Source organism: Coregonus lavaretus (genome assembly GCF_964263955.1).
Source record: "Coregonus lavaretus genome assembly, chromosome: 1".
NCBI lineage: Eukaryota > Metazoa > Chordata > Actinopteri > Salmoniformes > Salmonidae > Coregonus > Coregonus lavaretus.
In genome coordinates this window covers 30,957,741-31,029,829 of record NC_139988.1, presented here as the reverse complement: position 1 = coordinate 31,029,829, position 72,089 = coordinate 30,957,741, and the positions used below count along the sequence as shown (strand labels likewise).

At 44.6% G+C, this 72,089-nt stretch overlaps 3 protein-coding genes across 3 annotated transcripts in view; 1 reads left to right on the top strand and 2 right to left on the bottom strand.

Moving 5' to 3' along the window:
* The window catches only part of LOC311136814 (solute carrier family 22 member 7-like), a gene marked incomplete at both ends in the record, with an annotated part of 17,740 nt that extends 9,036 nt beyond the window's left edge, over positions 1 to 8,704 (bottom strand). The window contains 2 exons of the mRNA XM_084171100.1: positions 7,913 to 8,016; positions 8,327 to 8,704. Of these exons, the coding sequence (XP_084027226.1) occupies positions 7,913 to 8,016; positions 8,327 to 8,704 (482 nt within the window). The remainder of the gene's footprint in view (positions 1 to 7,912; positions 8,017 to 8,326) is intronic.
* A 6,470-nt stretch (positions 8,705 to 15,174) lies between these two features.
* Positions 15,175 to 28,185, bottom strand: LOC311136837 (solute carrier family 22 member 7-like; the record flags this gene model as incomplete). The annotated part of the gene is made up of 10 exons (XM_084171126.1): positions 15,175 to 15,725; positions 16,624 to 16,830; positions 17,161 to 17,269; positions 17,523 to 17,737; positions 18,503 to 18,612; positions 18,906 to 19,029; positions 19,320 to 19,488; positions 20,099 to 20,253; positions 27,612 to 27,715; positions 27,808 to 28,185. The coding sequence occupies 10 exons, from the start codon at positions 28,183 to 28,185 to the stop codon at positions 15,641 to 15,643; spliced, it is 1,656 nt and encodes a 551-aa protein (XP_084027252.1). The 3' UTR covers positions 15,175 to 15,640.
* Positions 28,186 to 61,769: 33,584 nt separating this feature from the next.
* On the top strand, positions 61,770 to 71,569 carry LOC311130223 (non-selective voltage-gated ion channel VDAC2). The gene is made up of 9 exons (XM_084162920.1): positions 61,770 to 61,886; positions 63,718 to 63,789; positions 64,202 to 64,251; positions 65,099 to 65,251; positions 65,474 to 65,526; positions 67,241 to 67,468; positions 68,269 to 68,419; positions 68,747 to 68,804; positions 71,255 to 71,569. Exons 2-9 carry the CDS (start codon positions 63,723 to 63,725, stop codon positions 71,344 to 71,346), a joined length of 852 nt encoding a protein of 283 aa, XP_084019046.1. The 5' UTR covers positions 61,770 to 61,886; positions 63,718 to 63,722; the 3' UTR covers positions 71,347 to 71,569.
* The last annotated feature ends 520 nt before the right edge of the window (positions 71,570 to 72,089 follow it).

Genomic DNA, 72,089 nt, shown 5'->3' with positions numbered 1-72,089 from the left:
ATTCCGTCTCTCACAGTTGAAGTGTACCTATGATAAAAAATTACAGACCTCTACATGCTTTGTAAGTAGGAAAACCTGCAAAATCGGCAGTGTATCAAATACTTGTTCTCCCCACTGTATATATCTATATATTTTTTATATTTTTTATTTTAAATTATTTAATTATTATTATTATTATTATTATTATTATTATTATTATTTTTTTTATTATTATTTTTTTTTGGGGGGGTAGAAGGATTACTTTATCCTATCCCAGGTATTCCTTAAAGAGGTGGGGTTTCAAGTGTCTCCGGAAGGTGGTGAGTGACTCCGCTGTCCTGGCATCGTGAGGGAGCTTGTTCCACCATTGGGGTGCCAGAGCAGCGAACAGTTTTGACTGGGCTGAGTGGGAACTGTGCTTCCGCAGAGGTAGGGGGGCCAGGCGGCCAGAGGTGGATGAACGCAATGCCCTCGTTTGGGTGTAGGGACTGATCAGAGCCTGAAGGTACGGAGGTGCCGTTCCCCTCACAGCTCCGTAGGCAAACACCATGGCCTTGTAGCAGATGCAAGCTTCAACTGGAAGCCAGTGGAATGTGCGGAGGAGCGGGGTGACGTGAGATAACTTGGGAAGGTTGAACACCAGACGGGCTGCGGCATTCTGGATGAGTTGTAGGGGATTAATGGCACAGGCAGGGAGCCCAGCCAACAGCGAGTTGCAGTAATCCAGATGGGAGATGACATGTGCCTGGATTAGGACCTGTGCCGCTTCTTGCATTCCAGGTGAAGCTGGTTGAGAGAATGCCAAGAGTGTGCAAAGCTGTCGTCAAGGCAAAGGTGGCTATTTGAAGAATCTCAAATATAAATATATTTTGATTTGTTTAACACTTTTTTGATTACTACATGATTCCATGTGTTATTTCATAGTTTTGATGTCTTCACTATTATTCTACAATGTAGAAAATAGTAAAAATAAAGAAAAACCCTTGAATGAGTAGGTGTTCTAAAACTTTTGACCTGTAGTGTATGTATGTGTGTTACTGCTAGATGCTACTGAATGTAAATGGAATATATGAAAATGGAAATGTAATATATTAATGTATTTGGATGTAGGCATAGAGTAATGGGTCTCTCTGTTTCTCTCATTGTTGTGTTAGAACCAAAAAAGGACCTACTATTGTCCTTATTTTAAATTTGTGTAGTTCAGTCCTTGAGCTGTTCCTGTCTATTGATGTTCTGTATTATGTCATGTTTTATGTTTTGTGTGGACCCCAGGAAGAGTAGCTGCTGGTTCAGCAATAGCTAATTGGGACATAGCCAAGGGAAGATGTTTGCAGGTGGGGGTGCTGCGAATTCTAAAACAATATTTATCCTTGCGCTGCAGATGGCTGTATTGGTCCGCTAATACAGAAGTAGTAAATGCCCAATGCACTACTTTTGTGAGAAAAAAAAAGCTTCCCGAGCTGCAGAGGGCTACATCGGTCCGCTAATACAGGAAAGGCCGGCCCGCTCATTAGGCAGCATTAAGCGGCAGCCTATGGCGGCAGATTGAAGAGGGCGGCATTTTCTGAGCTAAACTGACCAAGACACACCTCCAACAACACATAAAACCTCACATAATTCTTCCCAAAAACAATGACAATTTCTCTCAACCAGTGGCATATGGGCTTTTTAGGTGAGCGCTGATGCTGCCCTGTAATAAGCAGTGCCCGCTTTGTCAAAGGCAGGGGCGCAAAGTATTTCGCTTGTCCATTCCCAGCGCGCCTCTCCTGGGTGCTGTTGGAGAGATGCATCGATGCCACGCTCCACAAACGTTCCGTCAAAAAAGTATCTAACATAAATTATGTAGCAGATATAGTATATGGTAGAAAGAGTATGTAGCCTTTTCTGTAGCCTTCAGGCTAGAGAAAACTGTGACACTCTGGCTCCAGGACTTTTGTATTTGAGCCAGGGTGTATTGTGTTTTGTTGGGTTTTGGGTGATTTTCTATGGTTGCATTTCTGTCACGTTTATTTCTAGGTTTGGTCATTGACTCCCAATCGGAGGTAACGAGTGTCAGCTGTCGGCTCGTTATCTCTGATTGGGAGCCATATTTATACTGTGTGTTTTCTCTTGGGTGTTGTGGGTTTTTGTTCCAGGTTCAGTATTTTGTCACTGTTGGACTTCACTTTCGTCTTTTGTTTTGTATTGACGTGCTTGTCTAATTAAAGTCATCATGTTCACTCGCAACGCTGCGCCTTGGTCTCCTGTTTTAGACGATCGTGACAGAAAAACCCACCATAAAAGGACCAAGCAGCGTGTCAAGCGGCAACAGGATTTATGGACGCCTATCAAGGATTCATGGACTTGGGAGGAGATTCTGGATGGAAAGGGTCCTTGGGCACAACCGGGAGAATATCGCCGCCCTCGTGAAGAGCTGGAGGCAGCTAAAGCCGAGAGGAGGTGGTATGAGGAGGCAGCACGGAGTCGAGGCTGGAAGCCCGTGGGTACTACCCAAAAATTTCTTGGGGGGGGGCTAAAAGGGAGTGTGGCGAAGTCAGGTAGGAGACCTGCGCCTACTCCCTGGACTTACCGTGGAGAGCGAGAGTACGGGCAGACACCGTGTTACGCAGTAGAGCGCATGGTGTCTCCTGTACGCAGGCATAGCCCGGTTCGACACATTCCAGCTCCACGTATCGGCCGGGCTAGATTGAGCATTGAGCCGGATGTCATGAAGCCGGCCCAACGCATCAGGCCACCAGTGCGTCTTCTCGGGCCGGCGTACATGGCACCAGCCTTATGCATGGTGTTCCCGGTTCGCCCTCATAGGCCGGTGCGGGTTATTCCACCTCCCCGTACTGGTCGGGCGACGGGGAGCATCAACCCGGGTAAGGTTGGGCAGGCTCAGTGCTCAAGGGAGCCAGTAAGCCTGCACGGTCCGGTATTTCCGGCGCCACCTCCCCGCTCCAGCCCAGTACCACCAGTGCCTACACCACGCACCAAGCCTCCTGTGTGTTCCCCGAGTCCTGTGCGTCCTGTTGCTGCTCTCCGCACTAGGCGTTATGTGAGTCCCCAGGGTCCAGCATGCCCTGTTCCGGCTCTCCGCACTAGGCCTTATGTGCGTCCCCAGGGTCCAGCATGCCCTGTTCCTTCTCCCCGCACTAGGCGTTATGTGAGTCCCCAGGGTCCAGCATGCCCTGTTCCGGCTCTCCGCACTAGGCGTTATGTGAGTCCCCAGGGTCCAGCATGCCCTGTTCCGGCTCTCCGCACTAGGCGTTATGTGAGTCCCCAGGGTCCAGCATGCCCTGTTCCGGCTCTCCGCACTAGGCGTTATGTGAGTCCCCAGGGTCCAGCATGCCCTGTTCCGGCTCTCCGCACTAGGCGTTATGTGCGTTCCCAGGGTCCAGCATGCCCTGTTGCTTCTCCCCGCACTAGCCCTGAGATGCGCGTCCTCAGCCCGGTACCTCCAGTTCCGGCACCACGCTTCAGGCCTACGGTGCGCCTCAGACGGCCAGAGTCTGCCGTCTGCCCAACGGGGCCTGAACTGCCCGTCTGCCCAAAGGCGCTTAAGCCGCCCGTCTGCCATGAGCCGTCAGAGCCGTCCGCCAGACCGGAGCCGCTAGAGCCTTCTGCCAGACAGGATCAGCCAGAGCCTTCCGCCAGACAGGATCAGCCAGAGCCTTCTGCCAGACAGGATCAGCCAGAGCCTTCTGCCAGACAGGATCAGCCAGAGCCTTCCGCCAGACAGGATCAGCCAGAGCCTTCCGCCAGACAGGATCAGCCAGAGCCTTCTGCCAGACAGGATCAGCCAGAGCCTTCTGCCAGACAGGATCAGCCAGAGCCTTCTGCCAGACAGGATCAGCCAGAGCCTTCTGCCAGACAGGATCAGCCAGAGCCTTCCGCCAGACAGGATCAGCCAGAGCCTTCCGCCAGCCATGAGCAGCCAGATCCGTCAGCCGGCCATGAGCAGCCAGATCCGTCAGCCGGCCATGAGCAGCCAGATCCTTCAGCCAGCCATGAGCAGCCAGATCCGTCGGCCAGCCATGAGCAGCCAGATCCGTCGGCCAGCCATGAGCAGCCAGATCCGTCAGCCAGCCATGAGCAGCCAGATCCTTCAGCCAGCCATGAGCCGTCCAGCCAGGATCCGCCAGAGCCGTCCAGCCAGGATCCGCCAGAGCCAGCCAGCCAGGATCCGCCATTGAGTCCGGTGCTGTCCCTTAGCCCGGTGCTGCCCCTTATCCTGGTGCTGCCCCTTAGTCCGGTACTGCCCCTTAGTCCGGTGCTGCCCTTTAGTCCGGTGCCGCCCCTTAATCCAGTGGGGTTTAGTTGGGGGGTGGTCATGTGGAGGAGGCTACGGAGGCGGGTAGTGACTAAGGTGGGGTGGGGACCACGACCAGGGCCAGAACCGCCACCGTGGACAGACGCCCACCCAGACCCTCCCCTAGACTGTATGCTGGTGCGCCCGGAGTTCGCACCTTTAGGGGGGGGTACTGTGACACTCTGGCTCCAGGACTTTTGTATTTGAGCCAGGGTGTATTGTGTTTTGTTGGGTTTTGGGTGATTTTCTATGGTTGCATTTCTGTCACGTTTATTTCTAGGTTTGGTCATTGACTCCCAATCGGAGGTAACGAGTGTCAGCTGTCGGCTCGTTATCTCTGATTGGGAGCCATATTTATACTGTGTGTTTTCTCTTGGGTGTTGTGGGTTTTTGTTCCAGGTTCAGTATTTTGTCACTGTTGGACTTCACTTTCGTCTTTTGTTTTGTATTGACGTGCTTGTCTAATTAAAGTCATCATGTTCACTCGCAACGCTGCGCCTTGGTCTCCTGTTTTAGACGATCGTGACAAAAACATGTATAAGTAATGAGACAGACACTTATTTCATCATGCAGGTTTCTCCGATCAAATAGCCTAACCTAAATCCCAATCAAATAAAACATGTGTTGACATGTTAACAAACAACATATCCTAAAAACAGTACAGGCCAAAGTAAAATGGACAATATGGAATGGATAATCAGGCTACTCACAACTGCTGTCCAGGAGTTTCACCCCTTGGGCTAAATTGTCATGATCAGTGGATTCAAGTTTGTATCTATAGCGCAAAATAAAATACTAATCAATTTCCCGCTGTGTAAACACATTGCAAATAAACTCAGGATAACTCCTGATAAAGTTGGGTTGCTGGTATTCAGAGCTTAAATAGCCAAATTGATTAGTCACAGGAATCAGGACTAATAAAGCCAATGGAAAAGCCTGTTTTAGAAACGGTGGGACTAAGACATGGATGGGCATTCATAAAATTCCATTGCATGATGACACTGTAGGCGACACCCCAGTAAGCACGGACCGACGCCGATGTCTTTTGGACATCTTTTTTTGGTCCTGTCCAGACCAGCAATCTTTTTTTGGTCCATTCCAGACCGGCCTTGATTTCCACGTCCACGGTTGTTGGTTTTTGGTCCGGTCTGAACCAGCCTTGATTTTGCTCAACCGTAGATGCCTATGTTTGGTTCAGATTTGGTGTGGTCCCAACCGGCCTTGATATCTGGAAAATACATATTTTCACCTTTCATTCAGAATATAAATTGAACCTAACTTCAACGTCTGGAAAATACGGATTTTAGACATATTTTCAACGATATTTTGCTTACTGGGAGTATTCTAGTTTTGTAGGGGCTATATGTTTGTCTCGCCTAGGGCAGCAGAATGGCCAGGACCAGCTCTGAATACAGGAGCAGGAAAGGCCCAGTGCACTACTTTTGTGAAAAAAAGTTTCCTGCAGCTGAAGGCGGCTATATCGGTCCGCTAATACAGGAGTTGTAAAGGCCCAGTAAAAAATTAATAATAATAATAATAAATAAATAAATATTCAAATTTTTCAGGGGGTGCTGCAGCACCCTCAGAACCCCTACTTCCCGTGGCAATGAATGGGTATCCTAATAAAATATTAAAAACTAAATAATTTCTGGGTAACAATTAAGTACCTTATAACAGTTTTCCATTAAAATGGTCAAAAAGAATCAGAAATAACTTTTTAGAAAAAAACTACTTCTCAAGCAATAATTTTGCTATGATGTCTGGGAGTGGTCTGAGTGGGGAGGGGAAAACTTTTATAGGTTTGGAATTCTCTTTGTTATGGGTAAATTAACAAATGTACCACTGGTGTTGTCAACAGGCAAGCCAAAACTCCAACCCATGCAAAACCTGCTGATTAGAAGGTCCTGTGTAGATTGTATTTTCAACCAGCAACTACACTATATACACAAAAGTATGTGGACACCCCTTCAAATTAGTGGAATCGGCTATTTCAGCCACACCCGTTGCTGACAGTTGTATAAAATCGAGCATACAGCCATGCCATCGCCATAGACAAACATTGGCAGTAGAATGGCCTTACTGAAGAGCTCAGTGAATTTCAACGTGGCACCGTCTTAGGATGCCACCTTTCCAACAAGTGAGTTCATTAAATTTCTGCCCTGATAGATCTGCCCCGGTCAACTGTCTAGGAGCAACAGCGGCTCAGCCATGAAATCCTAGGCTACACAAGCTCACAGAACGGGACCACTGAGTGCTGAAGCGCAAAAATCGTCTGTCCTCGGTTGCAACACTCATTACCGAGTTCCAAACTGCCTCTGGAAGCAACGTCAGCACAAGAACTGTTCGTCGGGAGCTTCATGAAATGGGTTTCCATGGCTGAGCAGCCGCACGCAAGGCTAAGATCACCATGCGCAATGCCAAGCGTCAGCTGGAGTGGTGTAAAGCTCGCCGCCATTGGACTCTGGAGCAGTGGAAACGTGTTCTCTGGAGTGATGAATCACGCTTCACCATCTGGCAGTCTGACGGACGAATCTAGGTTTGGCGGGTGCCAGGAGAACGCAATCTGCCCCAATGCATAGTGCCAACTGTAAAGTTTAGTGGAGGAGGAATAATGGTCTGGGGCTGTTTTTCATGGTTCGGGCTAGGCCCCTTAGTTCTAGTGAAGGGAAATCTTAACACTACAGCATGCAATGACATTCTAGACAATTATGTGCTTCCAACTTTGTGGCAACAGTTTGGGGAAGGCCCTTTCTTGTTTCAGCTTGACAATGCCCCTGTGCACAAAGCGAGGTCCATACAGAAATAGTTTGAAGAACCCAGAGCCCAGAGCCCAGAGCCCTGGCCTCAACCGCATTGAACAGCTTTGGAACGCCGACTATGAGCCAGGCCTAATCGCCCAACATCAGTGCCCGACCTCACTAATGCTCTTCTGGCTGAATGGTAGCAAGTCCCAGCAGCAATGTTCCAACATCTAGTGGAAAGCCTTCCCAGAAGAGTGGAGGCTTTTATAGCAGCAAAGAGTCGACCAACTCCATATTAATGCCCATGATTTTGGAATAAAATGTTAGACGATCATACTTTTGGTCATGTAGTGTAATCAGGAAATAACACATATACATTTTTCTCACACTTTTACAGTGTTAGTTTAATCAGCTGTTGTACAATATGATACAAAGCACAGGAAAAAACAAATTGACACTGCACTGGGCCTTTCACAGCTTAACAACTTTTCTCTTTCCATTCAGAGACAGTCTACTTCATGGTTTTAGGTCATCTTGGAAATCCAGAACTAAAATCTCACGTAATTGCATCAGATGCTCGATTAAGTTCCGGGGAAAGACATGTTAGAAAATATCCTACAACGAGGAGTGGAAGCAGCGCGGTAGCCCCCCCCCCCCCCCCCCCCTTTCCAAGTTACGGGCAAGTCTATGGGCCAAAAGATACTAACACCTGTAAAATCAAGATTTGTCCAAATGCTCAGTGACGCATCAAGGGTTCCTCATTAATCATTGCATCCACACATTCTGTTGACAGACGCTACCATACCAGTTATGTTACCTGCGTCTGTACACGAGAGATTAGTTTTAAATTGACTCTAAAATCCACTGTCTGTGAATTAATAAATGATTGTTAACTTACCTGTCACTTAGACTACCAAAGGTCATTGCTCCGAACATCACGCCCATGAAGAAGATGGTGGCCGTCGCCTTATTTAGCCCTTTCTGGTCACACACCAAGTCCCACTGATGTGAGAGGTAGAAATAAGAATAAACAGACAACTCATTCAAGGTACAGTATAAATGAGAACGGCCTCTCTACTTACCTTTTGTGAAAGACTATCATTGAGTTGCTAGCACTGCAACAATATTCAAAGATGCATTCAATGAGATTTGTACTTACAAATAACACTTAATTTATATGCAACCATCTGTAGAGGTCGAAGAATGACATTCAATGAGTACAACATGACCTTTCATTCAATGAGACATTCATTGACTACATCATTACCTTTCGACTTGTATAGTCTAGTGACAAAGAGACAGAAAAGCATACCTCTGTAGCAAGAGTGGATTTGAAGGTGCTGTTGTCATATAACCATCCATTCTGGCAGGGGACTGTAGCTAGGTCACTGTCATTAGAGTTGGACAGGAGGTGGAACTGGGACTCTGGGAACATCTTACAGGAGCTTGGAGTCCCATCTTCCTGTACTGGAATACTGACAGTCAGTCTCTGCTCCTGGGTCAGATTCCCAAAGACGCCCTCATCATCCAGAGCGCTGAGATCACAGTGGTGAGAGGGTACGGCCGCTATAAAGTTACCCAGCATAAAGTGACATGGCAGGGTGAATCGAGCAATGAAGCTGATGATAATGATCATCATCTGGAACCGTCCAAATCCATTGATATCCGAGAGTAGGTGTTCAAACTTCATCTTCCACTTGGTCAAGATAGACTTCTTGTAATACTGAAAGCACAGCAATCACCCTCATTCACGTTCGTACTTTGGATCCAAGAAAATATATCATAATCTTTTACCTAAAGTCTAAAGGTTGTCTGTTGGTCCCACTGTCTCATTGTTAGTTAACCTTGCGAAATAGATCAATCTTTTACTGTGCAAAACTACATAAATAAACCACTTTTGCTTGTAAAAGAATGCCTAAATGTACATTAATTGGTGATGCATTGACAGCAAGGAGTTGCTTGAGCAACTAAAGAACATTCCACAATTTCAAAGTTTCCAGAATTCAATAATATGTTAACAATTCAAAAAGAGAATGGAACATGATGTCTGTGCTCTTCAAACTCCATTGCACATTGTCAAGCCAAACATACCATGACAATGAGTGACAAGTACTTGATAGCTGTCACGCCCTGGCTCTGGGGACTCTTAATTGTTGAGCCAGGGTGTGGATTTTCTATGTTTTGTTTGCTATGGTTTTCGTTCTAGATCGGTTAGATCTATGTTGGCCAGGGTGGTTCCCAATCAGAGGCAGCTGTAGCTCGTTGTCTCTGATTGGGACCCATACTTAGGCAGCCTGTTTTCACTAGTCATTGTGGGATCTTGTTCCGAAAGGTTTGTGTTAACCTAGGACTTCACGTTTCGTTTGTTGTTTTGTTAGGGTGGTGTACTTCAATAAAAGATGTACGTTTATCACGCTGCGCCTTGGTCCGCTTCATCTATCGACGACCGTGACAATAGCAGGATGGCACCAACAGACTCAGGCTTGTTCCCTCCCAAGTGTTTAGAAAAAAGGGAAATGAGACAAAGTCTAGATATGCTGAAACACGTCACAATGGTTATTTTGTTCTATTGAACGTGACACCACAATAAAGGTATTTAACTGCATGGAAATATAAATGCAGATGCTAAGCTACAGGACTGTTTTGCTAGCACAGACTGGAAAATGTTCCGGGATTCTTCAGATAGCATTGAGGAGTACACCACATCAGTCACTGGCTTCATCAATAAGTGCATCAATGATGTCGTCCCCACAGTGACCGTACGTACATACCCCAACCAGAAGCCATGGATTACAGGAAACATCCGCACTGAGCTAAAGGGTAGAGCTGCCGCTTTCAAGGAGCGGGACTCTAACCCGGACGCTTATAAGAAATCCCGCTATGCCCTCCGACGAACCATCAACCAGGCAAAGAGTCAATACAGGACTAAGATTGAATCGTACTACACCGGCTCTGACGCTCGTCGGATGTGGCAGGGCTTGAAAACTATTACAGACTACAAAGGGAAGCACAGCCGCGAGCTGCCCAGTGACACAAGACTTCCAGACGAGCTAAACCACTTCTATGCTCGCTTCGAGGCAAGCAACACTGAAGCATGCATGAGAGCACCAGCTGTTCCGGATGACTATGTGATCACGCTCTCCGTAGCCGATGTGAGTAAGACTTTTAAGCAGGTCAACATTCACCAGGCCGCAGGGCCAGACGGATTACCAGGACGTGTACTCCGAGCATGTGCTGACCAACTGGCAAGTGTCTTCACTGACATTTTCAACATGTCCCTGACTGAGTCTGTAATACCAACATGTTTCAAGCAGACCACCCTAGTCCCCGTGCCCAAGGACTCTAAGATAACCTGCCTAAATGACTACCGACCCGTAGCACTGACGTCTGTAGCCATGAAGTGCTTTGAAAGGCTGGTCATGGCTCACATCAACACCATTATCCCAGAAACCCTAGACCCACTCCAATTTGCATACTGCCCCAACAGATCCACAGATGATGCAATCTCTATTGCACTCCACACTGCCCTTTCCCACCTGGACAAGAGGAACACCTACAGTGGGGAAAAAAGTATTTAGTCAGCCACCAATTGTGCAAGTTCTCCCACTTAAAAAGATGAGAGAGGCCTGTAATTTTCATCATAGGTACACGTCAACTATGACAGACAAATTGAGAATAATTTTTTTTCCAGAAAATCACATTGTAGGATTTTTATTGAATTTATTTGCAAATTATGGTGGAAAATAAGTATTTGGTCACCTACAAACAAGCAAGATTTCTGGCTCTCACAGACCTGTAACTTCTTCTTTAAGAGGCTCCTCTGTCCTCCACTCGTTACCTGTATTAATGGCACCTGTTTGAACTTGTTATCAGTATAAAAGACACCTGTCCACAACCTCAAACAGTCACACTCCAAACTCCACTATGGCCAAGACCAAAGAGCTGTCAAAGGACACCAGAAACAAAATTGTAGACCTGCACCAGGCTGGGAAGACTGAATCTGCAATAGGTAATCAGCTTGGTTTGAAGAAATCAACTGTGGGAGCAATTATTAGGAAATGGAAGACATACAAGACCACTGATAATCTCCCTCGATCTGGGGCTCCACGCAAGATCTCACCCCGTGGGGTCAAAATGATCACAAGAACGGTGAGCAAAAATCCCAGAACCACACGGGGGGACCTAGTGAATGACCTGCAGAGAGCTGGGGCCAAAGTAACAAAGCCTACCATCAGTAACACACTGCGCCGCCAGGGACTCAAATCCTGCAGTGCCAGACGTGTCCCCCTGCTTAAGCCAGTAAATGTCTATAGGCCCGTCTGAAGTTTGCTAGAGTGCATTTGGATGATCCAGAAGAGGATTGGGAGAATGTCATATGGTCAGATGAAACCAAAATAGAACTTTTTGGTAAAAACTCAACTCGTCATGTTTGGAGGACAAAGAATGCTGAGTTGCATCCAAAGAACACCATACCTACTGTGAAGCATGGGGGTGGAAACATCATGCTTTGGGGCTGTTTTTCTGCAAAGGGACCAGGACGACTGATCCGTGTAAAGGAAAGAATGAATGGGGCCATGTATCGTGAGATTTTGAGTGAAAACCTCCTTCCATCAGCAAGGGCATTGAAGATTAAACGTGGCTGGGTCTTTCAGCATGACAATGATCCCAAACACACCGCCCGGGCAACGAAGGAGTGGCTTCGTAAGAAGCATTTCAAGGTCCTGGAGTGGCCTAGCCAGTCTCCAGATCTCAACCCCATAGAAAATCTTTGGAGGGAGTTGAAAGTCCATGTTGCCCAGCGACAGCCCCAAAACATCACTGCTCTAGAGGAGATCTGCATGGAGGAATGGGCCAAAATACCAGCAACAGTGTGTGAAAACCTTGTGAAGACTTACAGAAAACGTTTGACCTGTGTCATTGCCAACAAAGGGTATACAGTGGGGAGAACAAGTATTTGATACACTGCCGATTTTGCAGGTTTTCCTACTTACAAAGCATGTAGAGGTCTGTAATTGTTATCATAGGTACACTTCAACTGTGAGAGACGGAATCAAAAACAAAAATCCAGAAAATCCCATTGTATGATTTTTAAGTAATTAATTTGCATTTTATTGCATGACGTAAGTATTTGATACATCAGAAAAGCAGAACTTAATATTTGGTACAGAAACCTTTGTTTGCAATTACAGAGATCATACGTTTCCTGTAGGTCTTGATCAGGTTTGCACACACTGCAGCAGGGAATATGGCCCACTCCTCCATACAGACCTTCTCCAGATCCTTCAGGTTTCGGGGCTGTCGTTGGGCAATACGGACTTTCAGCTCCCTCCAAAGATTTTGTATTGGGTTCAGGTCTGGAGACTGGCTAGCCACTCCAGGACCTTGAGATGCTTCTTACGGAGCCACTCCTTAGTTGCCCTGGCTGTGTGTTTCGGGTCGTTGTCATGCTGGAAGACCCAGCCACGACCCATCTTCAATGCTCTTACTGAGGAAAGGAGGTTGTTGGCCAAGATCTCACGATACATGGCCCCATCCATCCTCCCCTCAATACGGTGCAGTCGTCCTGTCCCCTTTGCAGAAAAGCATCCCCAAAGAATGATGTTTCCACCTCCATGCTTCACGGTTGGGATGGTGTTCTTGGGGTTGTACTCATCCTTCTTCTTCCTCCAAACACGGCGAGTGGAGTTTAGACCACATGACCTTCTCCCATTCTTCCTCTGGATCATCCAGATGGTCATTGGCAAACTTCAGACGGGCCTGGACATGCGCTGGCTTGAGCAGGGGGACCTTGCGTGCGCTGCAGGATTTTAATCCATGACGGCGTAGTGTGTTACTAATGGTTTTCTTTGAGACTGTGGTCCCAGCTCTCTTCAGGTCATTGACCAGGTCCTGCCGTGTAGTTCTGGGCTGATCCCTAACCTTCCTCATGATCATTGATACCCCACGAGGTGAGATCTTGCATGGAGCCCCAGACCGAGGGTGATTGACCGTCATCTTGAACTTTTTCCATTTTCTAATAATTGTGCCAACAGTTGTTGCCTTCTCACCAAGCTGCTTGCCTATTGTCCTGTAGCCCATCCCAGCCTTGTGCAGGTCTAAAATTTTATCCCTGATGTCCTTACACAGCTCTCTGTTCTTGGCCATTGTGGAGAGGTTGGAGTCTGTTTGATTGAGTGTGTGGACAGGTGTCTTTTATACAGATAACGAGTTCAAACAGGTGCAGTTAATACAGGTAATGAGTGGAGAACAGGAGGGCTTCTTAAAGACAAACTAACAGGTCTGTGAGAGACGGAATTCTTACTGGTTGGTAGGTGATCAAATACTTATGTCATGCAATAAAATGCAAATTAATTACTTAAAAATCATACAATGTGATTTTCTGGATAAAAATTACAGACCTCTACATGCTTTGTAAGTAGGAAAACCTGCAAAATCGGCAGTGTATCAAATACTTGTTCTCCACACTGTATAACAAAGTATTGAGAAACTTTTGTTATTGACCAAATACTTATTTTCCACCATAATTTGCAAATAAATTCATTAAAAATCCTACAATGTGATTTTCTGGAGAAAATAAATCTCATTTTGTCTGTCATATTTGACGTGTACCTATGATGAAAATTACAGGCCTCTCTCATCTTTTTAAGTGGGAGAACATGCACAATTGGTGGCTGACTAAATACTTTTTTTCCCCACTGTACGTGAGAATGCTATTCATTGACTTCAGCTCAGCATTCAACACCATAGTGCCCTCAAAGCTCATCACTAAGCTAAGGATCCTGGGACTAAACACCTCCCTCTGCAACTGGATCCTGGACTTCCTGACGGGCCGCCCCCAGGTGGTAAGGGTAGGTAACAACACATCTGCCACACTGATCCTCAACACGGGGGCCCCTCAGGGGTGCGTGCTCAGTCCCCTCCTGTACTCCCTGTTCACCCATGTCTGCATGGCCAGGCACGACTCCAACACCATCATTAAGTTTGCTGACGACACAACAGTGGTAGGTCTGATCACCGACAACGATGAGACAGCCTATAGGGAGGAGGTCAGAGACCTGGCCGTGTGGTGCCAGGATAACAACCTCTCCCTCAACGTGAGCAAGACAAAGGAGATGATTGTGGACTACAGGAAAAAAAAGAGGACTGAGCACGCCCCCATTCTCATCGACGGGGCTGTAGTGGAACAGGTTGAGAGCTTCAAGTTCCTTGGTGTCCACATCACCAACAAACTATCATGGTCCAAACACACCAAGACAGTCGTGAAGAGGGCACAACAAAGCCTATTCCCCCTCAGGAGACTGAAAACATTTGGCATGGGTCCTCAGATCCTCAAAAAATTATACAGCTGCACCATTGAGAGCATCCTGACTGGTTGCATCACCGCCTGGTATGGCAACTGCTTGGCCTCCGACCGCAAGGCACTACAGAGGGTAGTGCATACGGCCAAGTACATCACTGGGGCCAAGCTTCCTGCCATCCAGGACCTCTATACCAGGCGGTGTCAGAGAAAGGCCCTCAAAATTGTCAAAGACTCCAGCCACCCTAGTCATAGACTGTTCTCTCTGCTACCGCACGGCAAGCGGTACCGGAGTGCCAAGTCTAGGTCCAAAAGACTTCTCAACAGCTTCTACCCCCAAGCCATAAGACTCCTGAACAGCTAATCATGGCTACCCGGACTATTTGCACTGCCCCCCCCCCCCCCCCCCCCCCACCCCCATCTTTTTACGCTGCTGCTACTCTGTTAATTATTTATGCATAGTCACTTTAACTCTACCCACATGTACATATTACTTCAACTACCTCAACTAGCCGGTGCCCCCGCACATTGACTCTGCACCGGTACCCCCCCTGTATATATAGCCTCCCTACTGTTATTTTATTTTACTTCTGCTCTTTTTTTCTCAACACTTTTTTGTTTTATTCTACTTTTTTATTAAAAATAAATGCACTGTTGGTTAAGGGCTGTAAGTAAGCATTTCACTGTAATGTCTGCACCTGTTGTATTCGGCGCATGTGGTCAATACAATTTTATTTGATTTGATGTGATTTAAATAGTACGCAGTCGGAATTATCCGAAATACAAGTTACAACTCGTGACAGCGGTCGTAAGGAACCCAGTTCTAACCCAGTTAGGATAACTCAGTATAGGAAACGGATGTATAGAACACAGGTTTATTGCCAAGACACATGGTAAGACACACAAACAACAGTATTTCTGAAGAAAAAAACTGTAGATTCAATCATGTCCATGTAAGAAAATGGATACAATTCATTTTACAATGATCTTTCACCATGGAATAACCAGGTATGTACTATGTAAGTACTAACCAAGTAAGTACTATTACTAATTGATATTTCAGAGGTTATCAGTAACTTTTATCATGTGTGTTACATAAAGGGTTATGATGGGTTGTTTTTGGTTGTTTTTAGTTGTTTTGGTTAAGTTAGTAGGACCCTAGTACATCTATTTTCTGGTCCATCCATTATATTTCTTCTAGGTAGATATTCTGCTCTGTGTCCATCTTTCATGCACTTGCTTGAAAACTGCTGTCTCTCTGAGTGACATGGATTCACATAGAACTACATATAGAATCCTTTTGTAATCTAATAGGATCTCTGTGTGGATTCATGTAACCTCAACTGCTCCATTTCCATTTCTGTTTTCATCAGCTTGCTTCAGTGGAATGCCACTCTCTCCATCCAGTTCAGCTCTGCAAAGCAGGAAAGGTGCAATTAGATGTTACATGGTCATTCATCCAATTCTGAATACTGATTAAATACTGGGTAACCTTTACTTAAAACATATACGTATAATGCTTTATAACTTGTTATGAGCCTTTGTAAAGAATCGGTTTAAACCTTGGCATAGGTAGATGCTTTATAACTTGTTATAAGCATGTATGAACATTTATAAAAATTTCGTTTATATAATTAAGCAAAAAGGCCAGAGGGGGTGTTGTATATTGGCCATTATAAACTGGGTGGTTCGAGCCCTGACTGCTGATTGGCTGACAGCTGTGGTATATCAGACCATAGACCACGCAATGCGTTGTGCCTAAGAACAGCCCTTAGCCGTGATATATTGACCATATACCACAAACCACCCAGGTGCCTTATTGCTATTATAAACTGGTTACCAATGTAAATAGAACAGTAAACAAGTATTTTTGCGTCATACCCATGGTATATTGTCTGATATACACACAGCTGAGGTGCAGTTTCAGCCAATCAGCATCCAGGACTCAAACTACCTGGTTTATAATGCATTATAACTTGTTGTAAGCATGTATGAGCCTTTATAAAAATTCAGTTTATGCATTGGCATGGGTATAATGTTTACAACTTGTTATAAGCATGTATGAGCCTTTATAATGTCTTATAATCAGACCCATGACAAGTCTTACAATGCATTATATAACTGCATCCTTATTGTAAACTGTATTTGTTTCCCCTTTTCTTCACAAGCACTTGATTGTATCTTATAAGCCCATATGGGCTGTGCACTAAATGGTGTCTGAAACTGAAATTAAATAAATAAATCATCAATCAATCATATACTGTACCTAGATGCTTTAGATGAAGTGTTACCAAATACAATTCCTGCTCTACCTTGGTCTCTCTATGTCCTCGATGAACTCTGGCAGGCGAACATTGAATGTTTCTGGGAGGAGCAAAGCCACTAGTCCGGTACCAACAGCCACCAAGCTATATATCACAGCAGGGAGGAGCTCCCACACATCGTCCAATAGGGCGACGAGGGGAGCGATGGACACGCCCAGCCGACCCACAAACGAGGTGTAGCCAACGCCGTTCTGCCTGAGGGACCAAACGAAAAAGTAATTTAGAGTGCAAAAGAGGACAGATCTGTGCAAAAATAATGATAATCTGGCAGCATAATTAAATTGGAAACTTCTCTTCAACAATGTGTGTTATAAGGAGGCAACAACATTACAGAACGTTCAGATAGAAATGTATTGTGTAGAACAGAGTTGATTGTCTGTCAAGTAGGAATCGTGTTAGCTCTATTTGTTACATTTCTATCTGCAACATTGTGAAAGACATTTCCCGTCACTGAATACACACCAGGACTACTGGTCATTACATTACGTGAACACTATGTGATATAGTAGTTTATTGGTCACTCACCGAACTACTGTTGGGTAGAGCTCAGTGGTATAAAGGAACATTATTGTGAAGGATGCTTCTGACAGGCCTTTCCCAAAAAGACCCATGATGGTACGAAACACCCACATACCTGAGTTAAGATATGAAAACATGGACGACTGAATCTAAGGCCAACAACTGACAAATACCACCCAGGGCTCAAAATGCAAGTGCACAAAGAAAACAAACAGCATCAATGGTCTATGTTCCACAAGGAACACAAAGGTAAGTAAGTAGGTAAGTAAAAACGTAAGTAAAGTAAAAACTTAACACATGTAGTGCACTGTTGCAAAGTCGAATAATCCATTATTAGCTAACGATATCTTTCAGGAACCAACAAATACCTTGAGGAACAAATATGTTGATGAAGACACAGGCTCCAGTCAAAAGCAGTGTCCCAACCTGTCCTGGTTTTCGGCCAAACTTGTTCAAGAAGTAATAGACCACAATCTTTCCAGGCATCTCGATGGCAGCGTATATGAACTGTGTGAAGTAGACATTCATGCCAAACCCAGTGATGTTCAGGCTGATGCCGTAATATGTAAACGCAACTCCATACCTACAGGTTGAAGAAAATAAGGAACTTATGATCAAAAATACTTTTAAAGGTTATACATTTCCACCTGCAACTAGCGCCAAATCAGTGGAGGCTGATGAGAGGAGAACGGCTCATAATAATGGCCAGAACGGAGCAAATGGAATGGCCTCAAACACCTGGAAACCATGTGTTTGATGTATATGATACCATTCCACCTATTCCGCTCCAGTCACTACCACGAGCCCGTTCTCCCCAATTAAGGTGCCACCAACCTCCTGTGCGCCAAATGTCAATGGATGGCCCAATGGATGGCAAATTGAATATGATAAGGTAAGAAGCAGTACTAAGCTATTTTAGGCGTTTCTAAGCAGTGTCCTTTAAGAACCTTGAAGAAATTGAAATTATGGCTAAAATAGTACATCTTGCTCCTTTAAATTTGATAGCCAGACAAGTTGGAGAGAAAACATTGAAGGGAAACTCAAAAAAAAAAAAAGAAAAAAAAAAGTGCTTTTTTCATTAATCCACTGTTGATACAGTCCCAACATTTTTTTCATGTCAGCAGTTTTCAAGATATTGGACTTTCAAGAAGCAAAGTGTCACTGGCCACATTATCATGATGATCCGTTTTGCATGTGGCCGATGATGTGGACTATATCAACAGTGGACCAATGAAAAAATACTAAAATATAGTTTTTAAGTGGAGTTTCCCTTTAAGGGCATTTACTGTAAGATTAATTATATGGCATCAGACCTTGGTGAGATCCAAAAGTGTTTTCACCTACTTACCATAGTATCCCTGTGCAAATGGCAAGTTTCCTTATATTTGGAGTTCTCACAAGGTCCACAAAACCGTACTTCTTGTCCTCATTTTCAACTGTTACTGCATTCGTAAGGGTCTGTGGGCATCCAAAAAGGCATGTTTTTATGTTAAACTTTTGATCCAACAACTCATGTCTAGGTGTATCTTATTTGCTTACCTAGATAGCTCAGAATTGTATTTAACCTGCGGCTATTAGTCATTAGTTTCACCATTGTCATGAAGCCACGCATGCTAAAATGAGCAGCATTTTCTGAGTACGGTGTTGATATTAGGACAGCCTCAGTCTCAGCAGGACTTGAGATTGAAAGAAGCCCTGTTGAGACTATGGCTCTCCTAATATGATACCACATATGTGAGCATTAAATGTACCTGTGGTGTGATCTCAGCCATACACTTGGATCTGTTGTTCATCTTGGCACATTTCTCCAGGTAGAAAAGGGCTTTTTCTTTTTCTCCATTCGCTAAGAGCCACCTAGCAGACTCTGGAAGCCACCTGCAATGGCACAGATCCCTGTTGACACCAGGCAAGACCACCACATGGTCTCTAATAATAATGTTAGAAATAACATGTTAGAAACCTTTCCTTTTAGTAGATATATATACCGTTATTTGCCCAGGAGAGGGAATTTGTATTGCACAAATAGTAAGGTCTGACTTCACCCGTACATCCACAAACATTTAAAACAGTTTTACCTATACATGTTTTACCACGGGACAAGTTTTAACTTTGAACTCATCAAACCAAATATAACACATAATATCAAAGTAAAATGGGTTGTGTACCACCAGGTAATGACAGCCAAGACAAGAGGCGAGGTAACTGCTATGGTCAGCCACCTCCAGTCGTTCACAAAGTATGCAATACTAGCTAGCAGCATGTTTCCACCTGTCCAATCCAGGCTTACTATCACTCCAGCAAAGGTCCTGTGTTGAATGTCAAACCATTCCACACCTGTTGAAATGTCCAGGAAAGAGAGTTTGTAATGAATTATATTTGAATGTTAAAGTAAATACAGATTTCCATGCTAACACTTACATCTAATGTCACGCAACTCAGTTTTTTTTTCATTTACTTTTCAGATTTGTCTCTACATAATTTGCAGAGTGCCTCTACAGTCAAAGTTCATATTGAACAAACTGAATATTCCTAGAAGCTACAGCAGGAACATAAAAGATCACTCAGTCATGCAATATATCACTAAATCAATCATCAACCTTTTTATATGTATAATTTATGAAAACCCAGTGTATTTAATTTAACCCCAAATTTAACCAAGATCAATTCCCTTGAGGTTTAAAATCTCTTGTAGAGGGAGACTATAATAATATTATACATTTTACATTTTAGCAGACGCTCTTATCAAGAGCAACTTACAGGCGCTATTATGGTTAAGTGCCTTGCTCAAGGGGACATCGACAGATGTTTCACCTAGTCGGCTCGGGGATTTGAACCAGTGACCTTTCAGTTACTGGCCCAACGCTCTTAACTGCTAGGCTACCTGTTTAACACTTTAATATGTATAACACGTTACAATACAAAGCACAATCAGGGACTAACTCACTGAGTACAATGGAGATTATGCTTATTCCAGATAGTGTCACTCCGGTGAAAAATCTCATGATACAAAACATGACATAGGAGGTGGAGAAGGCACTGGTAAAAGCAAACACCATAGTTGACAGGTAAGCCACCATCAGCATTGCCCTCCGGCCGAATCTGTTCAAAGAAAAATAAAACATTATAAAGGCAAATTATCAGTATATCATAATGTGTCACGCCCTGGCTCTGGGGACTCTTGTATGTTGAGCCAGGGTGTTAGTTTCTTTGTGTAGTGTCTATGTTTCGTTTCCTATGTTCTGTTCTAGGTTATGTGTTTCTATGTTGGCCGGGGTGGTTCTCAGAGGCAACGAGAATCAGCTGTTGCTTGTTGTCTCTGATTGGGACCCATACTTAGGCAGCCTGTTGTGCACTTGTGTTTTGTGGGATCTTGTTCCGTGTAGGTTTGTGTTGTTAACAAGAGGACTTCACATATCGTTTGTTGTGTTATTGTGTTGCTAAGTACACTATTAAAGAAGATGTACGCATATCACGCTGCGCCTTGGTCCACTCATTTCGACGAGCGTGACATAATGTAAAGTGTTCCCATATTTCTATACACAATGCAGCTAAGTAAAAGACAACAACATGCTATTAAACACTAGACACTATCAGAGTATTTCATTTCTGTAAAGGATTCAATTGAACACCAAAGGCTGAGCCTAATATAGTGTATAAGAGTGCATACAAGATGTTTTGTAGTGATTCCTATGTTGTTGATATAAAGAATATTTGTTGGGCTGTGGTGTGTAATGAGGAGGAACCAGACATTGCACTTGACACATTTATGAAATTGCTTATTCCAGTTACTAATAAGCATGGCCCCTTTTAAAAAAATGACTGTAAAAACTGCTAAATCCCTGTGGATTGATGAGGAATTGAAAAATTGTATGGTTGAGAGGGATGAGGCAAAAGGAATGGCAAATAAGTCTGGCTGCACAACCGATTGGCAAACGTACTGCAAATTGAGAAATCATGTGAATAAACTGAATAAAAATAAGAAGAAACTATACTATGAAACAAAGATAAATGATATAAAGAATGATAGTAAAAAGCTTTGGAGCACCTTAAATGACATTTTGGGCAAACATGCAAACTCAGCTCCATCATTCATTGAATCAGATGGCTCATTCATCACAAAATCCACTGATATTGCCAAAGTTTTTTCATTGGCAAGATTGGCAAACTTAGGAATGACATGCCAGCAACAAACGCTGACACTACACATACAAGTATAACTGATCAAATTATGAAAGACAAGCATTGTAATTTTGAATTCCGTAAAGTGAGTGTGGAAGAGGTAAACAAATTATTGTTGTCTATCAACAATGACAAGCCACCAGGGTCTGACAACTCGGATGGAAAATTACTGAGGATAATAGCGGACGATATTGCCATTCCTATTTGCCATATCTTCAATCTAAGCAAACTAGAAAGTGTGTGCCCTCTGGCCTGGAGGGAAACAAAAGTAATTATGCTACCCAAGAATAGTAAAGCCCCCTTTACTGGCTCAAATAGCCGACCAATCAGCCTGTTACCAGCCCTTAGTAAACATTTACTAAGGGCTGGTAAAAAAAAAAATTCTCAAAAAAATGGTGTTTGACCAGATACAATGCTATTTTAAACAAATTGACAACAGACTTTCAGCACGCTTATAGGGAAGGACATTCAACAAGCATGGCACTTACACAAATGACTGATGATTGGCTGAGAGACATTTCTGATAAAAATATTGTGGGAGCTGTTTTGTTAGACTTCAGCGCGGCTTTTGATATTACCGATCATAGTCTGCTGCTGGAAAAACGTATGTGTTATGACTTTACACCCCCTGCTATATTGTTGATAAAGAGTTACCTGTCTAACAGTGTTCTTTAATGGAAGCCTCTCCAACATAATCCAGGTAGAATCAGGAATTTCCCAGGGAAGCTGTCTAGGCCCCTTTTTTCAATCTTTACTAATGACATGCCACTGGCCTTGAGTAAAGCCAATGTGTCTATGTATACGGATGACTCAACACTATACACTACAGCGAGTGAAATCACTGCAAAACTTAACAAAGAGCCGCAGTTAGTTTCAGAATGGGTGGCAAGGAATAAGTTAGTCCTAAATATTACAAAAACTAAAAGCATTGTATTTGGGACAAATCATTCACTAAACCCTAAAACTCAACTAAATCTTGTAATTAAATAACGTGGAAATTGAGCAAGTTGAGGTGACTAAACTGCTTGGAGTAACCCTGGATTGTAAACTGTCATGGTCAAAACATGTTGATACAACAGTAGCTAAGATGGGGAGAAGTCTGTACATAATAAAGCGCTGTTTTAACAACACTATCAACAAGGCAGGTCCTACAGGCTCTAGTTTTGTCGCACCTGGACTACTGTTCAGTCGTGTGGTCAGGTGCCACAAAGAGGGACCTCGGAAAATTACAATTGGCTTAGAACAGGGCAGCACGGCTAGCCCTTGAAATGTACACGGAGAGCTAACATTAATAATATGTATGTAAATCTCTCATGGCTCAAAGATTTTGTAAGAAGTGTTGATGTCACACCAGCCTTCACTTTGGCTCCCCCGGATGTCGCCGAGGCTGCTCCTCCTCCTTGCTCGGGCAGGCTTCGGCGTTCGTCGTCCCCGGAGTACTAGCTACTACCGCTTGATGTTTTCAATGTTTGTTTTGTCATGTCTAGTTGGTACACCTGTGTCGTATTCTGTATTGACTATGTCACCTACAGTGGGGAGAACAAGTATTTGATACACTGCCGATTTTGCAGGTTTTCCTACTTACAAAGCATGTAGAGGTCTGTAATTTTTATCATAGGTACACTTCAACTGTGAGAGACGGAATCTAAAACAAAAATCCAGAAAATCACATTGTATGATTTTTAAGTAATTAATTAGCATTTTATTGCATGACGTAAGTATTTGATACATCAGAAAAGCAGAACTTAATATTTGGTACAGAAACCTTTGTTTGCAATTACAGAGATCATACGTTTCCTGTAGGTCTTGACCAGGTTTGCACACACTGCAGCAGGGATTTTGGCCCACTCCTCCATACAGACCTTCTCCAGATCCTTCAGGTTTCGGGGCTGTCGCTGGGCAATACAGACTTTCAGCTCCCTCCAAAGATTTTCTATTGGGTTCAGGTCTGGAGACTGGCTAGTCCACTCCAGGACCTTGAGATGCTTCTTACGGAGCCACTCCTTAGTTGCCCTGGCTGTGTGTTTTGGGTCGTTGTCATGCTGGAAGACCCAGCCACGACCCATCTTCAATGCTCTTACTGAGGGAAGGAGGTTGTTGGCCAAGATCTCGCGATACATCCTCCCCTCAATACGGTGCAGTCGTCCTGTCCCCTTTGCAGAAAAGCATCCCCAAAGAATGATGTTTCCACCTCCATGCTTCACGGTTGGGATGGTGTTCTTGGGGTTGTACTCATCCTTCTTTTTCCTCCAAACACAGTGAGTGGAGTTTAGACCAAAAAGCTCTATTTTTGTCTCATCAGACCACATGACCTTCTCCCATTCCTCCTCTGGATCATCCAGATGGTCATTGGCAAACTTCAGACGGGCCTGGACATGCGCTGGCTTGAGCAGGGGGACCTTGCGTGCGCTGCAGGATTTTAATCCATGACGGCGTAGTGTGTTACTAATGGTTGTCTTTGAGACTGTGGTCCCAGCTCTCTTCAGGTCTTGACCAGGTCCTGCCGTGTAGTTCTGGGCTGATCCCTCACCTTCCTCATGATCATTGATTCCCCACGAGGTGAGATCTTGCATGGAGACCCAGACCGAGGGTGATTGACCGTCATCTTGAACTTCTTCCATTTTCTAATAATTGCGCAAAACAGTTGTTGCCTTCTCACCAAGCTGCTTGCCTATTGTCCTGTAGCCCATCCCAGCCTTGTGCAGGTCTACAATTGTATCCCTGATGTCCTTACACAGCTCTCTGGTCTTGGCCATTGTGGAGAGGTTGGAGTCTGTTTGATTGAGTGTGTGGACAGGTGTCTTTTATACAGGTAACGAGTTCAAACAGGTGCAGTTAATACAGGTAATGAGTGGAGAACAGGAGGGCTTCTTAAAGAAAAACTAACAGGTCTGTGAGAGCCGGAATTCTTAATGGTTGGTAGGTGATCAAATACTTATGTCATGCAATAAAATGCAAATTAATTACTTAAAAATCATACAATGTGATTTTCTGGATTTTTGTTTTAGATTCCGTCTCTCACAGTTGAAGTGTACCTATGATAAAAAAGACAGACCTCTACATGCTTTGTAAGTAGGAAAACCTGCAAAATCGGCAGTGTATCAAATACTTGTTCTCCCCACTGTATAAGTTCCCCTGTTTTATGTTTGCCTTTGTATGTTATTGTCCGCTTGTCCTTAATGTATTGGGTCGGTACCTTGGCTATTCGTGTTCATTACGCACTCCGCGTATTTGTTTCGCCTCGTGTTTTGAGGCCGTTTGTTTTTGTGCGTATAGAGTTTATGAGTAAAGTCGTCTTGGCTTATCCTCTGTGTCCTGCCCTTGACTTCACCACTGCATCCACATCAGCATTACTGACATCTAGCTGCTGCCGAACCTGCTGCTGGCAAACGCCCTTTACTCATCAACCCCGGACTTGTCTCATCATCATTACATTTTACATTTTACATTTTAGTCATTTAGCAGACGCTCTTATCCAGAGCGACTTACAGTTAGCACATACATTATTTTATCGAACCCACAACCCTGGCGTTGCAAACGCCATGCTCTACCAACTGAGCTACATCCCCTGCCGGCCATTCCCTCCCCTACCCTGGACGACGCTGGGCCAATTGTGCGTCGCCCCATGGGTCTCCCGGTCGCAGCCAGCTACGACAGAGCCTGGATTCGAACCAGGATCTCTGGTGGCACAGCTAGCACTGCGATGCAGTGCCTTAGACCACTGCGCCACTCGGGAGACATTACACACACACCTGGTTCCAATCCCCACTCTATTACTGTATACAGTGGGGGGAAAAAGTATTTAGTCAGCCACCAATTGTGCAAGTTCTCCCACTTAAAAAGATGAGAGAGGCCTGTAATTTTAATCATAGGTACACGTCAACTATGACAGACAAAATGAGAAAAAAAATCCAGAAAATCACATTGTAGGATTTTTTATGAATTTATTTGCAAATTATGGTGGAAAATAAGTATTTGGTCAATAACCAAAGTTTCTCAATACTTTGTTATATACCCTTTGTTGGCAATGACACAGGTCAAACATTTCTGTAAGTCTTCACAAGGTTTTCACACACTGTTGCTGGTATTTTGGCCCATTCCTTCATGCAGATCTCCTCTAGAGCAGTGATGTTTTGGGGCTGTCGCTGGGCAACACGGACTTTCAACTCCCTCCAAAGATTTTCTATGGGGTTGAGATCTGGAGACTGGCTAGGCCACTCCAGGACCTTGAAATGCTTCTTACGAAGCCACTCCTTCGTTGCCCGGACGGTGTGTTTGGGATCATTGTCATGCTGAAAGACCCAGCCACGTTTCATCTTCAATGCCCTTGCTGATGGAAGGAGGTTTTCACTCAAAATCTCACAATACCTGGCCCCATTCATTCTTTCCTTTACACGGATCAGTCGTCCTGGTCCCTATGCAGAAAAGCTGCCCCAAAGCATGATGTTTCCACCCCCATGCTTCACAGTAGGTATGGTGTTCTTTGGATGCAACTCAGCATTCTTTGTCCTCCAAACACGACGAGTTGAGTTTTTACCAAAAAGTTCTATTTTGGTTTCATCTGACCATATGACATTCTCCCAATCCTCTTCTGGATCATCCAAATGCACTCTAGCAAACTTCAGACGGGCCTGGACATGTACTGGCTTAAGCAGGGGGACACGTCTGACACTGCGGGATTTGAGTCCCTGGCGGCGTAGTGTGTTACTGATGGTAGGCTTTGTTACTTTGGTCCCAGCTCTCTGCAGGTCATTCACTAGGTCCCCCCGTGTGGTTCTGGGATTTTTGCTCACCGTTCTTGTGATCATTTTGACCCCACAGGGTGAGATCTTGCGTGGAGCCCCAGATCGAGGGAGATTATCAGTGGTCTTGTATGTCTTCCATTTCCTAATAATTGTTCCCACAGTTGATTTCTTCAAACCAAGCTGCTTACCTATTGCAGATTCAGTCTTCCCAGCCTGGTGCAGGTCTACAATTTTTTTTTCTGGTGTCCTTTGACAGCTCTTTGGTCTTGGCCATAGTGGAGTTTGGAGTGTGACTGTTTGAGGTTGTGGACAGGTGTCTTTTATACTGATAACAAGTTCAAACAGGTGCCATTAATACAGGTAACGAGTGGAGGACAGAGGAGCCTCTTAAAGAAGAATTCAAAGGTCTGTGAGAGCCAGAAATCTTGCTTGTTTGTAGGTGACCAAATACTTATTTTCCACCATAATTTGCAAATAAATTCATAAAAAATCCTACAATGTGATTTTCTGGATTTTTTTTTCTCAATTTGTCTGTCATAGTTGACGTGTACCTATGATGAAAATTACAGGCCTCTCATCTTTTTAAGTGGGAGAACTTGCACAATTGGTGGCTGACTAAATAATTTTTTTCCCCACTGTATATACTCCCTCTTTCATTTGTCTTTGTCGGTCATTGTATATGTTGCTTGTTTTCCTGAGAGGAATCGCTCCTACTATTTCCTGAGTACTTTATATTTTGCACTGTGGATTTTATTCCGCTTTAAGCTATGGTGCTTTAATAAATTCAGTAGTTCTAAATCCTGCGACTGCCTCCTGCCTACCCCTCTCTACACTTGTGACAGTTGACATGCTGAATGCACCGAGGTGTCTGTTTAAACTACTAGCACACAGCTCGGTCACCCATGCATAACCCACAAGACATGCCACCAAAGGTCTCTTCACCGTCCCCAAATCAAGAACAGACTACTGGAGGCGCACAGTACTACATAGAGCCATGGCTACATGGAACTCTATTCCACATCAGGTAACTGATGCAAGCAGTAGAATCAGATAAAAAAATAATTAAAAATACACCTTATGGAACAGTGGAGACTGAAGAGAGACACACACAGGCACAGACACACATACACATGATAAGACACGCACGCTAAACACAGGTACACATGGATTTTGAATTGTAGATATGTGATAGTAGAGTAGTGGCCTGAGGAAACACACTTAATGTGTTGTGAAAAATTTTATGAAATGTAATGTCATGTAATATTTTAAATTGTATATAACTGCATTAATGTTGCTGGACCCCAGGAAGAGTAGCTGCTGCCTTATCAGTAGTTCTAGAATGGTGTATTTGTATTTGTATTTATTATGGATCCCCATTAGCTACTCTTCCTCGGGTCCAGCAAAATTAAGGCAGTTATACATTTTTAAAAACTTTACAACAGGTTTCGGTTTTCGTTTACTATAATAACCTTGGTGTGTATACACGAGTTTGTGTGAAGTAGTAAGGGTTCTTTCTGTATAGTGCATACATACCTGTCACTGAGGAAACCGAATAAAGGAGCCCCACACATTAATCCAATGAAGAAAATGGTAGCTGTCACTTTGTTCATCCCTTTTCTATCGCATACAAGGTCCCACTTTAAAGAGATCATAACAATAACCAAAGTGATCAACATGTTCAATGCTTACCATCTTTGAAACAAAACAGACAGAAAAGGAAGAGACTTACCTCTGTAGCAAGAGTGGATTTGAAGGTGCTGTTGTCATATACCCATCCATTCTGGCAGGGGACTGTAGCTAGGTCACTGTCATTGGAGTTGGACAGAAGGTGGAACTGGGACTCTGGGAACATCTTACAGGAGCTTGGAGTCCCATCTTCCTGTACTGGAATACTGACAGTCAGTCTCTGCTCCTGGGTCAGATTCCCAAAGACACCCTCATCATCCAGAGCGCTAAGGTCACAATGGTGAGAGGGTACAGCAGCTATGAAGTTATTCAGTAAGAAGTGACACGGCAGGGTCATGCGAGAGAGACTCTGAATCAGGACGATCATTATTTGAAATTTCCCAAATCCATTGATTTCTGAGAGGACATTGTCAAATTTCATTTTGAAAAGCCCTTTGGAGTAGCCAGAACTCCTCTCAATAAAGTAGCAGCAACCCCCTCTAATGCTGTCTGAAGAGACAATCCTTTACTCCTCTGCTCTTCTTACAGTTGGTCATTCATTCTGTGTGTTATATAAAAGTCGGAAAATAGGATAAGGACACATTTACCAGCATTGTGTTAACCATTCATTGATCCTAAGCAAAGATACAGTACCAGCTGATAAAGCAAAAGCTTGGTCCCAATAAATGGGATGTTATTCTAAATGGGATGTTATTCTAAATGGGATGTTATTCTTATGTTTTTTTTAGGCAAGTACCATAAACTATAGCATTAGAGGTGCTGAAGTGATAAATCGGTAACACTTTATTTGGAAAATCCTAAATAAATGGTTGGTTTGTAGATGTTCAATTAACTCTCAACAGCATTTAAACTAACTATCCACTAACACTAACCCTTACTTTAACCCTATAAACATAACCATAACTCCAACAAGCTGTTGTGTATCAACAGAGTTGCAGACTTGCAGTTGATAGTTTGAGTATCTGACTGTCAGTATTCCAGTGAAGGAAGATGGGACTCCCAAGTTCCTGTAAGATGTTCTCAGAGCCCCAGTTCAACCTTCTGTCCAACTCCAATGACAGTGACCCAGTTACAGTCCTCTGTCAGAATGGATGGGTATATGACAACAGTACCTTCATATCCAAATGGCTACAGGGGTAAGTCTCGCCATTTTCCAGCTCTTTTGATTCAACGATGGAAAGCATTGAACATTTGGATCATGTTGTAGCTGTTCTGTTGTACCCAAGACACCAGTGACACCAGGGCCTGTATCCACAAAGCATATCAGAAAAGGTCCTAAATCCTGTTAATACCTGTTTTAAGACATTGCCCAGACAAAGTCTGAGCCAGGAGTAAAATCAACTCATAAAAGTTTCTCAGCTGGTAATAAAGACAGTTTGATGTACGGCAAAGCAAAGACAGTGATGACGCTCGTTGACGTTGTTGCAAATGATGGGCATAACCAATCGCGATGAAATGTTGCAATGGTAAAACGTTTGATATCATTTTCGTCTGACACGATCACTTGATTGTTTCCAGTTTTTGCATTGTCATGCTGAAAGAAGAAAGGGCCTTCCCCAAACTGTTGCCACAAAGTTGGAAGCACAGAATAATCTAGAATGTCATTGTGTAGCTCAGTTGGTAGAGCATGGCGCTTGCAACGCCAGGGTTGTGGGTTCGTTTCCCACAGGGGGGCCAGTATGAAAATGTATGCACTCACTAACTGTAAGTCGCTCTGGATAAGAGCGTCTGCTAAATGACTAAAATGTAAATTGTATGCTGTAGTGTTAAGATTTCCCTTCACTGGAACGAAGGAGCCTGAACCATGAAAAACAGCCCCAGACCATTATTTCTCCTCCATCAAACTTTCTAGTTGGCAAAATGCATTCGGGCAGGTAGCGTTCTCCTGGCATCCGCCAAACCCAGATTTGTCCGTCGGACAGCCAGATGGTGAAGCGTGATTCATCACTCCAGAGAACGCATTTCCACTGCTCCAGAATCCAATGGTGGCAATTTTTACACCACACCAGCTGACGCTTGGCATTGCACATGGGGATCTTAGGTTTGTGTGTGGCCGCTCAGCCATGGAAACCCATTACATGAAGCTCCCGACGAACAGTTATTGTGCTGATGTTGCTTCCAGAGGCAGTTTGGAACTCTAGTGAGTGTTGCAGCTGAGGACAAACGATTTTTACGCACTTCAGTACTCCAGTTCTGTGAGCTTGTGTGGCCTACCACTTCGTGGCTGAGCCGTTGTTGCTCCTAGACATTTCCACTTCACAATAACAGCACTTACAGTTGACCGGGGCAGCTCTAGCAGGGCCGACATTTTAAGAACTGACTTGTTGGAAAGATGGCATCCTATGACGGTGCCACGTTGAAAGTCACTGAGCTCTTCAGTAAGGCCATTCTACTGCCAATGTTTGTCTATGGAGATTGCATGACTGTGTGCTCTATTTTATACACCTGTCAGCAACAGGTGTGGCTGAAATAGCCGAATCCACTAATTTGAAGGGGTGTCCACATACTTTTGTATATATAGTGTATCTCTATGGTCCAACCCAATTCTCTGTCACCCTGATGAAGGCCTTTGTACTCATCTGTGCATTTTATTTTTAATTCTTGCTATGCATAAGCCGTAGAAAATAAATGCTTTATACATTTTTCACTACCTGAGAGTGCCTTGATTACTTCTGGAAGTTATTTTTAGACAAAGGCTTTTTAGGCATTGTTCACTGTCCAGCATCAACTTCTATTTTCTCTATAATATGAGCACATTTTATGAAATAATTTTGTATATTTTAATAGCCAAAATAGCTAAAGGAAAACCCAAAAAATCCACTCACTGCTGTGCTCCCAAAGAGCTTGTCTTATGTTAAAGATAATGTTGCAGATAATGCAGTGAATTGAATTCCCATTTATGGTGAAACTCCTCACAATCATCAGTAGCACATAGGCCTACCCTCACATTCCTTTTTGTGATGTCACCGGGAATAAACTGCATCGAAAGGTACAGGCGTAGGATCTTAATTTGATCACCCTGTTGCAGGAGAACTTTCCTGCAATGCATTTGAGGTTTGTAATTTACACTTTGAAATGTTACTGCTGTAGCAAACTGACTCAAATTAAGATCCCACATCTGTAGGGTTATTCTATTTCCCCTATTGGCAATTATATTAATTATTCTGGAGGGGCACAAAATCTGTAGAGGAAAACACTGGAGGATCTAAGTATTGGACAGAAAGACAAGAGTAACCATTAGTCGATTTTATAGTATCTCCATTGTTTTAATGTAGAAGACTGACCACCATTTGAAGTTAAAGTGGAATGGATGGATCACCGAATGATAGTCTTAATCTTTCTTTAAATAAATAAATAACACATCTGTGTAGGTCTATTAGAGATGGGACATAAACCAAACAGGAATTCAGAAAGACATAGTTTAGAAGCTGTCACCCAGGCTTCACAAGGTTTTCACACACTGTTGCTGGTATTTTGGCCCATTCCTCCATGCAGATCTCCTCTAGAGCAGTGATGTTTTGGGGCTGTCGCTGGGCAACACAGACTTTCAACTCCCTCCAAAGATTTTCTATGGGGTTGAGATCTGGAGACTGGCTAGGCCACTCCAGGACCTTGAAATGCTTCTTACGAAGCCACTCCTTCGTTGCCCGGGCGGTGTGTTTGGGATCATTGTCATGCTGAAAGACCCAGCCACGTTTCATCTTCAATGCCCTTGCTGATGGAAGGAGGTTTTCACTCAAAAACTCACGATACATGGCCCCATTCATTATTTCCTTTACACGGATCAGTCGTCCTGGTCCCTTTGCAGAAAAACAGCCCCAAAGCATGATGTTTCCACCCCCATGCTTCACAGTAGGTATGGTGTTCTTTGGATGCAACTCAGCATTCTTTGTCCTCCAAACACGACGAGTTGAGTTTTTACCAAAAAGTTCTATTTTGGTTTCATCTGACCATATGACATTCTCCCAATCCTCTTCTGGATCATCCAAATGCACTCTAGCAAACTTCAGACGGGCCTGGACATGTACTGGCTTAAGCAGGGGGACACGTCTTGCACTGCAGGATTTGAGTCCCTGGCGGCGTAGTGTGTTACTGATGGTAGGCTTTGTTACTTTGGTCCCAGCTCTCTGCAGGTCATTCACTAGGTCCCCCCGTGTGGTTCTGGGATTTTTGCTTGTGATCATTTTGACTCCACGGGGTGAGATCTTGCCCCAGATCGAGGGAGATTATCAGTGGTCTTGTATGTCTTCCATTTCCTAATAATTGCTCCCACAGTTGATTTCTTCAAACCAAGCTGCTTACCTATTGCAGATTCAGTCTTCCCAGCCTGGTGCAGGTCTACAATTTTGTTTCTGGTGTCCTTTGCCAGCTCTTTGGTCTTGGCCATAGTGGAGTTTGGAGTGTGACTGTTTGAGGTTGTGGACAGGTGTCTTTTATACTGATAACAAGTTCAATCAGGTGCCATTAATACAGGTAACGAGTGGAGGACAGAGGAGCCTCTTAAAGAAGAAGTTACAGGTCTGTGAGAGCCAGAAATCTTGCTTGTTTGTAGGTGACAAAATACTTATTTTCCACCATCATTTGCAAATAAAATCATAAAAAATCCTACAATGTGATTTTCTGGAATTTTTTTCCTCAATTTGTCTGTCATAGTTGACGTGTACCTATGATGAAAATTACAGGCCTCTCTCATCTTTTTAAGTGGGAGAACTTGCACAATTGGTGGCTGACTAAATACTTTTTTTCCCCACTATAGCTCCCCATATACTAGCCTAAGATTGAACTTTTCTATACCACGTATCATATGACTGCCTACAAAACCAAAATTACCTTATTTTTGTGCACATAAAAATCTGCCAATTGTATACAAAGTCTGCCAATGGTATAAATAATTGATAGAACTGCAATACAGTACTTCGATACGCCCTGAATCTACACAAACAAATGTGTTATTCTAGGGCAATTCTTTAAAAGAAAGTGTTTATTTGAATCCTGGAGACATACTAATACGTTATACATCCTCAGAGGGTGGAGGGGGACCTGTTGGAGTGATCTTGACCTCAGTGACATGTATTGACAAAATAAAGGTTTAAGGAAATACATGCATGCACCACATTATTACAAGACAAAACAGCTCAATCAAGCCTGATGGTCTTGTATGTATAAAAGCAAAGCTTGAGAAGGTAGCATAATGGGATAATATCTTACTGTGCTGTATGCGGTTAATTATGAATTAGGCTGTTTGAGAAGGTTTGAATCCTAAGCAACCTGCCAACACATAGTTCGAAGTACAATACCAACATAGCTACTGTAGTAGGTCAAACCTGTGTGCTGGAAATCCTTGGTAGAGCATGGGTGGAATAGTCATTGTGGTTCTCATCTGAATTTCCTTTCTTTTTCGGCTTCAGACCAAAGCCTATTCTCACTTAAAACGTAGTTTTTATTTTTTAATTCCATGTTTTTTACACCATAAGGCGAATATGCAACATTATTATACAACATTATAATGAAGCAATAAGGCATGAGGGGGTGTGGTTTATGGCCAATATACCACGGCTAAGGGATGTTCTTATGTTGCGGCATGCCTGGATTTAGCCCTTAGCCGTGGTATATTGGCCATATACCACAAACCCCCGAGATGCCTTATTGCTACATATTATAAACTGGTTACCAACGTAATTAGAACAGTAAAAAGTAATGTTTTGTCATATCTGTGGTATACAGGTCTGATATACCACAGCTTTCAGTCAAACAGCATTCAGGGCTCGAACCACCCAGTTTATAATCAGCAGACTAATGCCTATTCTCACTTAAAATGTAGTTTTTAATATGCTTAGAGTTGCAGTCAAAACAGCTCATAAAAGTCTGTCAGTGGTATGAATACTTGGTAGAACAGTAATACAGAGACCAGCTACCCTCAATGTACACACAGTTCTGTATTCGTGTGTAATCTCAGATTTTTTTTTATTCTATGGAAAATGTTATATACGGTACCTTCGGAAATTATTCAGACCCATTTACTTTTTCCATATTTTGTTATGTTACAGCCTTATTCTAAAATTGATTAAATAGTTTTTTTCCCCTCATCAATCTACACACAATACCCAATAGTGACAAAGCGAAAACAGGTTTTTTGAAATTTCTGCTAATTTATTAAAAATAAAAAAAACAGAAATATCACATTTACATAAGTATTCAGACCCTTTACTCAGTACTTTGTTGAAACACCTTTAGCTGTGATTACAGCCTTCATTCTTCTTGGGTATGACGCTACAAGCTTGGCACACCTGTATTTGGGGAGTTTCTCCCATTCTTCTCTGAAGATCCTCTCAAGCTTTGTCAGGTTGGATGGGAAGCATAACTGCACAGCTATTTTCAGGTCTCTCCAGAGATGTTCGATCGGGTTCAAGGCTCTGGCTGGGCCACTCAAGGACATTCAGAGACTTGTCCCGAAGCCACTCCTGTGTTGCATTGGCTGTGTGCTTAGGGTTGTTGTCCTGTTGGAAGTTGAACCTTCGCCCCAGTCTAAGTTCCTGAGCACTCTGGAGCAGGTTTTTAATCAAGGATCTCTCTGTACTTTGCTTCATTCATCTTTCCCTTGATCCTGACTAGTTTCCCAGTCCCTGCCGCTGAAAAACATCCCCACAGCATGATGCTGCCACCACCATGCTTCACCATGAGGATGGTGCCAGGTTTCCTCCAGACGTGACGCTTGGCATTGAGGCCAAAGAGTTCAATCTTGGTTTCATCAAACCAGAGAGTCAGAGTCCTTTAGGTGCCTTTTGGGGTAGGTTGATTACTTTATCCTATCCCAGGTATTCCTTAAAGAGGTGGGGTTTCAAGTGTCCTGGCGTCGTGAGGGAGCTTGTTCCACCATTGGGGTGCCAGAGCAGCGAACAGTTTTGACTGGGCTGAGCGGGAACTGTGCTTCCGCAGAGGTAGGGGGGCCAGCAGGCCAGAGGTGGATGAACGCAATGCCCTCGTTTGGGTGTAGGGACTGATCAGAGCCTGAAGGTACGGAGGTGCCGTTCCCCTCACAGCTCCGTAAGCAAGCACCATGGTTTTGTAGCAGATGCGAGCTTCAACTGGAAGCCAGTGGAGTGTGCGGAGGAGCGGGGTGAAGTGAGAGAATTTGGGAAGGTTGAACACCAGACGGGCTGCGGCATTCTGGATGAGTTGTAGGGGTTTAATGGCACAGGCAGGGAGCCCAGCCAACAGCGAGTTGCAGTAATCCAGACGGGAGATGACAAGTGCCTGGATTAGGTGTGGATGTGGAAAAAGTCAAGGGGCCTGAATACTTTCCGAAGGTGCTGTATGTCCTCTACCATTAGAAACTGTAATTTCATTTCTGGGGTAAATTAGTTGAAATTAAATAGACCGAGAATAGAACTACTGCAACATTACTTTTGTACCTGCAGGCGGGGTGGGAGTATCACACCCTTGGGACGGAAGTAACAGCTGGCGAGAAGTGCACAATAAATGTAGTAGGAGATGTATTTCACCATTTTCAATGACTTCTCATGCTTAGCCCTACCAATCAGATATGCTCCAGCTGGCGTGCTCCTCGTGTATTGATAGAATAAACGTCTTTATTCTCTTCACAAACGGCAAATTCATGCTTATCCAGTGGTGATTTTAGCATGTAAATCTTGGTGGGGCAAACTCCCCCCCAAAATGTTTTGATGCATGCCAGCAAAGCCACTGCACAACACAACACAACACAACACTGAACAGTGCATTAATTGCACTACAACGGTGACAAACAGTACCCACAAACTGTTAGGGCCTACATAAAGCTGTCCCAACAGCAGAGTCCCAACAGTAGTCCCAACACCTTACCACTGCTACACCTGGCTATCAGCAGAGCCTTGTCTGGCAGTGAAACAGTTCATTCAGCCTCATTTACTGCCTTTTAAAAAAACATAGCTGATATGGCTGACTTTCTTAAACAAATGTGGTTTCTACTGACAGTTGAGATGTACAAACTATGGCATAAGGGGACGGCGGATAAGAGGCAATCCGTAATTTCGATTAAGACATTAATGAGTGAGCTAGGATGGACGTAGTCAATATAACTATTTGTACAGCGACAGAATTCAGAACATGGGCCATACTTACAGCATTCTCCCTGTACACCAAGTCAGAACCATAGGATAAATAAAGGGGGCATATAAGCAGACAATGAAAACTCTTACAATATTCAATGATTACATTTCTCTAAAACAGTGTGCACCACAAAGTCAGAACAGTAGGCTAAATTATGAGGGGAAAAGGGACCAAATTATTAGGGCGAGGAACATGGGCTACTAACAGCTTACTACAAAACATACACTTAGAATTACTTTCTTTTCTACAGTATACATATCTCACTGGCATATTACATCATTTATGCAGCAGCATACAAGACATTTTTGGACTCACCTTGTTGTGCTGTGCTCACTTGAACAGGAAGGTGGCGCGGCGGTCCTTCGTTGGCAAATTTGTCATCAAAGTCTGGCATTCTCTGGATTCATGGTGCTTTCAAGACAACTGGGAACTCTGAAAAAAACAAGGTCGAATCATGATGACGTCAGTGATCTTCAGGTCGGAGCTCTAGGCCTGAGTTCCCAACATGCAATTCCGAGTTGGATGACCGTTCAAACTCATTTTCCCAGTTGGAGCTCGTTCCCAGTTGTCTTGAACTCACTGAAGTCTGAGATTTCCCAATTCTGAGTTACCATTTGTTTTGAGCGCGGTAGAAGTCATGCTGGATTGACAGAATGGCCAATGTTGAATGTTTTGCCTTTTAAGCTTGGAAAAGAGACCCTTAAACCCAGACTTGGACCACACACCCACACACCGATGAGCACCAATACGTTTTATATAGAATTTCTCTTCATTATTTCTCATCATATGACAAGGATTTACCAGTAGATTGTCGACTTGATTCATGATGATGACTGCTAGCTCGCTAGCTAAGACTTTGAAAGTATGATGTTGACATGATCAGTCCAATCAAAGCTACTATAGATATAATGTGATTTGATGTAATTTTATCTGTGGCCAATGACCTTGAGCCTTCTTGGATGGGCACTTCTAATGTAACTCCATGGCAGCACCCAAGGGGCTTGAATTTTCAAGCTCTACCTGTAGATTTTGCAGCGAAGTAGTGTCCCCATGAGTGACAGAACACTGAGCCAATCACGGCGCAACTAGAGAACATTACCAACCCCTACGCTCCGTATTTTACGCTGGCTGCCCCACCACCACAGAAAGCACTGAGCTAGGCTTAAACACCCGCAATTTTCAAACATTTTGTCACTTGTTGACATTGCAGTTATGCCTCTTTATGTCCCACCTACCGTGTGGGTTGATTGGCAATAGTGTTGGCCAATCACCAGTCAGCACCACATTCATGTTCTGTGTAACTTTCATTTTGGGGCAGTTGACTTGAGGTACGGCCCCGGCCTAGAACCTAGATTGTTCTGTGCTGGAGCTAGTCAGTCCTCAAAAGTGTGCGTTGTTTGTGTACTGTTAGAAATTGCGTAATTCAAATCTGGTATTGGAATAAGAGAAAACATAATCAAGAGATATTCAATCCAAGCTAAATTTATTATATGCAAAATGTATGTATGATAAGTATGATGGTTCGTATACGGGCTCACTGAAATACCACGCAGGGCAGACAGAGAACTGGCTTCCTCATTACAAATTATTCCTTAAATATCCTGACAGTTTTAGTTCCTGCTCTCTTCTGGGCCTATCGGGGTAGAGGTTGAGCGTGGTTTAGACTTACTCAACCTATCGCTGGCGCTCAGGCTGGTCCCAGCCCCTTGGCGCTCCACTGTTGCCAGGTGTCTAGTTGTTTTGCAACTTATCCAGAAAGTCAGCACTTTTGCAGTACACGTCCTTGGACGGTTCACTGATCACAAAGAGGCAGTGTAGTCTAGTATTTTGAGACACAAGTTCTTATCTCCCCCTACTCCCTAAAACAGCTCCTCACATTAATCACAGCTTGTTAGGTGAAACAATTTATATCAGTACAGTACAAACCTTTTATGCTTAATCATTAATGCATTCTTTCTAAGCCAATACAATCACGGTTACATCAAAAGTAATGCAATGTCTATATTAAGGTGTAAGGTAAATTATTCCTGTTTTCTTTTCAGCTAAACGTTTTATATCCCTCAGTTAATGGTATTTTCTCCCTAATATATCTTCATACTCTTCCTCTTTCCCTAAATGAGATTTAATCCCTTGCCTTTCCTCTACTATCCTTCTATCATTAATGGATCAATGATAATAACTGTAATAACTATCAATAATAATTGTAATAACTATTACACATTATGTTGTGCCCTTTTTCTGATAATGTTATAATTGTAGCCTATTCCATCACTTTAGTTTAAAATATAAGTTTGTTTATGTAACAAATCCAGAACCCACCACAGGCTGGCGCTATTCCCCCAGCACAACAGCCAATGCCACTTGCATCCCCTGTTCCCCGTAACGAAAATAAATTATCGTTCTAAAATTTACCAACTATTTGTATACACCACTGGCGTCAAGCAACCCATCGAATAAAGTAATAACAATTAGAATTTATCAAAGCACTGCCTTCCAGTCAAGCATTCAGACCTCCACTTGAAATCCCACAGCTCAACCCAACTCGCTTGACTCTATCTTATTATTTCAGTTCGCTATTCAATTTCTTTAACTGTTCTCTCTGATTAGGCCCTAATTAATAAAACAAATACTTGTTATCGTTGATAAGCATACATTTAATGATATTCCTAACATTTGAACTATCTCTCACCCCTCCCCTTGCTCCTTTCTATCCAACGGGGAAGGGGCGGGGACCTAGTAACATATTTTCATAGACCTTTCTAGAATACTTCTACTTAAGCTATCTAATTCAACCTTTCACATTTCTCAATCCACGTAGTAATCTAGGTCTATAGCCCCAATGCAAAAGCTTTACCCACTGTCCTACCTGTGTTCGAACCCGGGACCTTCTACATACATCGCCAGTCACCCCACACATTCCGCGATGCTTTCAAAGTAAATACTTCCAGTTCATAGAGCAAGTGACGTCACCAAATGAAAATCGCACTAGCTTTCACCTCAGCAAAAAACTCTCTCCCTTCACCCATACCAGCCGCCAAATTCACTCATACACACAGTTCTATATCGTGGAGCTCCGCCCCATAGGGGAGCTCTGCTCCTAGTGGTTTACCCTCTGCCCTAAGGCAGAAACAGCCTGAAGCAAAAATTATGCACACACCTACAGCCAATAGGAGTACAGGTGTCCCTATATAAGGAACCCCGTTCCCTCAATCTGCCTCCCATTATCTTCAGCGACTGGACTAGTGAAGAAGCCACAACGAAGACTCAAAGAAGAATTTCGCCGTTGACTGCCAGCCGTCAACGTCTTCTACCATGAGCACACCAGGGAATTTCCCACCCCCAAAGGCCCTTTTTTTTTTTTTTTTTTTTTTTTTTTTTAGGTCATTTAGCAGACGCTCTTATCCAGAGCGACTTACAGGAGCAATTAGGGTTAAGTGCCTTGCTCAAGGGCACATCGACAGATTTTTCACCTAGTCGGCTCGGGGATTAGAACCAGCGACCTTTCGGTTACTGGCACAACGCTCTTACCCACTAAGCTACCTGCCGCCCTTTTAAGGGCCCTGTGTCGGTGTACCACCATGGCTACCTCGGACCCCCACGACCTTTGTTTCGTGTGTTTGGGGCCGCAGCACGCCGAGGACGGTCTCGACAACCCTCCTAATTGCGCCTCCTGCGCCCTCCTTCCTATGAAGGAGAGGAAGCAGCGTCGGGCGTTTTTTAAGGAGGAAGTCCCTCTGGATGACGTAATGTCCACACTCGCCTCTGCTTCAGAGGCATCAGAGGACAGTGCAGAATCGGAGGATGACAAGGAGGGCGCCGAGACGGATATCCCAGTAGGACAATCCAGACCTCTGGCACCTACCTTCAAGACCCCCTTTCATTCTGAGAGCGCGAGGTCAGAAGGATCCTTGTGCGATGACGACATGGGCTCTGCTAGGTCAGAAGCCCTGTCCTTCGCGGCAGCCTCTCTGCGCTCGGACTTTCCCGAGCTCATTGAGAAGGCAGCCACCCGACTTGAGATTGCGCTGCCCCCAGTTCCCCTTCCTATGGAGGTGGACCTGATGGAGGGCGGCCCTTACTCCAAGCCGAGGAGAGCAGCTGAGCCAATGGCTCCAGCCTTGCCCTCTCTCGGCAAGTATGTCGAGGGCTCGTGGGGAACACCTCTGGCGGCGCGTTCGCCGGCCAGAGCGTATACTCCTTTCACCAGAGTGAGCGGATATGAGTGGGCAGCTAGGGGAATCCCCAGGCTCGAAGGCGCCATGACGGCGTTCCTAGTGCCGGGTTCGAGTCCCTGGGCAGCCTCCAAGAAGGCCACTCTGCCAGCCCAAAAGGACAGGTTCACAGCCCAATTGGCTGAGAAATCCTTTACGCTGGGAGCCCAGAGCGTAGCGGCGGCGAATAACATCGCCCTCCTCGCGGCCTCCCTGTCCCGTCTCACAACGGGCAGGTCTGAGATGACCAGCGAGGAAGTGGAGGAGGCCTCCAAGATTTCTGGAGCCATCCTCCACCTGACGCAGGCGGTTGCCATATGTGCGGGCAGAACCATGGCCACCTCGGTGGTCACGGAACGGCACCTCTGGCTCTCCATGACAGCCATGAAGGAGACCGACAGGGCATCTTTGCTCAACGCCCCCGTCTCCAGCGAGGGCCTATTTGGCCTCGCCGTGAAAGACGCGACCGAACGCATTGCCAAACTGGACGAGGAGAGGAGGCACCTGGCGAAACATTTGCCGTTGGCAATGAAGGCCAGCAAAGCCCCAGCCAACCCGTCCACCTCCAACGCCCCCAGCAAAGCTACAGGGAGGCGACGGGCCAGGCGACAGGCGCACACCACAGGCAGCAGGAGAGCGGGCTCGGCCCCTCCAGCAGCGACGGTGGCAGCGACGGTCCCGCCGGCGAGGGAGGTCGTCACGAAGCCAGCCTGGCAGCACCAGAAGGTCTCCCAGAAGCGCAGGCATCTCTGACGAGGCGAGGGGGAGAGAACGGAGGATGGCCCGGCGCGTGACGCAGAGGGGCCTACTGTTCCCCCCCACCCCACTGTTCAGGGCGTGGAGGGTAGTGTTTTTCATTGTGTGAATAAAGAGCTGGTTCTCTCTGACATTGTCAAAGAAGGACATTTATTCCATAAGGTACAGAACACTTCACGTTCTATGTCTCTCCCTCACCATCTTGAGTGTAGCTCAACCCACTTAGAGTGTGTAGCTGAGCGCGCTCAAGAGAGGAAAAGGGTAAAGGTAGCAAGGCGCAGCCTTAGCTCACCTAATAAAGATCTCTTACTACAGACTCCTAGGAGCTCTGTAGTAAAGGTCTCACATAGCAGGCAGTTGCCTCCGTCCCAATGTGACATGAAGGCGCAGCCGCTAGCCGGGAATGACGCCTTACTGCAGGCTAATGCCTCAGTCAGCGCAGATCAGACCCGTGCGACGTTCACGGAGAGCGGGAATACCGGGGTTACAGGTATAACCAAGGTATGGACGCCTCCGGTCTATTCTGAACGTATCAATGCCCATGGCTCTGAGCGCAGCTCACCACACATTGAGTGTGTCGTTGAACAGCCGCATAAGACCAGTGAGGAGGCATTGTGGCACCACCATGTGGTACCAGTCAGTGATCACATCTTTCAGACTCTGTTGAGTACTGCAATGGATGGGTCTCATGGCAAGCAGCAGTCTCAGTCAGACAATGACGTGATGACGCAATTGCTTTCCGGGGAGAGCGCTCTGTCTCAGGCCAATGCCTCAGTCAGTGCAGTTCAGAACCGTGCTGCGTTCACGGAGGGCCGGATTACTGGAGTTACGGTCGTAACTAACGTATCAAGGCCCCCGATTCACCCAGAACGAGCTGATGTTTCCTCTCCCTTTCGAGGGGGGCCCGCCTTGGGCTATTCCACCAACTCAGTGCTGGGGAATAGCGGCGGCGAGGGCCATAGAGGAATACAGGTCCTTCCTACTGGATGCACCACAGCTTTGTGCGCGCCCGCTTTCTCTGCATCGCTGGCAGTGGCAACAAAGCTGTACCCTCTCACGCTGGCTAGATCAGACGTTGCAGAAGGGTTATGCCCTCCAATTCCATCGGACCCCACCCCCGTTCAGGGGAGTGGTGGAAACGGTGATGAAAACGCCAGACAAAGTAGCCGCTCTGATGTCAGAGATTACGGAACTTTTGGCGAAGGAGGCGGTCACAGTAGTTCCCCGAGAGCAAAGGAACAAAGGGCTGTATTCGCCCTATTTCCTAGTGCCCAAAAAGACGGGGGGAGTGAGGCCGATTTTGGATTTACGCATTCTCAACGAGAGCATAACCAAACGGCCCTTCCGAATGCTGACGACAAAACGTCTACTGGAATGTGTCCAGAAGGGAGACTTTTGTACAAGCATAGACCTAAAGGACGCGTACTTTCATGTGCCGATACAATCACGCCACAGAAAGTTTCTGCGGTTCGCATTTCAAGGGGTGGCGTACGAGTTCACGAGGATGCCGTTTGGGTACGCCCTGGCACCTCAAACTTTTTCCAAATGTGTGGAGGCAGCATTGGGACCACTGCGTCGTCAGGGGATAAGGATATTAGCCTACCTAGACGACCTGCTGGTTCTCGCCCCGTCAGCAGAGCTGGCGTTCACTCACACGACACAGACGGTGATTCATCTCACGCGTCTGGGGTTCGCTGTGAATTGGAAAAAGAGCGCACCCTGGCCCAGTCATCAGATTGTCTACCTGGGACTACAGCTAGACACTGGAATGATGAGGGCTCGAATTTCGGACCCTCGAAGGGCAGCATTGTTACTAGCCCTGAGGAGGTGTCGTCCGAATCACACAGTAACGGCGCTATCGATCATGTCACTTTTGGGTCTCATGTCGGCAGCCCACTCTGTGGTCCCGCTGGGGCTTCTGCACATGCGCAGAACACAGCGGTGGTTCGCCCAACTAAGACTAGACCCAGTGCGTCAACGTCATCGGTTGGTGGTGGTTCCTCTCTCGCTAAGAGCAGACCTGGACTATTGGAGGAACCCGTGCGTTCTCACGCACGGAGTCCCGATGGGCAAGGTGTCATTCCACATTCCAGTGTTTACAGATGCCTCTCTGACTGGATGGGGAGGGACATGTCAGTCTCAAGCGATAGGAGGTGCATGGCCTCAATCAGGTCGTCACATCAACCTCCTAGAGTTGGAAACGGTTCGACTGGTTTTGACCCACTTCGCGTCTACCCTTCGGGGTCGCGATGTGTTGGTCTGGTCAGACAACCGGACCACAGTGGCTCACATAAACCGCCAGGGAGGAGTCAGGTCTCCTGCTCTCCATTGGGCGGCAATGGAATTGTGGCTGTGGGCTCACAAGCACCTTCGCTCGTTGAGAGCAGCGCACATTCCGGGCTACTTGAACGTAGGGGCAGACCTCATGTCAAGAGGGGGTCCTCGAGACGACGAGTGGTGTCTGCACCCGGACATTGTTCTACGAATTTGGGAACAATTCGGGAGAGCCGAGGTGGACCTGTTCGCGTCACGTGTGAACGCGCAGTGTCCCCTATGGTTCTCTCTGAGAAACCAGGACGAACCGCCATTGGGAAGAGACGCATTCGCGCACTACCCGTGGCCGAAAGTTCTCCTGTATGCATTCCCTCCGCTGTCTTGCATTCTCCCACTGCTAGCCAGGGTGAGGTCAGAGGAGCTGTCAGTGATACTGATAGCGCCCGATCGCCCGGGGGCTCCGTGGTTTGCGGAGATGAGTCAGATGTTGATTGCGCCACCTTGGCCAATTCCACATCGACGAGACGCGTTGACCCAGGCGGGAGGCTCGATAGGGCAGTGGCCCATAATCGGCCAACCACTGAGGGCTTGGTTCCTGAATGGGACAGGTTGAGGCGCCGTGGGTTATCTGATGCAGTGATCAGAACCATACAGGGCGCAAGAGCCAGTTCCACTTCTAAGGTGTATACCAGCAGATGGAATGTTTTCTCACAATGGTGTGACACACAGGACGTGGACCCCATGAGCTGTCAGGTAGAGAGTGTGCTCTCATTCCTGCAGCTTATGTTTGATAAGCAGAAATCGCCCTCCACCATTCGAGTGTTTGCAGCGGCAATTTCAGCTGGTCATGAAGGGTTTAACGGGAAAAACGTGTTCAGTCACCCATTAGTGAAACGTTTCTTATTGGGAACGCGACGGCTTAGGCCGAGGCCTAGAGCTACGCTGCCCAAGTGGGATTTGGACTTGGTTCTCGAAGCGCTATGTAAGTCGCCGTTCGAGCCATTGAATCAAATACCCCTCAAGATGCTGTCTATCAAGACGGCGCTGTTGCTCGCCTTGACTACCGCTAAGCGGGTCAGTGATTTGTGTGCACTGTCGACGAGACCCGACTGCCTTGCCATCAATGGCGATCTGAGCAGAGCGGTGTTACGTCCTAACCCGGCATTTGTGCCGAAGGTTATTAACAGTGCATATAGATCACAGATCGTGGAATTGTGGGCTTTTCATCCCCCTCCCCATGGGGAGAGGAGTGAGGAAAAGCTTCATTGTCTGTGCCCAGTACGCGCTTTGGCGTGCTACATTGAGCGCACAGCAGCGGTTAGGTCATCGCCTCAGCTGTTTGTGTGTCACGGTGCGGCTGCATTAGGTAGACCACTTTCAAAACAGCGATTGTCTCATTGGCTTTGTGAAGGAATTGAGACGGCGTACGAGGCGGCGGGGCAACAACCGCCTCAGGGTATTAGAGCGCACTCCACTCGTGGAGTAGCAGCTTCTACTGCTCTTTTCAGAGGAACAGAGGTAGAGGATATTTGTAGAGCAGCGTCATGGTCGACACCGTCTCCTTTTATCCGTTTCTATCTGTTGGATATGTCTTCTAACTCTTTGGCTCGGTCTGTACTCAGCGTGGCTGAAGGGAGACTTTGAGCAAGACAGAGAAGGAAAGCAGGATTGTGACCATGTTCATAAATCCGCTTTTATTAGAAGTAACATATTCTGGATGGACATGTTTTCTAACTTTTTAGCTCGGTCGGTATTCAGCAGAGCTGAAGGGCGACTTTGAGCTAGAGAACAAAGCAGGACATTGGACAGGTTCCAATCAGGTCCGCTTTGGTGAGGAAAACTTGTTATGGCAAAAAATAAGCTTTTTAACTCTCAAGCTCGATTGCACTCAGCGCAGCTGAAGGAGAATCTTGAGATGAAGGAGAGAGAAGCAGGACGATAGACAGGTCTCTATCAGGTCCGCTTTGGATGAAAAGCATATTTTGTGACATGTCTCCTGACTGACTGTATCAGTATGGTAGAGACATGTATTGAGTGGACAGAATATGAGGTCATCTATCTGAGGTTCAGTTTAGTATGACTGGTATTTTTTGTCCCTGCCTACTAATCTCTGGATTCCATTGAGTGAGTAAGGCGGTCTATTGGACACATAATGTAGAATTACATTTTATGTCATTTCATTAGTGGACGATAGCGTTGTCACAGAATATTGAGGCACGGCTATCTGCTAGTACAGATTAGCACGGCGTCTATTCTGATGATCTGCCCAATAGCCATTGCCATCGTCATTGAGCTAGATGGGGCGGGTCTATAACCGATGACGCGGTATATTGTGACGCCCTGATGGGTTTCTCAGTCGCAGTACTGCGGGAATTGGTTGCAGCCATTGCTGGGCTTGACCTTTTTTCATTTTTTAATGGGAAGTGTTAGGCTCGGCAGGGAGTACATTTTGGAGCGTTTCGCTCCGCCTTAAACCACTAGGAGCAGAGCTCCCCTATGGGGCGGAGCTCCACGATATAGAACGACTAGTTACCGGAGTGTAACTCCAGTTCTATGAGTGGAGCGGAGCCCCATAGGACTTAAGGCCCTGCCGACCCTCTCTAGTCTCGCTGAAGATAATATCTCGGGAGGCAGATTGAGGGAACGGGGTTCCTTATATAGGGACACCTGTACTCCTATTGGCTGTAGGTGTGTGCATAATTTTTGCTTCAGGCTGTTTCTGCCTTAGGGCAGAGGGTAAACCACTAGGAGCAGAGCTCCCCTATGGGGCTCCGCTCCACTCATAGAACTGGAGTTACACTCCGGTAACTAGTCGATTTCACCTTATGCCATTGAAATGCCAAACAAAACATAATAGTTCAATGGAGCCCCCTACTGGCTCTCCACTATTTATACATGACTTCCATAACCACACCAGTCATAGTCCGATCACCCATCAAACCTCATCACATGATCAAACAACGGCACAACCTTAAACTCATATGTGGTGGCAGGCAGCTTAGTGACCAATAGTGCCGCGCCAACAACCGAGAGGTCGCCGGTTCCAATCCCCGAGCCGACCAGGTGAAAAATCTGCCGATGTGCCCCTGAGCAAGGCACTCAACCCCAATCACTCCCATAAGTCGCTCTGGACAAGAGCGTCTGCCAAATTACCAAAAATGCAAATGTAAATATTCTCTACTTTCTCACCCATGATGTACGTCTACGTTCGGGTGAGCAAGTTCATACGTATATATCGTCAGAAACCCACAGGCACCTCTCAAACAATCGCCCCGTGGTGTTCCCAGCCAACTCCCAGTCTTTCCTGACTCCAAAAGCCACACTCTCGCTGTCTCCAGCCCCTCCTCTCGCAACTCTCCCTTCTGTGTCCAGTGGGAACAGGCTTTGTCTGTTTTTCGTTTTAGCGTTTCCAATATTCTGCCGTTATTTAAAGTACTTTAGTATATTTATTTAAATCAAATTATTCCCACCTAATTAGTTAAAGTTGGTGCATATTTATATTTCAACGATAAACCAAATTATTTCAGTCTAATTATTTAACCAGTATTTTGCAGGGTCAAACATCAACCGTTAAATCAAACAACAAACCAAATAGCCTCAACCCAACCACCTAAAACCAGTATTATGCTATGTCGAACATCAAACATTAAATCAAATAATAAACCAAATTGCTTCAACACAACTATTCAAAACCAGTATTATGCTATGTCAAACATCAAACGCCACAGTTCAATCATATCAGCTCAAACGTTTCAGTTCAGTCACACTAGCCATTCATCACTTTACCTTTATGTTCCTAATTGTTATTAACGGGTTATACGGTTTAAGCAACCACAAACCCAACAGTTATTCACAAATTATACAGTTTGGACAGCCACAGACGTCTTTAATTCCCAATTAGTTTTCTATCAAGGTATACAGGTTTATCATTCACACTCTCATGCATACGACAACACTCTGATCTTAGCCGTACCTAGCCTTTGCTGATACGTGTCAATAGCGTCACCCCTTTCTTAAAGAATTTTAAGTGCCTCCTATGAACCTAGTCATATCTAGTCTGAACTGATATGTGCCATAGCGTCGCACTGCCTATCTATTTAAAGTACCTCCTATGATCCTCAGTCATAGCTCGCACTGTCTAACTATTTAAAGTACCTCCTATGGGTGTCTTTTGTTAACGTTTGCACAATTTAAACTTTATTTCCTAATTGTAATTCTCATTATTTGTATTCACAGCCAAAAATGGTACACAGTTATTACACAGTTAAACGTAGTATACAGTTATCACACAGCAAAAATAGTACACAGTTATCGCACTCACTCACAATACACAGTCATAATCCTATCACACAGTCAAATATGTCACACAGTCATAAATGACACACTTACACTCGACACACAATCGTAATTCTATGTCACACAACAAACATTTCTCATGACACATAGTCAACAACGGTATACAACGGGGCACACAGCCTCCTCTGGGGCACACAGCCTCCTCTATGGGCACACAGCCTCCTCTATGGGCACACAGCCTCCTCTATGGGCACACATCCTCCTCTATGGGCACACAGCCTCCTCTATGGGCACACAGCCTCCTCTATGGGCACACAGCCTCCTCTATGGGCACACAGCCTCCTCTATGGGCACACAGCCTCTTCTATGGGCACACAGCCTCTTCTATGGGCACACAGCCTCTTCTATGGGCACACATCCTCTTCTATGGGCACACAGCTTCGTCTATTTGGGCACACAGCCTCTTCTATGGGCACACAGCCGCTTCTATTGGGCACACAGCCGCTTCTATTGGGCACACAGCCGCTTCTATTGGGCACACAGCCGCTTCTATTGGGCACACAGCCTCCTCTATGGGCACACAGCCTCCTCTATGGGCACACAGCCACTTCTATTGGGCACACAGCCTCCTCTATGGGCACACAGCCGCTTCTATTACACAGTTAATTCACTTATCCCATGGGTTTAACCATCAGATTTATCAAACATTTGCATGGTAATTTTATAAAATTGAATTATTATTCTATAATCGTTATTTATAGCGTAATAGAGTTCACTTACATCAAACAGGTGCTTCACAAAATTAATTTGGATAAAGCCAATGTGCAGAACTTTAGTTACATAACAATAGGTGTCTGCTTACTTGTTTTTAGAAGCCCGGGCACTTTGTGAAACACACCGTTCGACGACAGCGATGTCCAATGGGCTGGATGAATTCCAGCGAAGTTCCGCTACCAGATCACAGTCGGAGGTCACCAATTGTTAGAAATTGCGTAATTCAAATCTGGTATTGGAATAAGAGAAAACATAATCAAGAGATATTCAATCCAAGCTAAATTTATTATATGCAAAATGTATGATGGTTCGTATACGGGCTCACTGAAATACCACGCAGGGCAGACAGAGAACTGGCTTCCTCATTACAAATTATTCCTTAAATATCCTGACAGTTTTAGTTCCCGCTCTCTGCTGGGCCTATCAGGGTAGAGGTTGAGCGTGGTTTAGACTTACTCAACCTATCGCTGGCGCTCAGGCTGGTCCCAGCCCCTTGGCGCTCCACTGTTGCCAGGTGTCTAGTTGTTTTGCAACTTATCCAGAAAGTCAGCACTTTTGCAGTACACGTCCTTGGACGGTTCACAGATCACAAAGAGGCAGTGTAGTCTAGTATTTTGAGACACAAGTTCTTATCTCCCCCTACTCCCTAAAACAGCTCCTCACATTAATCACAGCTTGTTAGGTGAAACAATTTATATCAGTACAGTACAAACCTTTTATGCTTAATCATTAATGCATTCTTTCTAAGCTAGTCATCACATCCAGTTATGAGAAAATGGATCCCCACAGTACAATAAACATAAAGGAAAGAAGGTTTGTTCTGGTCCTTTCACCCAAGTCCTCCACATCAGCTGTACAGTGAGTTATTTGTTTGCTAGATTAACAGTGCTAGCCAGGTTTAGGTTAGCTGCTGAGGTGACTGAGCATTAGCTAATGTTAGCTCACACTCAGTGAAGATTCACAAACCACAACAATATTTTGCTAACATTATGAAAGCCATATGAACTATGTAGATGAGACAATGGTCTGTGCTTAAAAGTTTTTCTATTTTAATTCCAGGTCATCAGTTTACATTGTGTTACTTTCGTCCCGTCTCTCTTGTAACTTCTCCCAGGCCAACACCCAAGACTAGCTAGCATCATACTTGAAACCTATGCTGTCATTTAGTCACTAGCTAGATGGGTTAACAAAATGACATTTGTTTGGAACCAAATACAACTCTACAACCTTAAAACACTTCCAGGTCTTTTTTTATTTATTTATTTTGTACTTACTGTACATTGCTCAAAACCACATTTTGTTGATAACGTGGCGAAACATGGTCAGACTGGGCTGTTTTTTTGCAGGGAGGTCGACTTCATTATGTCATCCTAGCTTCTGAGTTATCTGAGAAAATGGGAGAGTTACTTTCGTCCCGGCTCTATGCTACCCCAGCTGTACATGTGTTGGAAGAGACATTTCATCAAATAGAAATAGCACTGATAGGCTTTACTCTTTCCTTCCATTCACCATATGGTTCAATTGACATGCATCCACTACTTTTGGTATGTGGTGCTTTAGATTTTCAGCCTCAATTTCCACCGCAATGCCAGAGATGACACCTTTACTGTTGCCCTGTTCAGGAAAGCTTTCTACTTCATACTCCGATAATTCCCTGTGACATAATGCACTTTCCTTTTGTTCTTCTGACATACAATACATCAACACCACAGGAGGTTGGTAGCAACTTAATTGGGGAGCACGGGCTCGTGGTAATGGCTGGAGCGGAATTGGTGGAATGGTATCAAATACATCAAACACATGGTTTCCATGTGTTTGATGCCATTCCATTTACTCCATTCCAGCCATTATTATGAGCCATCCTCCCCTCAGCAAGCCTCCGGGTCACTTTGATCGACTCCACCTTTCCCAGTGTGTCATCCACCATCTCCTTGACCACAAATGGATCTCCCAAAAACACATCCTTATCCATGAAACATACTCCAACAAGGAACGAGGCATTAGACCGAGGCCCATCTTCATTAACAACTTTAGCCTGTTTTGCTCCATTCTTCAACGCTACAGTTTAGCACTAATTTCCATTAACTTTACTGAACACAACATTCGACTTAAACAGTAATTTCCGACCTACGGGTAGAAACGTCATAGAGAGAAATAGTAATGGCGTCTTTTTGTAGGCATCAACTCCGCCATGGATTATTGGACAAAGCCTATGGGGAAAATTAATGGCGTTTTTGGAGGGTTTTTGGGTAAATGCCAAAAATAAGGTCTGTGGGAAACACAGGCTTAGGACATCTTATACATTTTGTTCTATGAGATAATCTTCATCAGTTAACGTCACTTTTTGTGAACTTTGAAGAATGTATGTAATTTTAAAAAGCACATCAAGAACATAAAGGCTGTTTGGTGTAGGCTTACCTTGGCCTGACGTTTTGATATCCGTGTAATTCGCTCTCGATAATTATCAACAGAGAAGACCTCAGCAAAATTACTGTCAGCTACCGTTCACCAGCGCGATCAGAGACCTGTGCCCAATCCATGATGAATCCATGTGCTGTATTGAAATGAATTGAATAAAGTGTTGAACTTTTTCTGTCCCCTTTCTCTGTATTAGCTAGCCACTGACTACACTTTGGCTAGCTACCAGAGCAGTGGATCAAAAGTTAACTGTATTACTTAGCCTAGATAATTGTTTGTACAGTATATTGACTTTGGCATTTTTCAAGATTGAGCATAAGAGCATTAAAAGGGGAGAAGACCACTATAAGTCTGGCCATGTGGAGAAGTGCAGCTATAGTGAGGGGCAACTTATCGGTTTGGTCAGGGCCAGTATCAGGGATAAAGTTTATCCTGTGTCGGTGAGTGTAGCTATTAAGTTAAGTTAGGTTAAGAGCATCTCAGCATTACAATGTGTTCTATACAGCTGTCAACATTCTACAAGGAAAGAGCCACTTAATCAATGATATAGTCATTAACCAGATTACCCCGGATACCAGACTTCGATGACTGATAACTCAGTTCTAAAATGTTGTCATTGATGTCATTGTCATTGATGAGAAAATATTGGTGGGCGGCCCTCTCTTGGCAGGTTTGTTGTGGTGCCATATTCTTTCAATTTTAATAATGGATTTAATGGTGCTCCGTGGGATTTATATTTTTTTATAACCCAACCCTGATCTGTACTTCTCCACAACTTTGTTCCTGACCTGTTTGGAGAGCTCCTTGATCTTCATGGTGCCGCTTGCTTGGTGGTGCCCCTTGCTTAGTGGTGTTGCAGACTCTGGGTGTCACGTTCGTTGAAGGACGGGTCAGACCAAGGCGCAGCGTGAAATGCATACATGTTTATTATAAAGATAAAACACACGAACAAAAACAACAAAACAACGTAACGTGAAGTCCTCAGGCTAAACACAAAACAAGCCTCTACACGGAACAAGATCCCACAACTAATGATTGCAACCAGGCAACTTAAGTATGATCCCCAATCAGAGACAACGAGCGAATCACACCCGGCCAAACATAGAAATACAATAACTAGAATGTGAACATAGAAATAATGACATAGATCTCCACACCCTGACTCAACATATAAGAGTTCCATAAGTCAGGGTGTAACAGTACCCCCCCCCCCCCAAAGGTGCGGACTCCGACCGCACAAACCTGACATAACAGGGTAGGGTCCGGGTGGGCATTCCGCCTCGGATGCGGATCCGGCTCCGGGCGTGACGACCACATTCTCTCAGCCTCCCCGTTGCGCCCCTGGTCTGGTCTGGACCTTGGCGCGCTGCTTCCCCTCTTCTTCCTCCCACGATGCACCAAGCCATGTCTGGGCCCTGGTGTGGGAGACCTGGAGAGGGGCTGACGTCTGGGTCTGGACTGGAGCCGCTGACCGGAGCTGGACTGGGCACCAGTGGAGCGGACTGCTCTGGCTCCGGAGTGGAGCTGCTGACCGGAGCTGGACTGTGCACCGGTGGAGCGGACTGGAACGGGCCAGGCCTGACTGAGGACACACACCACTGGCCTGGTGCGAGGAACAGGAACGGGCCGGGCCGGACTGGGAACACGCACCACTTGTCTGGTGCGAGGAACAGGAACGGGCCGGGCCGTACTGGGGACACACACCACTGGCTTGGTGCGGGGAGCAGGTACGGGTCGTACCGGGCTGGCGACAAGCACCACTGGCTTGGTGCGAGGAGCAGGAACGGGCCGGGCCGGACTGGGAGAACGCACCACTGGTCTGGTGCGAGGAGCAGGAACGGGCCAAGCCGGACTGGGGAGACACACCACTGGCTTGGTGCGGGGAGCAGGTACGGGTCGTACCGGGCTGGCGACACGCACCACTGGCTTGGTGCGAGGAGCAGGAACGGGCCGGGCCGGACTGGGAGCACGCACCACTGGTCTGGTGCGAGGAGCAGGAACGGGCCGGGCCTGACTGAGGACACACACCACTGGCTTGGTGCGAGGAGCAGGTACGGGCCGTACAGGACTGGTGAGATGCACTGGTGACACAGTGCGTAGAACCGGAGCAGGATATACTGGACCTTGGAGGCGCACTGGAGACCAGGAGCGTTGAGCCGGCACAACCCGTCCTGGCTGGCTGCCCACATTCGCACGACACGTGCGGGGCGCTGGCACAGAACGCACTGGGCTGTGCATGCGCACTGGCGATACAGTGCGTATCTCCGCATACATGGGTTCCTCTATTAACCCATGCTCCTTATGTTGCCTAACCAGCTCCTCTCTCTGTGCATCTACTTCCTCCTTCTCCCTACGAGCCTCCTCCAGTGCCTCCTCTTGAATGGAGCTCTCCCGCTCTATTCTTGCTATCAGCCCCCGTAATGTGGTGGCCTCCTCTCTTACCCTGCAGATCCGATCCTTCTCTCTCTCTCGGCACTCCTCCTCCAGTGAGGACTCCTCCGGGAGCCCCCACGAGTTAGGGAACAGAAACTCATCGTCGTCGTCATCCTCCGACTCCTCAGTATAACACTGTTCCCACTCTTGTTCCCATGGTCGTAGGGACTCAACCTGGAAACCCACCGGGTGCAGTGGTCGGGGCTCTTCTCTCTCGCTCCCCGACCACCCCTTTAGCCACCCCCAAATTGTTTATTGGGGCTGCCTCTCGGGCTTCCTCCTCGGCCGGCGCCTTCTGTGTTGCCGTTGCTCCTCTCCTGCCTGGGCTTCCACCTTCGCCCAGGGTCCTTTCCCCACAAATATCTCCTCCCAAGACCAAATCTTCCCCACCTGTGTCCAGGGTGTTTGCTCCTGGGCATGCTGCTTGGTCTGTGTTTGGTGGGATCTTCTGTCACGTTCGTTGAAGGACGGGTCAGACCAAGGCGCAGCGTGAAATGCATACATGTTTATTATAAAGATAAACACACGAACAAAAACAACAAAACAACGTAACGTGAAGTCCTCAGGCTAAACACAAAACAAGCCTCTACACGGAACAAGATCCCACAACTAATGATTGCAACCAGGCAACTTAAGTATGATCCCCAATCAGAGACAACGAGCGACAGCTGCCTCTGATTGGGAATCACACCCGGCCAAACATAGAAATACAATAACTAGAATGTGAACATAGAAATAACAACCCTGATGTTCTAGCAGTGTCTGAATCCTGGCTCAGGAAGGCCACCAAAAATTCTGAAATTTCCATCCCCAACTATAACATTTTCCGTCTAGATAGAACTGCCAAAGGGGGTGGAGTTGCAATCTACTGTAGAGATAGCCTGCAGAGCTCTATCATACTATCCAGGTCTGTGCCCAAACAGTTTGAGCTTCTACTTCTAAAAATCCACCTTTCCAGAAATAAGTCTCTCACTGTTGCCGCTTGCTACAGACCCCCCTCAGCCCCCAGCTGTGCCCTGGACACCATATGTGAATTGATTGCCCCCCATTTATCCTCAGAGTTTGTACTGCTTGGTGACCGAAATTGGGATATGCTTAATACCCCAGCCATCCTACAATCCAAGCTAGATGCCCTCAACCTCACGCAAATTATCAACGAACCTACCAGGTACAACCCTAAATCCGTAAACATGGGTACCCTCATAGATATCATCCTGACTAACATACCCTCTAAATACACCTCAGCTGTCTTCAACCAGGATCTCAGCGATCACTGCCTTATTGCCTGCGTCCGTAACGGGTCCGCGGTCAAACGACCACCCCTCATCACTGTCAAACGCTCCCTAAAACACTTTAGCGAGGAGGCCTTCCTAATTGACCTGGCCCAGGTATCCTGGATGGATATAGATCTCATTCCGTCAGTAGAGGATGCCTGGTTGTTCCTTAAAAGTAATTTCCTCTCAATCTTAAATAAACATGCCCCATTCAAAAAATACAGAACTAAGAACCGATATAGCCCCTGGTTCTCCTCAGACTTGACTGCCCTTGACCAGCACAAAAACATCCTGTGGCGTACAGCATTAGCATCAAATAGCCCCCGCGATATGCAACTTTTCAGGGAAGTTAGGAACCAATATACACAAGCAGTCAGGAAAGCAAAGGCTAACTTTTTCAAACAGAAATTTGCATCCTGTAGCACTAACTCCAAAAAGTTTTGGGACACTGTAAAGTCCATGGAGAATAAGAGCACTTCCTCCCAGCTGCCCACTGCACTGAGGCTAGGAAACACTATCACCACCGATAAATCTACAATAATCGAGAATTTCAACAAGCATTTTGCTACAGCTGGCCATGCTTTCCATCTGGCTACCACTAACCCGGCCACCAACTCTGCACCCTCTGCTGCAACTTGCCCATGCCCCCCCCCGCTTCTCCTTCACACAAATTCAGACAGCTGATGTTTTGAAAGCGCTGCAAAATCTGGACCCCTACAAATCAGCTGGGCTAGACAATCTGGACCCTTTCTTTCTAAAACTAGCCGCCGAAATTGTCGCAACCCCTATTACTAGTCTGTTCAACCTCTCTTTCATAATGTCTGAGATCCCCAGAGATTGGAAAGCTGCCGCGGTCATCCCCCTCTTCAAAGGGGGTGACACTCTAGATCCAAACTGCTACAGACCTATATCCATCCTGCCCTGCCTTTCGAAAGTATTCGAAAGCCAAGTTAACAAACAGATCATCGACCATTTCGAATACCACCGTACCTTCTCCGCTATGCAATCCGGTTTCCGAGCTGGTCACGGGTGCACTTCAGCCACGCTCAAGGTCCTAAACGATATTATAACCGCGATTGATAATAGACAGTACTGTGCAGCCGTCTTCATCGACCTGGCCAAGGCTTTCGACTCTGTCAACCACCGCATTCTTATTGGCAGACTAAATAGCCTTGGTTTCTCAAATGACTGCCTCGCCTGGTTCACCAACTACTTCTCAGATAGAGTTCAGTGTGTCAAATCGGAGGGCCTGTTGTCTGGACCTATGGCAGTCTCTATGGGGGTGCCACAGGGTTCAATTCTTGGGCCGACACTTTTCTCTGTGTATATCAATGATGTCGCTCTTGCTGCTGGTGACTCTCAGATCCACCTCTACGCAGACGACACCATTTTGTATACATCTGGCCCTTCATTGGACACTGTGTTAACAAACCTCCAAACGAGCTTCAATGCCATACAACAATCCTTCAGTAGCCTTCAACTGCTCTTAAACACTAGTAAAACTAAATGCATGCTTTTCAATCGAACGCTGCTAGCACCCGCCCACCCGACTAGAATCACTACTCTCGATGGGTCTGACCTAGAGTATGTGGACAACTACAAATATCTAGGTGTCTGGTTAGACTGTAAACTCAACTTCCAGACTCACATAAAGAATCTCCAATCCAAAGTTAAATCTAGAATCGGCTTCCTATTTCGCAACAAAGCCTCCTTCACTCATGCTGCCAAACATGCCCTCGTAAAACTGACTATCCTACCGATCCTTGACTTCGGCGATGTCATTTACAAAATAGCCTCCAACACTCTACTCAGCAAATTGGATGTAGTCTATCACAGTGCCATCCGTTTTGTCTCCAAAGCCCCATACACTACCCACCACTGTGACCTGTACGCTCTTGTTGGCTGGTCCTCACTACATGTTCGTCGTCAAACCCACTGGCTCCAGGCCATCTATAAATCACTGCTAGGCAAATCCCCGCCTTATCTTAGCTCATTGGTCACCATAGCAGCACCCACCCGTAGTCTGCGCTCCAGCAGGTATATCTCACTGGTCATTCCCAAAGCCAACACCTCCTTTGGCCGCCATTCCTTCCAGTTCTCTGCTGCCAATGACTGGAACGAATTGCAAAAATCTCTGAAGCTGGAGACTCTTATCTCCCTCAATAACTTTAAGCATCAGTTGTCAGAGCACCTTACGATCACTGCACCTGTACACAGCCCATCTGAAATTAGCCCACCCAACTACCTCATCCCTATATTGTTATTTATTTTGCTCTTTTGCACCCCAGTATCTCTATTTGCACATAATCTCTTGCACATCTAGCATTCCAGTGTTAATACTATTGTAATTATTCTGCACTATAGCCTATTTATTGCCTTACCTCCATAACTTGCTACATTTGCACACACTGTATATATATTTTCTGTTGTATTTCTGACTTTATGTTTTTTTACCCCATATGTAACTCTGTGTTGTTTTTATTGCACTACTTTGCTTTATCTTGGCCAGGTCGCAGTTGTAAATGAGAACCTGTTCTCAACTGGCTTACCTGCTTAAATAAAGGTGAAATAAAAAATAAAAAAAATAAAAAAACATAGATCTCCACACCCTGACTCAACATACAAGAGTCCCATAAGTCAGAGTGTGACACTGGGGCCTTTCAGAACAGGTCTATATATACTGAGATCATGTGACAGATCATGTGACACTTAAATAAAGTCCACCTGTGTGCAATCTAACTAATTATGTGACTTCTGAAGGTAATTGGTTGCACCAGATCTTATTCAGGGGCTTCATAGCAAAGGGGGTGAATACATATGCACGCACCACTTTTCCAGATTTTTTCTTTTTTCACGTCACCAATTTGGACTATTTTGTGTATGTCCATTACATGAAATCCAAATAAAAATCAATTTAAATTACTGGATGTAATGCAACAAAATAGGAAAAACACCAAGGGGGATGAATACTTTTGCAAGGCACTGTAAGTTCAATCACAAAGGCTGGTCTGAGTGCATCTCCTCAGTTTCATTCAGTACTACAACACAATTCACATAGCATTTTATCATGGGCACAGTGGGAATTTACAGTATATCTGTGATGTTTAAATTATGTCTTACCCCAGAGCGAGAGCGTGAGAGAGTACATCACTTCCAGCAGATCTCCTTGCTGAGGGTTGCGTTGATCATGCACTGCTTCTCGTGGGGAGAGCCTGATGTTCCGCATGTCACGCTTCATTACGAAAAAATGGGGAAAAGGGGACATAAAGTAAAAATATCGATGCATCTACAAATTCAATACTTTACACAATATTCTATCATATTTGAAGAGTTACTGACCTGTCCGTCCACAGGCTAGATGTGCTGTAGTCTCCACAACTGGATGCTTGTGCTCGGATCACACTGGCACAGTATGTGAACGTACCGGATGGTCTGAAGGGTGCACTTCTGTTGGACTGGAAAACAAAGAGACATTTGGTCAGTGGTGGGTATTTTTCAATGCTGTATCAACATCTTTATCTGGACAGAAAATACATTGTTTATCATAACACAAACCCACCTTGGACAATGTGACAAGTGGTCCCTCAACAGCCAATTCTCATGCCTCATTGTTTGTTCTTGTTTCCCAATCAACAGTCTGGATCTTCCTCATCTGCCATGGTGGATGAGCTACCTTTTCTGTTAAATACAGGGCCATTTCCCTTTCCCAACGGAGAATGGCAGCTACAGACCCGAGTGTTGTCACTGGGTTTCCGGTCCACCCATCTGAAAGACCAAAAAAAAAAGTTTGTTTTACTAGCTAGCTAAATTGATTACTAAAATGGTAACATCTATATTAAAATACCATAACCCACAGACTTGACTATAGTAACGGTAAAATAGACTGGGCTTTGGTCTATCTGCACATCCTACTATGTGGATGGGACATTTCTGCTGGAATGGAGGACTTATCTGGAATGCTCAACTAGATGATCAGGACAGTCTAGGGTACTATTTGCCCAAAGAGCTGAAGTACTGCGATGAGCTATACAACTGTACTTCTGATTCTCAAGAGGAAAGTTAAAACCCTCAGCCGTGAGGTCCCTGAGGAGGACCAACAGTGATAGCAGGATCATCTGAAAGGGACTGACATGCAGGGATGGAACATAAGGATTTTGGGCACTGGCCAGCAGACCACGATTTCTACATTCAGGTCCTAAATCTGTGGCACGCGATGTTTGTAAAGGCAAAATTTCACTGCTGTGTCAGGCTAGTTTGGCACATTGTCTTCTAGCCCAGTCTGAAAAGTACTAGCCTCGGGCAATAGAATTGTGTTGTGTTAATAAAGCTTATTATAATTACTGTTGTAGGCTTATTATTAGGCACCAAACAGACTATACAGATTTTTCATTTATCAGTAAATCTATATTTCCTTATTATAACTCATGGCTATCATCATAGGATGACAATAAAATAGTTGTTGGCTCAATAATCCACTCTTGTAGAATCTGGCACAAACCAGCTTAGAATGGGAACTGCTGGGCTCTATATTGTATTGTCATTCTACTCAATGACAAGGTCAACAATAAAATCCATCAATATGACTCCTACCAGAAATCCACTGTAAATCCACTGTATGCAACATAACATGTTATGTTGCCTATTATGAAAAGACTGTCAAATTAACCTAATGACTTCTACATAAAGTTTGACTGAAACTGTAAAGTGTGTTAACATGCTCAAAATCCATCTGTGAATAGCGGTAAAAATTCATAAAAACTTCTACCAATGTAATTGTCAACCAGTTTCCCTATTTCACTGACTTCTGACCAATCTTTCATTTTCCCTACCAAGGTTAGATCATCCCCTATCACATCCCCTATCACCACAGAAGGGCCAACCTTCAACTCCCTCAAACCACTCTCATCAGCAAGCTTTCCAACTGTCCAACCAAAACCACTGCCTTGTCTACTAGTATATTCCCAACAGTCATCTAGAACAGTAGCAGTGGGATGATCAACCTCACAGCCTAACACAATAAGTCCTCTGTAGCTCAATTGGTAGAGCATGGCGCTTGTAACGCCAGGGTAGTGGGTTCGATCCCCGGGACCACCCATACGTAAAAATGTATGCACACATGACTGTAAGTCGCTTTGGATAAAAGCGTATGCTAAATGGCATATTATTATAAGCTAAGTTAAAATGCACCAATAAATATCCTTAAAGATACTGAATTCTGTCCAGCCTCTGAAGCCAAATCTTCGCCACTGTTTCATAAACTATACACCCGTAATCTTCCCCAACAAGTCAGCATTTTCTTGATCAGTTACTGCCATTTTCTTTTACCAACAACCAAAACTGGAATTCGAGTGGACTTGCTTCTTCCAGTCATCTTCTTCAACATAGACCATACATCCCCCAGCTCAGTACCCCTGCCTATTGTGGAACAGAACTGTCTCCATACATTTATCTTGACAGACTTAATGACCCTATGTACAAAAGCTCTCTTCCTTTGGAAATCAAGTAGATTCTCAGGAGTCGTATTCCTAATCCTATGCAACACACTGTAAGCCCTATTTCTTTCTCGAATAGCCGCAGTGCACTCTTCAGTCCAGCAAGGAACCACCTTCCTTTTCTCACCCACTTCACTCACTGGTACATATAAATTCACAGCACTCAAAATCTGAGGTCACAGAGGCAGCACATACAGTAACAGTCAAAAGTTTGGACACACCTACTCATTCAAGGTTTTTTCTTAATTTTTACTATTTTCTACATTGTAGAATAATAGTGAAGACATTAAAACCATGAAATAACATATTGCTTGTGTTTCTTGGCCCAAGCAAGTCTCTTCTTATTATTGGTGCCCTTTAGTAGTGGTTTCTTTGCAGCAATTCGACCATGAAGGCCTAATTCACGCAGTCTCCTCTGAACAGTTGATGTTGAGATGTGTCTGTTACTTGAACTCTGTGAAGCATTTATTTGGGCTGCAATCTGAGGTGCAGTTAACTCCAATTAACTTATCCTCTGCAGCAGAGGTAACTCTGGGTCTTCCTTTCCTGTGGCATTCCTCATGAGAGCCAGTTTCATCATAGCGCTTGATGGTTTTTGCGACTGCACTTTCAAAGTTCTTGAAATGTTCCGTATTGACTGACCTTCATGTCTTAAAGTAATGATGGACTGTCATTTCTCTTTGCTTATTTGAGCTGTTCTTGCCATAATATGGACTTAGTCTTTTTCCAAATAGGGCTATCTTCTGTATACCACCCCTACCTTGTCACAACACAACTGATTGTCTCAAACGCATTAAGAAGGAAAGAAATTCCACAAATGAACTTTTAACAAGGCACACCTGTTAATTGAAATGGATTCCAGGTGACTACCTCATGAAGCTGGTTGAGAGAATGCCAAGAGTGTACAAAGCTGTCATCAAGGCAAAGGGTGGCTACTTTGAAGAATCTAAAATATATTTTGATTTGTTTAACACTTTTTTGGTTACTACATGATTCCATATATGTTATTTCATAGTTTTGATGTCTTCGCTATTATTCTACAATGTAGAAAATAGTAAAAATAAAGAAAAACCTTTGAATGAGTAGGTGTGTCCAAACTTTTGACTGGTGCTGTACATCAACCGGCCTCTCTAAAGACAACTCTCCAACAGACTTTAAGCAACGATCACCAAACTTTTCCTAGTCTGCTTTATGAAAGCACCATCTTCTGAATGGTACCCTGTCCGGAATAGTAACATCAAAGTTCATGGTACACGAAATCGGGAAATTATCACTTCCAACAGTAGAATCATTAATTACGTTACATTCACACATAGATGCAATAGAGTTAGAAGCCAGTGTGTGGTCCAGGCAGAATGTAACCACTCAAACAACATAAACTATTGTACCACATCCATCGTTAAAACATACTAATGCTCTTGTTTCCATCATATCTTCCACAATAGTACCATTAGCATCTGTATGTGTGCTTCCCCTTAAACTGTTATGTGCATTAAAGTCGCCGCTCCATATCTCTCTAGATAGCAATTTTGGCACTTTTTGCTCTTGATCCTCCCATTTCTTAAACGCATTGCTCCCCATCCTCCCACTTCTCTCGACCTGTCCATGACAGAAAAGTCATTCAAGCGATGCTACTTTACCAACGACTCCCTCAGTGCCTTTCGTAACGTAGTGATCGTACTCCACATGACCTACTCTACGGGATCAAATATAGTTGTCCAGAGAAGTTACACCCAGAAATTGATGAATCTATGATACAGACATATTTCTATGCATAAGAAAAATGTGCGTAAGACTGGTTTTTGAATTGATATACAAATTCAAGCTACAGCAAAAAAAAAACATTTAACTTTTGTTCATTTTGTAGTTATTTTGTAATGAATCTGCAATTATTTTTTGACAGGCGAACATGTGACAAGGAGGGGTCCTTCGCTTCGGTTGAATGATGTTTGATAGGCTGTGGATTTCATTACTTGCAGTCTCCTTCAATTCGCCCTCCACTCCAGTCCAACCGGTGAAGTCTACAGCGGCGCCACTAACATCTGAAATAAAGTCACTTTAGTTGAGCTCTAGTCCCATATTTTACCGGTAAGTGAAGCAACTAAACTGGCTTTTACTGTAGGTGAACAAGCCAAACTATATATTTTCGCAGTTTATGACCACGCTTGCCCGAGAACTGCCTGACACGCTATCACTAAATGTTCCTAGCTAGCTAGCCAGCCGGTTAGCATTAGCTAGCTATTGAGCTGTGCTGCAGGGACTGTAGCGGACAATTTATGTCCGCTGCACATGTGTGAAATTAAGACTACAAATTAAACTAGGTTACTTTGGAGCAGCTAACTGTGAGTTAGTTAGGAGAGAACTCCAGTATTGTGCGCCAACTCAATCTGCCAACGAACGTAGCTGTAACTAATTTAGTTAGCTTCCTTGGCATGCAATGCATGTCTGGCAATGCAGACGTCCAGCAGGTTACATAGCTAGTTGTGTGCATTGCTGACTATTTTTAACGTGTCGAAACAACTTATACATTTCTGTACAGAAAAGGCACAAGGAGTAGGTACATTGATGTATTGTCCAGAACGTTGTAGACACGCGCTTCTACGCCAGCTAGCTCGCCACAGCAACACTAGATGGTTATTAGCCATAGGATAGGTTGAAATGTTAATGGCTTCTCTCAGTTAACCTTCCCAACCTTTGCTCTGTATGACGTTTGACATTACACTTGCCAGACTTGGAATACCAGTATTTTCCATGTCATTAGCTTGCTAGCTAGCCACTTTAGCTAACGTTAGATACAGAACTGCAATTTACATTTACATTTTAGTCATTTAGCAGGCGCTCTTATCCAGAGCGACTTACAGTTAGTGAGTGCATACATTTTTCATACTGGCCCCCCGTGGGAATCGAACCCACAACCCTGGCGTTGCAAGCGCCATGCTCTACCAACTGAGCTACAGGAGGCTCCCACTATCTGCTAACTAGCTAACGTTACCAGTCAGTCTAACATCTACTGAATGTCATGTGCCTGCTTCATGGCATATGACGAGAACTGAATTGCTTAATTGAAGCATAAATTGTAGCAAGGATTTATGGTTGTCCACTTCTGAAAAGTGTGTACTGACAGGTGAATGTCTTGACACTGTTAGTGTAGAACACTAGGCATTCCTGAACCATATTATAACAGTGTGGTGGACATGGACAATGTCAAATTGTCTCATACAAACTGATGTACTCAACTCCACTGTTATGACAACCACATCATGTCAAAAATGGATTCACTACACAAACACCCCTCGCTTACAGTATACCATATGCTATACACTCATTCAAAGATGAGGCCTCATACGACCTAGGTATGACTGTGTGGTCTTGTAACGGAAAGACCCACCTACCATTGTCTGTCCTACAGACTGTTCTAGGATAATAGTAATGTAGTCTCTGAATTGCACCATACCCAGTTATTGATTAATAGGACAGACTGTGTAGGAGCCAGAACTTGGCTGGAGAGTGGAGCCCTTTCCAGACCCACCCCTACTAGAATTGTTTTATTTTCCTCCACCTGGCCTTGATTGAGTGAGTCATGGAGTTGTGGCCTAGTGTCAGTTTAGATAAGTTGGCCATGCAGACACACAGGCCACTTATCATGCCCACTTGGAGGATCAGCATCTGCAAGGGAACCCATGCTCTGAGCTGATAGAGCTGGCTCCTATACAGACAGTCAACCACGCCCTTTTAATGTATAGTTGGGGGAAAATAAACATATTATCCCAAAGGATGACTAGCTGTTTTGGATGAATAGCTATGTTTATAGACTCAAAATAAACATTGTTTTCTGAAGCAGGCACCCTTGCACAGGCATTTTGTAAACCAAAATATACTCTGACTGTGTAATGTATGCATTTTTTCTCCCTTGCTGCAGGTGTAATGGCAGTGCCTCCATCATATGGTGACCTCGGCAAATCCGCCAAGGACATCTTCAACAAAGGCTATGGTACTGTACCCTTCACTCTGGAACAAATAGGCTATACTGTAGTGGTGGTTGTAATGGAACACCTTGTGTAAGAATAACCATTAGGGTAGGTTTGTTAGAGGCATGCTAAACCAATAGGAGGGATGGGCAGGTGCCCTTTCTATATGTAAGCAATTGATGTGACGTGTTATTTTTGTGTCCAAGGAAAATATTTTATATATAATAATAAAAACAATAAATGCAAAACATTCTTACAGCACATTTCTACATGTTCTCCCCCGGATCAATTATCACACAGCATGAAAATGTTTACAGTTTTGGCGTATCAAAGTGTGAAAATGTAATATGGTGTAACTGTCCGAGGATGAATTTGAACAACGAAAGTGTTGTGAAATAGGTTTTAATTTGTAAGAACTTTGCTTTCTCCCTGAAGGGTTTGGCCTGGTGAAGCTTGATGTGAAGACCAAGTCTGACAGCGGAGTGGTAAGTTTACTTATTTTCTTTCTAATCATTTGTGTACTTTGAAAATGAAAGTAGAATTATATCTACTCACTAAAAAAAATTAAAAGGTACCCAATTGTCATACTTGAGTAAAAGTAAAGATACCTTCATAGAAAATGACTCAAGTAAAAGTGTCACCCAGTAAAATACTACTTGAGTAAAAGTCTAAAAGTATTTGGTTTTAAATATACTTAAGTATCAAAAGTAAATGCAATTGCTAAAATATACTTAAGTATAAAAATCATTTAAAATTCCTTATATTAAGCAAACTTTAAAAAAAAAAAAAAAAAAAAAAAGACATTTACAAATAGCCAGGGGCACACTCTAACACTCAGACATATTTACAAACAAAGCATTTGTGTTTAGTGAGTCCACCAGATCAGAGGCAGTAGTAGATGACCAGGGTTGTTCTCTTGATTAGTGTGTGAATTGGACCATTTTCCTGTCCTGCTAAGCATTCAAAATTTAAGGAGTACTTTTGTGTGTCAGGGAAATTGTATGGAATAAAAAGTACATCATTTCTTTAGGAATGTAGTAAAGTAAAAGTTGTGAAATACCCCAAAAAATGACTTAAGTAGTACTTTAAAGTATTTTTACTTAAGTACTTTACACCACTGTATCTACTCTACCATTTGTAGAAGTGTATATGTCTTTATGATTGCAGTAATTGTGCAATAGAAGGTAACTTTGAATTTACAACCCTGGGAGCTTGACAGCAGCATAGTTCAATACACTCCTTGATAATAAAAGCCCAAGTGCTTTCAGATATTTTTACGACATTGATTTTTGTTCATATCTTGATTTGAGTCTTTTTACGAATGTTATACAGGAGTTCAAAACGTCTGGCTCCTCAAACACGGACAACAGCAAGGTGGCGGGCAGCCTGGAAACCAAATACAAGAGGTCCGAGTACGGCCTGACCTTCACAGAGAAGTGGAACACTGACAACACCCTGGGAACAGAGATCACCATCGAAGACCAGGTTTGGATTCAACAAAACTTTATTTAAAGTGCTTTTGTAACAATCGGTTAGATTTTGTTGTGTACGGCTGTCTATGAAGCGTCATGATAGCCTTGACACACAATTGGAAAAGGGGATTCAAACAAATAATGAATATCCAATATGTCTTGATCAAATTAAATGCAGGTAGATCAACCTTGAGTTACCAGTCTTGTTCCAACTTTCTGTTCTTGTTCCTTCTAGATTGCCAAGGGTCTTAAGCTGACATTTGACACAACCTTCTCACCAAACACTGGGTAAGATTAGTAATGTACAATTTCAATGCAGAGGACTAGTTCTAGTACTTATAGGATCTATGGGTGCCGATGGTGTGAACATGTAGTCAGTCCAGCACGTAGTGTCCTTACATGAAGGTAACATGATCTGGGGTGCGCAGTCCTTACAGGCACGTGGGCGGATCTGAGGTGACGGGTCAGTCAAATGAACTTTAGTCTGAAATGGCTCTCATCTGTGTAGTATTTATTATCACATCCAAGCCATGGATTGTGTTACTGTTGTTTTTGTGCTTGTATTTGAATGGAGTTGTTTATTCTCCTAGCATTGCCTCCAGACTGCGACCATTTGGTCGCATTTTGCGTTCCTTTGACTTGGCTATCCAACTTGCATTTTTTTATTGGTCGCATTAATGCGAGCTGCAAATTCTCAGGCTATTCCCCCCCCCAAAAAAAATAATAATAATAATAATATTTGCCCACTAAAACCATTATTTGGTCCAACGGTAGCCTAAAGTGCCTTTTAATATCCGTATTCCTCCATGAAAGTCTGCCCAGCCACTGTGGCTGTTTCTCCTGATTGCATAAGCCTATGTATAGACATCATTGGGTAGTATGCTGCCAAATAAAAATTTAGGGCATTTCATTTACTGTTAGATTAAATTAAAAGACTAACTAGCAGCCTATTATATTTAGCAATCTAGCTAATGAGTTTCCACTTCCTCAGATGATGAATTAGGCTAAGTCATTTTGGGCTATGTGATATTTGTACACACAAAAATAAGCTAGCAAATGAATCTATTGAATAAAATAAATCTGTAATTCTGGTGATCTGCAGTCATTGGTTTAGGTTGCACTTCAAAGTGTCTTGATCATGTGTCCTGCTTGGAGATGTTAGATGAAACCTACTTCTTGAATCATACCATCACCGTAACACGGGACAATTTTGGTGCGACCAAATCATGGGCTGGTGCCACCAACTGAATGTTAGTGGCACCAGGAGAAAGGGTTGGCCTGGAGCCCTGTCCAAGCCCCCGGCCCTACCTCCACTCCTATGCAGTAGTGCCTCCCCAGCCAGTCAACATAGTATTGACTTTCCTGGAAGTGTAAATCATGTGGGGATGGAATATGGCACATGCCTAGTAGTGACACATGGTGGGCAAGTCGAGGAGGGGGTGGTCGTCGCACTGTCACTGCATGTCCACTGAGCTCCGGGGGACGAGTTTCCCCTAGGTACAGATCTAGGATCAGCTTCCTTTATCCTAACCTTAACCGTTAGTACAGAAAATGTGAAATTGACTCAAGATCAGTGTCTAGGGGCAACTTCAACCCACAGAAGGCTACAGCTTTTCAGCTAGTGTCACGCTGCCCAGGCTATTAGTTTAGAACTGGGCTTGGTGTCATGTAACATTAGCACAAGAGGCTCATAAAGTCTGGTTGGTTGTGGTGTGTGTTGGTGCAACTACTATAAGACTTGTTGGCTAGTGTAATGATGATCCAGAAAGACGTGGCTCAGGATTGTTATTGCTTGTGGACTATTGATTATGAACATAATAGTGTATCGGTGAATTATTACTGGAGTGAGGTTTTCCAGCTCTTGGTTTGTCCCAAATGCCTTCATATTCTGTTACGGTTGCTACATTTCCATCAGACTGGCTATATTAAGCCTGAGCTGTTTATATTATGGTTCAGAATGTAGGCTATGGCTAACCAAAGCTGTTTTCCTTTCCAACACCAGCAAGAAGAGCGGCAAAGTCAAGACCGCCTACAAGCGCGAGTTTGTCAACCTGGGCTGTGACGTCGACTTTGACTTCGCTGGCCCCACTATCCACGGAGCGGCCGTCGTGGGTTACGAGGGCTGGCTCGCTGGCTACCAGATGACATTTGACACGGCCAAGTCTAAGATGACCCAGAACAACTTCGCTGTGGGATACAAGACCGGGGACTTCCAGCTGCACACCAACGTGTAATTGAGGGCATACATGTGTTTATTATGAATTTCTATTTAGAATGTTATGAATTTCCAGTGCTCTGCTGTGTACATACAGTACCAATTACCTTCAAAGGCAATACCTTGTCTATTCAATTGTAAAAAAAAAAAATATATAAAAATATATACACACACAAAAATGGACATGGATGAATGGACAGAGCTGTAGGCAATATGGTGATGGTTCAACCTGAAAATGATGATCATTGAATATCTAATGATTGAACCAAAGCCCCTATACAGGGCTCAAAATGTCCCTACAGGCCTCCCGAGTGGCACAGTGGTCTAAGGCGCTGCATCGCAGTGCTTGCTGTGTCACTAGAGATCCTGGTTCGATTCCAGGCTCTGTCACAGCCGGCTGCGACAATTGGCCCAGCGCCGTCCAGGGTAGGGGAGGGTTTGGCCGGCAGGGATGTTCTTGTCCCATCGCGCTCTAGCGACTCCTGTGGTGGGCCGGGCGCTGTGCACGCTGACTCTGTCGCTTCCGGGTTAAGCGGGCACTGTGTCAAGAAGCAGTGCGGTTGGGTTGTGTTTCGGAGGACGCACGACTCTCGACCTTCGCCTCTCCCGTGTCCGTATGGGAGTTACAGCGATGGGACAAGACGGTAGCTACCAATTGGATACCACGAAATTGGGGAGAAAAAGGGGGTAAAATACAACAACAAAAAATTCCTACAAACTGCGTAGGAGGGTAAAGGGCTTTATTTCAAACTGGCCTACCGAGAAATACCCTAGTAATGACTGTGTGCAGTTCTCTCCCTTTTCTTGTGTTACAGTAACGACGGTGCACAGTTCGGCGGCTCCATCTACCAGAAGGTGAGCCCCGTGCTGGAGACAGCGGTCAACCTTGCCTGGACTGCCGGCAGCAACAGCACAAGCTTCGGCATCGCAGCCAAATACCAGCTGGACAAGAGCGCCTCCATTAGTGTAAGTACAGAGCAGGAGTGACTCTCTTTGTGCCAGTTTCACAGACAGATTTAGCCTAGACCAGGACTGAAAAGCATTGTCGATGGAGATTTTCCATTGAATATGTTTTTTTTTTTGTCCAGGACTTGGCTTAATCTGTGTCTGGGGAAACCGCCTGTTTTTGTTTTTAGACTGTGTCCTATGTATAGTATATTGCTGTCTTCTACACTTACTACATTGTCTGGCTCTCAAATATCAGAGTTGCTAAGTACATTTCTGACTGCCGTCGTTAGGAACTTTACTCTGCCTTTTGGATTTTAAGTTAATCAATTAATTCTGTATTTTCAGGCTAAAGTAAACAACAGCAGCCTTGTCGGTGTTGGCTATACCCAGACGCTGAGACCAGGTAAGACCTCTCGTTTAAGAATAATTATAATCGTTATCTTATTGGTGTTTCTAAAGGTTATTTTATCATCTGTCACTAGAATAAAGTTCACAGCACTGGTTCGTGTTCCTTTAGTTCTGATGTTAGGACTTTATCCCCCTAGAGTCGATGTCCGCACCCTGCGGAATTCTTAGGATAATAATGAAAATCCCCCATAAAAACCGTCTGTTTAAGCAAGAGATTTTTTTTTTTAGCATATTATAATCTTATTTACAATAAGTGACTCCAAAATGACAAGAAATTAATAGTAAATAATGTATTGGGCAACAACTGTGTAGTGGGGTAATATTTGATATATGCATAATATTATATATTCCTCATGATAAGACTATGCAATTAGCCGGGAGAACTGATATGTATAAAAATACCCTCAAATAAAAGGTGACATTCTGTACTGTCGCCTTATCTAAAACATTTTATTTCAAATCCTAAATGCTGCCGTATAGAGCCACATTTTAAATGTATTAGCTTCTGTCCACATACATAGGTAGGGGAATATACAATGTGGACCCAGAGGATAGCACTAAGTATTAATTAAAACACTTGTTTCCAAAGTGGTCCTCTTGTGTGTTGCACCATTCTCCTCTGTAGCCCACTGCTTTAATGAGCTGAGGGCCAACCCACACGTCATAATACACTACATGACCAAAAGTATGCTCGTCAAACATCTCATTCCAAAATCATGGGCATTAATATGGAGTTTGTCCCCCTTTGCTGCTATAACAGCATCCACTATTCTGGGAAGGCTTTCCACTAGATGTTGGAACATTGCTGCGGAGACTTGCTTCCATTCGGCCACGAGCATTAGTGAGGTCAGGCACTGATGTTGGGCGATTAGGCCTGGCTCGCAGTTGGTGTTCCAATTAATCCCAAATGTGTTGGATGGGGTTGAGGTCAGGTCTCTGTGCAGGCCAGTCAAATTCTTCCACACTGATCTCGACAAACCATTTCTGTATGGACCTCGCTTTGTGTACGGGGGCATTGTTATGCTGGAACAGGAAAGGGCCTTCCCCAAACTGTTGCCACAAAGTTGGAAGCACAGAATCGTCTATAATGTCATTGTATGCTGTAGCGTTAAGATCTCCCTTCACTGGAACTAAGATAGTGAAGCGTGATTCATCACTACAGAGGACACGTTTCCACTGCTTCAGGGTCCAATGGCGGCGAGTAGAAGTAGACATGCTTCTATAAGTGCATGTATACACTCGGTACTGCACCAAAATTGATTTTGAAGATGTTAATACTTTACTGTGGACTCGCACATGGTGAGTGTTATGAGTTTCTAGGGTATCAGGTGATTACGAATGTAAGGATGTACTTAAACACTTTTGGGGAGTTCATAAACTATATTTAATATGGTACCATGGTTAGTTATAACAGACGAAGGACATAGCCCTGCCTCTTCCTAACTCCAGAACAAAGATCCACTCTCTCTCTATATATATACACTCTGTTACAAGTCTCTCCACAAACATCTGGTAATCATTTACATTTACATTTTAGTCATTTAGCAGACGCTCTTATCCAGAGCGACTTACAGAAGCAATTAGGGTTAAGTGCCTTGCTCAAGGGCACATCGACAGATTTTTCACCTAGTCGGCTCGGGGATTAGAACCAGCGACCTTTCGGTTACTGGCACAACGCTCTTACCCACTAAGCTACCTGCCGCCCCAATCATCATGGGCACTCCCATTCTTTGATGGGCACTCCCATTCTTTCATGGGCACTCCCATTCTTTCATGTTATTACCCTTTACCCCCAAGTCATATATCCTGTCCATCAATTATTCTAAGATCAACATCAGTAATCTCCTTTGACATAACGGAATGTAGACTCTGTGGCAGCAAACCACTTATCTACTAACTCCCCTGGTCCACACAATACTATGACATGACATCATTACAGTGAGAATCTGCAAATGAACTACCGGCAACCAGTCATTTTCAATGAAAGGAGTAGACTCAAAGCGACTGTCGGCTAATAGAGGGAGCTAGCGACCAGACATTCCCAGCGACTGCTGTCATGCGTGCTGTTTAAAGGGGAGATCTCAACGACTTGATCGCTGATTATCTCAGCAAGTGAGTCCCTAGTAATGCAACATCCTATTCAAATCACTTGCTATCGATGTCTGAGTGTTGTTATAGATATACTCATACTCATGCAGTGCTACAGAAGGCTCCAATAGAAGTCTGTTATGTCAAAGACTTGTTTCTCTTTCATTTAAAGATAGGAAATCATGTCTGCTCTATAGGAGATTTATATCTGCAATGTTGAGAATGTTGACACCAGGGATGGAATTTAAGGATTTTCACAAGCCTCTGGCTTGCTTAATTTCCATCCCTAGTTGACACCTATTTTCTTTTCACCCTCATCCTGAATGCGACCCTGACCTTCTCTCTCCCCTGTTGCAGGTGTGAAACTCACCCTCTCTGCCCTGGTGGACGGTAAGGGCATCAACGCTGGAGGCCACAAGCTGGGCCTGGGGTTGGAACTGGAGGCCTAAACTCTCCTTGCGGTGAAGGGAACAAGAGAATATCAGCAGAATCTGGCCTTCAAATGTATTTCCAACTCAAACCAGCAAGGGGATATATCATGGAAGGAGGGGATTTGTTCAGAGGCTACAACAAGAGAAGAAAAAAACACTACCCCGTCATTCTTTGGTGTACATGTTTGCTTTGTAGTTGTTTCCATTAAAAGACACACTTTCAGTGGGTCAATAATTTATACACCTTCTCATTGCGTCTACCCAACACTGCCATGACAATGAAATACACCACATCATTCTCCTCCCAATGTGGCTAGTTGGTCACCTGTGGCTTCCATGTTTATCTCAAGTGTTTTTATTTGATGAGACATCAGATTGTTTAAACGCGGCAGTTGGGTTTGGTCATACCTTTCTGATTTTACAATTTTTAACGAATCATCTAATATTCTCAGTTGTCTGAACGTCTCATTTGCAATTGTGTTATTTGCTAGGCTTCCCCTACTATTTAAATATTGTCGTATACCTTTCCACTCACATGAGGACAAGCTTAAAGCTGTGTTGTACTGTTATGATCTGTCATTCGGCGATCAGGGTTTGAGATGTTATATCAAAGCTGTACATGATGAAGCCCTCACTTAAACTGAGCAGTTTTGGGGTGGCTTGAAACTGAGTCTGTTAGGGGTAAACCATTCATTCTTGGCCAACCTGGCAGGCTTTCTTTGTTTTCTACTGCTGCAGACGACTAAGGGAGGGTTTACTAA

Coding starts and splice junctions, on each gene's coding strand:
- LOC311130223 (XM_084162920.1), top strand. CDS start 63,723: ATGGCAGTGCCTCCATCATATGGTGACCTCGGCAAATCCGCCAAGGAC. Junction 64,252..65,098: donor CCAAGTCTGACAGCGGAGTG/GTAAGTTTACTT, acceptor AATGTTATACAG/GAGTTCAAAACGTCTGGCTC. Junction 65,252..65,473: donor AGATCACCATCGAAGACCAG/GTTTGGATTCAA, acceptor TGTTCCTTCTAG/ATTGCCAAGGGTCTTAAGCT.